Here is a 60,948-nt window from a genome sequence, read left to right on the forward strand (position 1 = left end):
TTACCAATTGAAAACCTTTTGTTGAAAAAATTTAACATTAAACGAATATTTTTATTGAAAACGATACTATATATTTTACTAATTTTTTTGATATATTTTTACCCAACTTGAATTTCCATTCGACCCCAATCCCTGAACTAAGTTGTTATGAAAATAAAAATTTGTAACAGTGAAAAGACCTTTTTAAATTTTTTTTCGAATTGCTGTAAGGCAGACTAAAATAAGTATTGTTCGAGAATATCGGAGTTTTGTGTTTTATATTCTTATATTAAGGTAAAAGCCTCAGTATATGATCATATACTGGTACATGATCATATTTGGGGCTTTTACCTTATGTTTAACGATCTGAAGGTAATTTTTTGTTATACTTGTATTGTTACAAAGCGGCTTGTATAGAGCCACTTAGCGTTAACAAGTCGACTTTTACCAACGAGAGGTCAAAAGAGCTTAAAACTTTCTTTGCTAATTCTTCGTAATACTTTCTTGTTGTTTCTAACAAACGTCATTATTTATTGGTAATTATTCGATTAACAAAAAAATATAAGAATTTCTATTTTATTAATAAACCCGAAACAAAATAATGGAATTTTTAAATTTTCTGATATTAACGTTTTTATTTTAATAAAAAATTTCTTCATTTTTATTAATTTTTTAAAACAATTAAATATAAATATTATATCATAATTACGCTATCTTTTGTACCCTTTTGCTATTTCTTTTCCTTGAATTTTTTTTCTTACACTTACAAGAGACCGTGATTTCAGCTAATTACGAAAAAAAAATGGTAAAATAAAAAAAAGGTGTGTCAGCAAAAGAACCACATTGTTCCTGGTTATTTCGGCAAACTCTCTGATCTTTTTTTTTTTTATTTCTTTTAGCATGCCATGAAAAAGAGGTCAGATTTATGAGAACGTTTTTTTCATACATAAAAGAAAATGTAGACGAAAAATAACAAAAAAAAATATAAAATAATTGCTCCCAAGACTAATTGACATATCTCGTAAGAAAAGACAATAGAAAATGATGAATAATGCTTTGAAAACTTAAAATCAAACAAATATTTTCTTATAAAATGTAAAGATCAAAGAAGAACTTGAATTAAAATGTTAAAAAAAATAAACCAGGGTTAATGAGATAGAATGAAAATATTAAATTAAGAAAATAAACTTCTAACTCATTCAACAAATCTTTTGGGTAGTTTATATAAGGGAAGTCACGGAGGAAGAAGAAATTAAATTCCCGGGCTGTATCAGATAGACGTGCGAGTATTCGTTTGCCTAGTCGTTGACCTGTATCCCTTGTAAGCGTCCCAGTTCTTTCTTCATAGTCAGAGTTTAATTTTTCACAACGTAAGCGATAAAATAGAAAAAAAAAAAAAAAAACGAAATAATAAAATTCAACCTGCTAAGTGAATTTTAAACTAGTATTCTTGTTATAAAGCGAAGATACAGTGTCGTTATCGTAAAAATAAAAAAAAATCAATCACAGGTATCAACAAAATAATAAAAAAATAAAAAATATAGGATTACACTTTAACGACAGCTTTAACGACTCGGAATTCTCTAAAAAAGCATTTCCGTGTACAATGAACATGAAAATTCCCTTGGCGGTAGTCACGAGATCATACGTTTTTACTGTCAATTCCCAAATGTATGTTCATAAAATATATATATCTTTTTTTTTCACATTTTGTTTCTGTTAATATATCAGAACAATTTTTTGCAATGCGGGCGTATTGATATAGCAAATACTTGAACATATAAAAAGATTGAGATTAATGATCATAATAATTAGAAGAAAATAAAGCAATAAATTTTTAATCCCCATTAAAATAATTTATATAAAAAATATAAAATATTTTTTATCAGATATTGATGGTTTTCTAACGCAATCTCGTATTGCAAAAATGCAATTTTAAAGATGAGGTGAAAAATAGGTTGTAAAAAATTAATATTCATCTAAAATATTTATCAATTGTATTTTCTAAAATTACTGTCGTATTTATTATTAATCTGGTTAATATATTTTTTTTCAGTAACACGTTTAAAATTAATTATTAATTATGAAACCTTATTAGATTTAAAATACGGCTCCCCGCCTTTATTAATCCGCAAAAATTACCCACGTCAAAATTTCTCAGCAAAAATTTCTCATACAACAATATCTCGCGTACAATAATTTCTCAAAAGCAAAATTTATCACAACATAAATTAATCTGACGAAAATTAATCATCATTTAAGACAAATGATCCGTGATTAATTTTTGGGTAGGCACCGCGTTGTGCCCTTTTATCATGGTTTTTGTGTGTGTTTATTCGACATTAGACCAACACATAAGCTTGTTACTGTCTAATTGTGCCCTTTTATTTAAAATAAATACGTATTTATTTAATATCAATTACAAATTTAATTATGTTAAGAGTTAATGAGAAGTTTTGCTATTCGAAGATATTTTTGCCATGTGCAAATATTGCTCGGATAAAATATTGCATAAGAAATTATTGATGAGAAATTTTGTTGTAGGTAATTATTAAATGAGAAATAAAATACGGTCACTTTAAAATACATGTATAAAAATAGTTGAAAAAGATATTTCAAACTAAGGTAAAAGACCCAATTATTGACACTGGCCTAGTTAATTGACACTTGCAATTTTATTCTAATTAAAAAAATAAAATGTTCTCAAAAAACCAATTATCTTAAAATTTATAATTCAAAAATTATATTTATTAATTTATTAGAGTCGATTTGTTTTATTTAATTAAAATAAACTGTAAGTGTCAATAACTAGTTCAGTATCAATAACTGGGTCTTTTACCTTATATTAAAAATATAATTACAAAAATATATTTTTAATATTAATTTTTCAACGAAGGCAATCTGATGTATCCGATTGTCTTGTAGTGGTTTAAAATTTGGCAAACATTGATGAAAATAATAATAATGGTAATAATTTAAGTTAAACAAACTAATCGCAAATGCTATCAACATTCTCAGTACATTGTTGAGCATCAAAAACATCAGAAGTGTATAACTATAGATAGAGATTGCCTTGCATATTGAACTGGTTTTGTGTTTCTAACTCAACTCATTTTCATTTGCTCGATTGGCCCGGCAGTACGCAAGAGAAACCAATTCACAAGTTCTAACAACGACGGTTGTAAATACGAGAATTACAAACTTGACTGAATAAACATACAACAAGGATTGGTAAAAAAATCTGCCCGCGAGTTCTGTTCCAACAAGAAAATTAATTAAAGTACTGCACATTTCAGTGGAGCTGAAGCACGTAACGAGATAAATAAAAAAAGGTGAATTAAAGTAATCGATTAATTGACGAAAGTTTTATTCAAAAACTGTCGGATATTTAGATTCAATTGTGATTGGAATGGAAACAAAAAAAAATATTGTTAAGAAAAATAAATAGATAAAATAAAAAAATTATAACTCAAGCTCGAAATGATTTTCAATTGAGTATCGCACGGATTTCGACAGCATTCGTAACTTTTAGTTTTTTTTTTTTTTTTCACGCGTGCTCGAGTGACGATAACCGTCACAGTCCAATGCGCATTTTTGTTCAATCCTCTCTCTAGTACTCGTATCGATTTCAAATCACACGAGACTTGCAATACAAGCCTACTAGTAAAATTTAATTCCTCCTCTTTCTTCTATTTTTATCATTTTATTTACTTTTTTTTTCTTTGTTCTACTCTTGTTCCTCTAATTCCAATTTAATCCATGTTAAAGTTTTGAACTCGTTTAAAACATTTCCATCCGTCAAGTAATTTTCTCAATTTAACTGGCTTCCCGACTGTCAACGATTATTCATACCAATGTTTTAAATATCCTCTAGTGAAACTAGTGGATACAACTAAAAAATTTCCAATCTAACTTGTTACCTAATAGCTTTAGAATTTCATTTCCAAACTTTGATAATTTTATTACATAAGATCGTTTAATCACATTATTGTTAATAGAACTTTCTTTCACTTGTTTTTTACATTCATGTTAGTGTAACAACCTCCAAGTGTCTCCATCTCAGTCTTTAACTAGCGCGAAATAAAATCTCGATTCTTAAATGGATGTATAAGGATTCAATAAAATTAAACTTTGATCAGATATTTAGATAAAACTTACACGAATGCAATTAATGTACTTACGAAATAGCTTCTCGAGTTCTTGATTTTATTTTAATAGTAATCGAAACTTGTACAATCAAAGTTTTAATTAATTAGAAACTGTTCGCCTGTATTCTACGATTAATTAATTATAACTTATTACTTTTCATTAATAATTATTTTGTTTAATTTAATTTAATTTACAGTGATACTATTTTTTTATTCTATAGAAAATATTATCGACAAAACAATTATTTTATTATTTATAAAGGGCCAATTAGCAGCCAAAATAGAAGTAGATTTATTATTGTAGTTTTTAAAAACTAGAGAAATCTTAGAAATTAATGCCAAGAAAATCTTATCAAAATTATGAAAAATTTTCATTAACGATTTTATAAATTAAATAAGTTACATAGTTCAAAAATTGATTAGAAAAAAAAAGGTCAAAGTGCGAAAATTTTTATTTTTGAAAATTTTAAATTGGTAAACCTTTTCTAAACTAATCGACGAATTTTGATAATATTTAAACTTCAATAATCGTCTGAGAAATATTTAATGCATATTGAAAATTGTGGAACACAGATCGCGTTAAATTGTGTACATAAATAACATAAAAGAACAGAATAGCTTGCCTCGTGAATACTTTGCATCACGATCTAAGTTTCTACGGTGGTACACAGAAAAAAAAATTAACTTGATTAAAGAGAAAAATTCTTGAACCAAGAATATAATTTTGAAGAGGATAATTGTCTTGAATCAAGATGAAAAATTCTTGAATCAAATAAAATTTCCTTAAATAAAGAAAAATTTCCTTAAATCAAGAATTTTTCTATTCAAATCAATAATATTAAGTTTTTCAAAATTATATACTTGATTCAAGAACATTTTTTTTTTCTGTGTACTTATAGATCCTTCATAAACATGGCCAAGAAGCTCCTTTTGGGGTCAAATTAATCAATAATCAAGTTAATAAAATAAATTAATTATCTCTCCTTTTTCTACTTTTTTAGTATCCTGATAAATCTCACCAGATAAACTGTAGTATTTTTGACGAATCTTTAAAATAGGAAATTTTTATTTCCTTCGTTTCTCTCGAAATTATAAATTATATATTTTCTCTTTTTTATTTTTATTATAATTTCATAGATGTATATTGCCGATTGGCGTTTTCTAAATAAATAAATAAATAAACTGCAAGAGTTAAATTTACCCAAAAATTCGAGAATTAAAATTAAAAATTACATCATGTTTAATATAAAAATTCCATAAATTTTCGCGTTGACAAAATATTAAGAAAAAAATAATTGAAACAATAAATTATTAAATTGAAAAAATTTTCAAATTGTTGTTATTTTTAAACTAACTGATTAATTTAGCTTATAATTGAACATGACTTCGATAATTGTCTTGAGAATATATGCGTCAAGTTTCATCAAAATTGGTCAAAAATTGTAGACTTTACGCTGGTCATATTTCTATACAGAAACATGAATAACTTGAACCAAATGCATTTTATGACTTAACTTGACAAGCTGAGTAAAAACATAACAAAATTTTCCAAAAGTTACGTCATGTGGACAAATACAATAGTTAGATTTCTATGACGTCCACCAATAATAATAATTATTATGATTATTATAATTACAAAGAGAAAGGCGGGTGAACTGAATCGAGACATATCCCTGGAAAGCGTTGCATATACACTCCCGTGATACGAATTAATTATTTGCCACAACAGTCGCTTGATTAATGTAGTACAGCGAACTTGGACATTTTCACAGAACCCATTCAAGTATTCAGCTGTTATCAAACTGTGTCCATATCCTCTTAACAAACGGACAATTCTATTTATGTACGATTAATCAGTATCAGACAATTATCGATAAGCTTATTGATATATATATATGTATATATTATTGTTGATGTCGCTGTATATTTACTGTACTTGATAAATACAAATATCCATATATTTATGCAGATAAAATCCACCGATGTATTATATTAGATTATTCATAATCATAATTCATAAATGATAATTCATTATTTTTTTTAAGTTATCAAATTAATTCTGATATCCACTGCCCTTGTTTATTTGTTTGCATATCTCTGTTCGAGAATTATTGTATTATTTGTGGTTTCAAATAATTAATTTTAAAGTTTAATCTATCCCATAACCCAACCTATAAAATGAAATAACAATAACTTTTTATAGAAAAATATAAGAAATTTCACAGAGACGGAAAGTTAAACAAACGATTGTGAACTGCATAAACTTGGTAATAATCTCTTGTGGGAGCCTTTGGTCACAAACGCAAACGATAAAACACATTATTCACAATATTTATTTACTATAAATGTTATAGAGCTTATCATAAAATGCTGAATTTACGACACAGCTTATTGTATTTTGTAGAAATTATTTCGTACTGGTAAATGTTAACTCAAACTTTGAGAAAAATATTTTTAAACTTTTAAGTATACGTTTCCACAAAAAAATCCCTAGAATTTGATAATTATTGTAATTGTATTAACTCATAAAATCTTCAAAGAATAAAATAGTGTAAAAAAAAGTTGTATTATTAATTATTAAAATTCGAGCTTTTAACATATAATCTATAAAAAATATTAACCGAACATTCAATTTAATTAATCCTGCTGGACCTGCTAAAGATAAAAAATCGAAAACTATGAACTCGAGTTCATATAAATGGCTTCTTGTAGATTATGTTAAAATTTTAGAACAATACTCTATATAGAGAACTCTTATGTAACGAAATCGATAACTGCGATCATAAATTAATAAATAAAAATGTGTTAAAAAAAGGTTTTGTAAGCAAAAGCTATAAATAATAAAGTTGATATTTGCAAGAATTTGTTAGTATAAAAAAATATAATTTTTCGGTTAATTTCAAAGAGAAAAATTGAAATGAAATTCAAGTAATTGCACGACTCATGATGCGAAGCATCAGAGAGTGCTTTACGATCGAAAAATTTTTTTCGCCTCATTTCAGCAACTATTTTTATTATTATAGTCTTATTAGTTCACGGAATCAATATATATTGTATACTATTTTCAAGATAATTTGATAGAGATTCATTTGACACTTTTCGAAAATTGATTTAGTACAATAGAGACGGAAAAAAACATCAAAATAGGTCACAAAATTTTCCTGGCCGTCATATATGAAACTCTAAAAACACTGTAACTTGCGAAAAAATCCATTAATTGAGTAAAAATTTTTTTTTTAATTCTTTGAAAGAATTGTAGGTCACCGAATGCAAATATCTAGGTAATTCAGTGTCATTGATGTACAATTAATAAAATAAAACAAAAACCAGAAGACTATATCTATATATATATTGTGTATATTTATCCCCTTAGAGGCGCTCGCGCATTATCATGTTATTTTAGCTGTTTTGTATATTTTTTTTCACATTCTTTATTTTATTAATATTTCATTATTAAATAAGCATTATGAGTCGTGCACTTTTGGATTTTCCAAACTTTTTTTACTATTCCTCACACCTTCGTTCATACTTAAGCGTCATATTTTTTAATAATATATTTCTAAATATTGAACTACGAAAATTGTAGATTCTCAATACTTATTTATATTTATATTTCCACTATAGCCTTTCAAGAAAATATTATACAAATTTATCTAGACACAAAAAAGTGTGTTTTTTGATGTTGAATTATATTTTTCAAGATATCTTAGACTAAATAAATAAATAAATATATAAAACGAAATAGAATTTGAAAAATATTCAGTATTTGATATAGCTTAGCGGATGTATTGTGACAGTGGTCAACATAACGTGAAGCTTAAGTAAACAGATCATGTATATTTTAAAATAACATTTGTTTACCTCTATCTCCTTCAACTATCTTTCATATCCAATACTGAATTTATAAAAGTAAAATATGTCTCCAGTTTATAAAGAAAAGTACTTGGTGTATAAGATAAGAAATAGGTCTAATGATATAAATGAATATTTTCGTTGAACACAATACTGAAAAATTCCCTCGAGATATTTGTTGTCACTTGTTTTATTCTGAAAATAGAATTTTACCTGTGAGTATTCTCGCGAGTCCTATTTGCCAAACCAAATAGTGTCTCGGTTCTTGTACTACACTAGGTATCTCATGTCCTCTTATTTTTCTTCTTTAAGCTTTTTTTTATTTTTTCTGCTTTTCTCTGAGGAGATATTTTATTTATTGATTTTTACAGAAGAGTCGACAATTTTTTCTTAATCATTTATTAGTCTTCAAAATTTCATTATAATAATCTATTTGTAAAAATGCTGTATTACATCGTAACAATTGATTTTATAATTATGAATTATTACGAATATTACGTTATGCCTCAGGGAAACTATAGTGCTCGTACCTAAATTTAATTAAAATCCATTTTTGAGCAGACCTAGAATTATGATGTTTACAATGCTTAATGAGATTAAATGTGGACTGAATATATACATATATGAATTAGCATACACATGAATGAACTAGAAATAATTAGTTAGGTAACATTATACTCGTATCCTGAAATTAGATACAGTCTAGTGTGATTTACATTTAATAAACTCACGTGTTTAGTATGCTGAGCATTGAACACATCATGTTACGAGATAACTATATGACTTTAATAACACGTCTCATCATTCATTATTGACTTGAAATATTTAGATCTCAGAATACGCTAAAACTAAAAATTAATTAAAAAAAAAAAGATTCTTCCTTACACTGATAGAAGGATTTATTTGTATCAAAAAATATTTGTTAATAGTTAACAAATCATTTATCAGAGACCACTTTTTAGTATTAAACAAATATTTCTTAGTATTTAAAATGATTTGTTTGTATTTTATAAATCTGATATCCATTTATTAAATATTAATCTTTTTAAATACTTAAAAATATTTGTTAAGGACTAAAAAGTGGTCTCTAATAAATGATTTGTTAAGTATTAATGAATATTTTTAACTATAAATAAATCCTTCTATCAGTGTATTTTATTTTTACAAAAAAAAATAATGTACATTTTATTTTTTACTAAAAAAATAATTGTAATAGAATAATAGCATGTTAGTAATAATGAATAAATGCAGTATAAAATTCGTAGAAACGATTAAAATAGAGTGAATCGCGTGACCTCAAGAGTTCAATGATAAAGCATTCCTTCAAATTCTTTTCATGATACAATCTTCGTAATTTAATATTTGTTAAAGCTAAGAAAACTCTTCAAGCTTATTTTGCTAATTATTTTGATAGTTATTCAATTTTTTACAAAATAAAAATTACGTTATTTAACCTTTTGAATCATTTATACCGAAATTACCTCTGTTTTTGTTTGATATTGCGCCAAATTAAAGAAACTGAAAATTTTTTGCTAGTAACATTGAAATTTAATATTTTCTATACTTGAAATTTATTTAAAACTAAAATGTTATTTTTACGGACGACAAATATATTACTATATTATCATATAACAATAAATCATGGTAAAATTTTAATATCCAGTGACGTTTACTTGATCGCACATAATCTCAATAACCAGCACTATTTATTGAGCCGAATAACCACAGGATTTTCGGCTTGCATGTATACCATTTACCGCAAGATATTGTGATCCTGATAAATGAGTTAATTTATGTCCAAAGCTTCACTATTATTTTAAGTATAAATTAACATAATTTTTCTCTTTTTATGCTGCATTAAACACATTATCCCTGACTTTATTAATTAATAAAAATTAACAATTAAAAAAATTTTTTAATTCTTGTATAAAAAAAAATCAAAATTTATTTTTTTGGTAAAATTAACAAGGAACTTTATAGCGTTTTTTCAGAATAAATTCGCAAACTTATTGTCTCTAGAAAGTACAAAAATAGAAAAATCTAATGTGTACTCGAATTTCAGTAGAGCTTGATCACTCACTCGTTTCAATAGACTCCCAAATGAGAACTAGGTCAGGCTATATCGGTAGTTAGATACAAAGAGAGGGACAGAGAGAGAGAAAATTTAAAGAAAAAAGAGAGATAGAGTAATGTGGTGTATACAGCACAATGCCAGAGTATCAACCAGAACGGCGTAGAGCTTTTGACATAAAATACAGATGTCTACAATAGATATGATTTCTTTGATACAACCGTTCTATGAATGTGATTCTATTCGTTTTCTCTAAAAAAAAAAGCTATACAACAAAGCCGCGAAAAATTCTTGCACGATTTGAAAAAAAAAAAGTTAACTCATCAAACGAATTAAAAAAAAAGTTTTGATACAGTACAGCTATAAATTACTTAAAGTCTTGGTCATTTTTCTTTGAAACTCGTTGATTAAATTTTTAAACTTTTATTGAATACAAAAATGCGTAAGCGTTGAAAACTAAACTTTAGTTATTAGTTATTATTAACACTGAAAATGTAATTTATAATTTACAATTTGAGGGAAACCTAAGTGTAAGTTTGAAATTAAAAATCAAGGTATTGATGAAAAAAAATGACGAAAGGAAAAATTGTAATAAAATAATATGTTTCAACACATCGAATTCTGGTGGAAATTGGACTGCATCTTTTATGATCGACTCATGAATATCTTAACCCCAGGCTGCACCAGCTGCGTTGCATCCAGTTGGAAAATGCAACCAATGTCGGCGGACATGTGAATAGATGAGAATCGAGATAATAGTGAGAAGTATATATGTAAAGATCACGAGCGTGCATCTCCCCCGAGAAATTTACTTCCCATTTTTATACTAAAATACTAATTTTTTATTCAAAATCACAAGAGTATTCTACCTACTGTATTATCTGGATAATTTAGTTTTGGAACTTTATTTTGAATCCAGATTTTTCACACGGAATTTTTTAATCGGTTTTTTTTATCATTTAATAAATGATACATAGATCAATTTTTTTAAAAGCTCTACACGTTCAGTTTTTAATTAGAGAATTTTTTGAGGTGTGCAATTAAAAATTCGACGTGTTAGGATGGTTTATTTGTCAAAATTAATTATTTTCTAATTATATATTCTTTATAAAAATTATTTTTTGAGGTCTTATATATGTTTTCACATAAATGAAAAAATTTGCGTGATTTAAGAGAAAAAATATTGAATTAAGAAATATTTAAAAAAAAACTTTTTTTTTGTCAAGTAGAAAAATTTCTGTAAACTTTACCAATATATGTTTCTTGATTTGAGAAAATTTTACAATATTACGAAAAAAAATCTTCAAATCAATTTCTCGAGTTAAAATTTTTTTTATTAAATTGAAGTAATTTTTTTATCTGTGCACAGAAAAAAATTGTTCTTGAATCAAGTGTATAATTTTGAAGAACTTAATATTCTTGATTTGGGTAGAAAAATTCTTGATTTAAGAAAATTTTACTTGATTCAAGAATTTTTCGTCTTGATTCAAGACAATTGCCCTCTTCAAAATTATATTCTTGGTTCAAGAATTTTTCTCTTGAATCAAGTTTTTTTTTTTTTTCGGCGTGTACTAAAGTTATGAATATACAACAAAAATTTTTGGTAAATCATGTAAATAAAACATATGTTTTAGCAAAATCAATAAACTACCAAATATTTCGCTGTTCATGAAATTTATATCACATGAGGATGAAACGGGGATGTACTATTAGAAAGTAACATTCAAGCATATTAATAATTCATATTCAACTGCTGATGAAAGCGTTAATGCTAAAAAAAAATTTATAATTTAAAATTCTGTGTCATCAAAAAAAACATTCATTTTTTATCGTTTCCTTTAGTGAAAATTAAAAAAAAAAGTATAAAAATCATAAAAGCTCGTATTTTTTCACTTGACGCTTAACAACCAGCAATATCACAGTTGAGGATAATAATAAAAAAAAATAAAAATGTTAAATTACAAAATAAATGATAAATTTAAATCAAGAGCTATCAAATTACCAAAAATATTTCTTTTAATTTGATTGCCTAAATCCAAATTGAATAAATTTATTTAATATTAATTACAGTCTACTGAAACGCTTAAAAATTATTCAATCGTACCAATAATAAAATTAAATAAATCCCGGGCTTTATTTCCAAATTTTCTCTTTGGATCATGCATTCATTTATTTTGAATGCTAAATATACAACGGGAATAAGCTCTCGACAATTCAGTAAACACAGATCCAGCTGAAATACACGAGCACCCATCAACATGGTTAACAAAAAACCGAGCGTTTATAAATAAGCTTATCGTTAAACAAAAAGTTATAATGCGAATAAATTGAATTCCCGTGTACACATTTTATTCATGATATCATAAGTAATCAAATTATCCATAGATCCAGGACAAAATCGAATGATCCAATTAAATTTATATCATTTTATAAATATAAAAATTGGCGATAAATTAAAAAGTTCAACGAAATGAATTTATAAATTTTTAAACAAAAATATTTTCAACTTAATGAATGACAAAATATAAAATAATAAAGTAGATATTTAATAGACATGATACGCGACACTTGAATCTCCAATAATTGCTAACTACACTCGACAAGGCACCCAATCAATTACAAACTGTTCAAGGACTAAAAATCAATGACCTGTCAACATTAACTAATAAAATGAACATATGCTAATGCTCTTTATTTAAATTACTAATTAAACATTTGAATCTAAATAATCATTGCTCTGGATGGTTTATTATTGATTACACATCGTATCAAGCCTGTTTAATTATGAACTAATGAATATATTAAAGTACTCTCATTGAGTGGTAAAATATTTAGTAATAGAGACACAAATCACTGCACTGGAAAATAAATTATTGAAATAAAGAAAAATATTATTTTTTTAATTTTACTCTTGCTTCGCGAAGTTATTTAAAAAATTTAATTACAAATCAAAAAAAAATAAAACCTGAAGAGAAAGAAAAAAATTAAAATATTCAAAAATTTTACTGTTAATTTTTTTATCATCAAAAAAAAGTCTCGAATACTTTTTAAAATCAGTTGAAGTAAAAAATTTGTTCGTTTTTTTTTTTTGCTATCTTGAATAAAGAAACTTGTTGTAAAACCCAAAATTCAAAATTCTTGAAGAAAAACAAAATAATTATCAGTTTTTTTTTCTTTCAATATAATTTTACGAGAAATTTTAGTGTTTTGCCAACACTAATACTTAAAAATTTATCTATTTTCTCTAATTAATGGAGATAAAAAAAATAATTGTACAAAAAACAAATACAAGACTTCTTTTGAATAAAAATTTTAATCTCTAAAACTGTCGGCAAATTTTTGCGAATTTATGGGAGCATTAATAAAATAATTTTTCGGAAAAACACCAACCAGCAATTCTTTAGATTTTCTGCCTTGCCTCTAAGATATTTTTCTTCAGTATTAGTTGCAATATAAATAAAAACCAACACAACAAATGTTTACTAGCACACTCAGTACAGATCGATACTTAATAGCATTAATGATCATTGTATATTGTGTACATAAAATCTATCTGTTGAAAGTGAACCAATTGGAGTGAAAATAAAATAAAGAAAACAGCTACAGCCGATAAAAAAAAAATAATAAAAGAAAAGCTGTTGTATATGTTTCAAAAGTATCGGATTCTTGAGTTGTTTACGCGCCTGCAGAAATGAGAATTTCACATCAGAGAGTCTAGTCAAGTAAAACTCAAGTTAATTCTGCACCACGAGAATTGATTTAATTACCGTAGTAAGAAGTAGAAACTCTCACGAAGGTGATGTTGGCTGCTAGTGTACTCATTCGTTCTTACTTTATCTTTTTAATTCTTACTATTTTATTATTTTCCTCTTTTTCTTTACTCGAGTTGTTATATATCTCGGACTTTGTTTCGTTTCGCTGATCCAAGTGCGCAGCTCGAAGAAACTACGGAGAAACAGTAGTAGTAAAGAAAATCGTCAGACATCTTCACGAGTCTGTTTTTTACGAATTCTATTTTCTCTTATTTAATTGTTTATTTATTTTTTTTTGTTTCTTAACACTTGATACGTTTAATGAAGGAAAATTTTCCGTGATGGAAAAAAAAGAGAAAATTAATTTTTCTTTTATTATTAAAAAATAATAATTAAAATCAACGCAATATTTCTTCAAAAAGTATCTTTAAAATACTCGTGAATATTATGATTAATTTTTGATTTTTTCTTCTTCAGATATTTATTTTAGTTCTGATAGAGAATAAAAATATTAATTATATAAATTATTAATTACTTAGTGTACTAGGAACTTACACAGCGCGTAGTTCATAAGTTACAAGTAAAAAAATTAAAATAAGAGAACATTGAAGATTGAAGAATGAATGGAGAAGACAGTAGTGAAAATTGCAAATAAAAAATAATTGAGCCAAAGCATCGAAGATTTAATATCATTTCATCTATAGAATACATTTGCTACACAAGATATAAACTCATTCCTATAGATATATATTTATAAATAGGAAAGTTGTCTCATTAGAGAAAATTGATTAAGTTAAAGGGAGCGAGAAGACAAAGAGAATTCACTTTATCGTCGTAGAAATTCACCCAATACTCCGCTTAGACTTTTACTCAAAAAGATTCAATTACGTAATTATATAACATTCGCATGAATTATTTGAAAATTTATAAAGAACCCTGTAAATTCACAAAACATTAATCAAATTTAGTTTAAGTAAAAATAAATAATATTTACTCTTTATTTATTTTTTGTAATTCTTGTATTATTTTTATTATTTTCCAGTACACTCACGTTATTAGAGATAAATGAGAAAGCGGCCAAGGCGACGACCAGTGAGAAATAAAAAGAATTCATAAGTCCGAAAGGCAAAAACGAAAAATAAAAAAAATATTGAGTCTATAGATCGTAGGGCCAACGTTCACGACAATTTCCAGTCACCACCACTAATTGCACGTCAGCCTCGATTTTTCGCATTTCATTCACACTGACCACCACGGAAAATTCAACAATTTTATTTTTACCATAAATTTTTATTTGTCATGTAATTTTAAAATTTTCACTACCGCTCCCGGACACAATTACTGTTTTAAAATGACATTGAGATATTATATTACAAATAAAAATAATTTTTATTGCTGTCGGGCATTTCAACAGTGATCTTTCATCACTAATTAATTTTCTGAATTTTACTACCGAATTTATGAAATACATTGTAATTAAATAACGTAAATATTTTACGTCGAATTTTTATCTCTCTATCCTTTCAAATATTAAAAAAAAAAAAACTTTAAGATTTTTTTCGTGTTTCAATTTATATAATAAAAATAAATGAATAAAAATATTTCTTGTGGTCTAAAAATAATAAAATTATTCAGACTAAGAATGAAAAAAAAAATTAGCAAGTTAAATTAATGCGTGTCCATAATATAAAAGCAATGAATAATTGATCGATATGTATTGAATAAATAAAGTTTAAAAGTAAAGTAGAATTGAAAAGTAAGAAGATATTCGTGAGAGGCGGCACCAACTGTGTTTCCCTTATTTCTCATTCAGTTTTACGAAAAAAATTAAAGCTAACTTGGTGAATAAATAATTCGCGATAAAACCCACCTTTCTGTGATACTTGTTTTGTCAGTCGTATACGCGGTTGGTAAATTGCTTGGGTCTATTGCAACCAGAGCTTTTATGTTATTTTATTTTATTATCTTTCTCTTTTACCAAATGAATGCCGACCTTTCGGCTTTATCCACACAATACAAGGTGACTGGAAGTTTCCACGACTGTGCTTATCGTCAATTGATTTACCTCTCAAGTTGATGCTGCGAGATACCGCCTACGTTCTTTCCTCACTTTGCAAACCGCTTTCTACATTTACGACCTAGTTTTAAGCTCCTGAAGAAATCAATCAACTAGTCAAGTTTTCTTCTAAATTCTCAGCCTTACTTTTTTTCGTTATTTCTGTGAAAAAATTTCATATGTCCAAAGTGAAGTTATCAGAAAATTTAATATGTCCAAATATGACTCGACAAGCAAATATTTAGCTCAATATTATCATATATGTCCATTTATAATTTTTCTACTAAAACTAGTATTAAAAATCTTCGATAGATGGCACATAATCACTGAATTGTCTCATTGTAAGAGTGTTGCTGTGATACCAATATCCAAATTTATAAATTCTATTAACATTAATACTAAACATTAATTCCAAGAATGATAAATATTTTGTATGTTATTTTTCATAAAATATATAAAACATAAACAAATACTATATATACTGAATGTGAGTAAAGACCAATGGTCAGAAATCATAAATAATGTAATAATTATGTTAATTATATTTATATGATATCAATAAAAATCTTTGAAAACTGAAATTAACATTAATATTCAAAATTTATATTTTGATATTTTCGCTTTAGTTTTATTATTAAGACAAATTTAAAATTTAGAGCCTTATAATGTTTATATTATTCTGAAGATGGATCCCGAGATAGTAAGAACCATAAGTGTAAGTTTTGTAATATCTTGTAATCACGGCAGAGTGAGCGCATAGCTTGAGCCTGTCTTTATTTTTTAATTAAAAAAAAGAAGTAAGAGTTTTAAATCTGAAGTCATAAAATTTAAAACTGTAAAATAATTTTTTTTTTACAATTGATTCAAAGAGAAGAATTATAAAATAACTACATTTAGTTCAATTTCATACAATTAATCTGTAATGTAAGAACATGGAAGCTACCAATAAAGATATTTAACAAAAAAAAAATTTTTTTTATTTTCCTAAAAAGTTTATTTGACACATTGGTATTTAATTTCATCAATACATGTTAATTGACATACATACACATTTATATGAAAAAGAAAAAATAATAAATAATTTATTTGTACACTAAAATCTAAATTTAGTGATTAATTACTTAAAAAGTTTCTCTGCAAATCTAAGGACCTAAAAATATGCTGATGATTTATAAAAAATAATTAGTGTATATCGGAATTTATTTTGAAATATTTTCTAACTAGGAAAACACATCGAGTATAGTAGGAAAAAATTAGCTAAAGCATGTCTTTTATATTATCGAACACAGCCATAGCATAAAAGAGACCCGAATGAACTGGAATAACGCAAGCTCTGGTTATTTCGCTAATAGATTTTTCAGCAGAATGAAAAGATCGCTTCTGATACAGAATAAATGGAGTGGAAGTATACGCGAAGAAAAATGAGTGGGTGAAAACGAGTGAGAACGGCGCATACCATAATATCGAATAAGAGAGAAAGAAAAAAAAATAACACGAGTAATAAACCGGGTGAATATAGTCAGCTTTAACTATTATACTATTCCCATACCTTTCTCTCACTTTTTTTCTACCCCATCTATTCGCTTGTAATCTCAGAATTATGTTCGACAATTATTTGACTGAACTTTAAGTATAGAAGTAAAAACTACGATTTTTAAAGAAAATTTTTTTTCAGATAACCATTAAATGTCTCAATATACTTTCTATTTTTATTTTTATCAATATTAAACTTCAGATTTACAATTTTTGAGAGGTCCTGTTAATTACTGTATTCATATTTTATACTTCTTAAAAATAATTCAAAATTATTTTCTACATGCTATTTAAGTTTACAATTGAAGCATATTTTTTATTTTTTTTTAGCTGTTGAAAAACTAAAAAAGTTTTGTTAAAAAAAATTCTAAAAATTTCACTTAAGCATTAGCTTATAAAATTTTAATAATGTATTTTAAAAAAAAAAATTAAAAAAGTTGGAATAAAACTTAACCGGTGAATCACTTAAAAATTTCAATACAATTCTTGGAACCCGTACAGCGCGATTGCATGTGAAGTATGCAGTGTAAATAATAAAGTTAATCTATTTCCTTCGTCTCTAGTCAAGTATGCATGTACGCACTAAGAAGTTTATTGGAATATGTAAAGCTTCTTCCATCTTGTATACCAAAGAACTACCTGCAGACTTTGAATGAATCGAGATTGACGTAAAAATAAGTAGAAGAATAAAAACAAACTTTCAGGATAAATTCCACGGTAAAATATTCATCACATCCGCATCTACTTCTGAATTACAAGGACAACAATCCTCTTTCATTATACTTTGCTATTTACTGTACATGTTTTTGTTTTCTAGTTCAATTTTCATTCTTTTGCCTGGCATAGATCCGCTTACATAAAACGAAACGTTTGATTTATAAATAAATTATTAAATAGGAGCAGAGGGTGCAGAATTCTCACAAGAGACAGTAACATTAAACTTGGACATCAATTGACAAAACGTAGCTGTGGAGGATGACAAAAGTTTGTTTGTTCGCAAACTATAGCATTATCCCTTTATACTCAAAGAGTTCTCTACCATTGAAACAGTATAAAGTGTAGAGAGAGTTCAGAGGAGCAAGTAAAAGGTACGCGCTTATATTCCCTGTCCTTGGACGTTGTTCCACCAATTTAGTAAGTTTAAGTTTGTTCCATGAATCTATCAGGCAATTATTGAGGGTCCATTCTATTCACTCGAATTCGAAAATATCGCCTCAAGTTTTCACAACTAAGCGTACTAAGGGCTTTTAAAGTTATTGATTCACGAAAATTCACCATCTAAACTACCGTTTGCTTTTCACGGTAATAAAATTAAGGGGAAAAACATTTAGCGAACTAAATAAAGTGATATGAAATATTTAACGATTTAATTAAATCGTTTGGAACTCTAACAGTTAATTTTCGTGATAAAAACACGGATAAATATTTTTCCACTAGTTACAATTAGAAGTTGTTTTACATTTTAAACAACAGAGAGTTTAAATTTAGTGCTGAATATTTGAGATAAAAATAGAAGAAAACTGAGGTACTCGCAGGTAATGAAGCCTAACTAAGGGATAATTGTAATAAAAAGAAAAATATTGATATTAATCATTTTTTTTTTTAATTTAAGCTAAAAAATGTAATTTTTATGGTAAATAATAATAAAATTGTGCATTATTTAGAATTATTAAATTTTTTGTTTTTTCTAGAAATTTGTACGTTAATTAACATGTTTTACAAAACAAAAATTGTTTTAGTAGTTGATTCAACTGAGCCAATGTCGGATAAGCTCCTTAAGAAGATCTATAGAAAGGATTTTATTCTTATAACAAAATCTTAAAGTTAGCTCTCCTGTAAGGAAACAGGTGAAAGTTTATGCGCCATCTATGGGAATTTTTTAATACTAAGTTTGGTAAAAAAATGATTCGTAGACATATCAACAAATTTTTCCCAGGATACTTAAATATTAAAAATATTTAAATGACAATTTAAACTATTCAATTATGCTAATGTCCCGAAATTTAACTACACGGAAAAAAGAAAACTGGAAAAATTACATTATAAATAGTAATAAGTGTCCCGTCGTATTAAAAACTAGAAAAATTTCAGTTGGAAATAACATGTTTATAAATTCAAACTTTGAATGTTAATTTTCAAAGCTTTCAATGTAATATTTACATTTTACAATGTAGTTCTTACAGAATCTGTAATAATTACAATCTGAAACTGTAATTTTTCCAGTTTTCATCACGGAGCGCCACGTTGCATTATACAATGTAATTTTTCTATTTTCCGTGTATATATAGTCTGCACAGACTATAGTAAAAAAAATCTCTAATTATTACGATTAAAAAAAAAATCTGAATTTTATTTTTGTTCACGGTAAAAAGTAGATTTTTTTATTTAAAATTTGAAAAAAATACTGTAAAATAAAAATAAATATCAAAATTTGTTAATTTAATAGCATATTTTTTATTTGATCGGAAAAATTGCTCAGCTAAACCTAACTACCCTTCGGTACATAATTTCCAATAGCGCGAAAGATATTGCAGTGATAAAATAAAAGAAAATTACGGTAAATAGATAAAGTTTATTTAGGTTAAACGGAATTTATCAGTGTAAGAGTAAAATAATTTTATTCGTGAATTAATAAAAGTAAAGCAAAGAGAATAATTAACGAAAATGTACTTAAAACATTGAGAATCCCCGTGTAGAAGTGCGGACGCTTACCCGGCCATTAGACAGGCGATTTGCATATTCTATCAGGCTTCGAGCGTCTGCAGTTCTGTTATTGGTGTAACTTTACCCTTTAAAGTACCCCCTAATATTACACCCAGCTATTCATGAAACTTGTTCGATGCTCCTGGACTTGCAAGCGTTATTATCCTAACAGGTAACACTCTTTTGCCTAATATGCATATATACACTACTTACACTCCCATTTACTTGAGACTAAGATCTTGTTCCAGCTAAAACTTATCCCTCTCTTCTCACTGTAATACATTACCCGAATATATACTTGGATCTATTTCTGTTAAGTGAATCCTTCAATTATATTCTATTTATATATAGATCTATCAAGCAGTCTCATCAATAATCGCAAATGGATTTCCAGTGATTTATATATCAAGATATAACACCCTCACCGCATTATTAAATCTCATTAAGAACTTATAATCCTTTCTCGTCTTCGAGAGCTTGATCTTAATCTTAATTTATCTTGTCATATATATAGCTTAATAACTTTAAATAATAAAAAGTTTTACTTTAAATTATATTGAATCATGACTCGAACCACGTTAAGTTGTCAATATAAGTTATTGATAATAAAAATTTATAAAACGTGATATGAATAATCAAATTAAAAATTATCCGTGGAAATTGTGAATAAATGTAATATTAAAAATAAAAAATGACTTTTTTTATGATTATTACTTGAAACACCTAAAAGCGAACATTAAATTTTTTATCTGAAGTAATGCATGCAATAAAACTAAAAAATTTTTCAATGGATACTAAAATTATATTATTTTATTTAACGAACCAGTAGAAGATCTTGATGAATCCTTCGATCGGCCATGGTGTAGCTGAATTGATAATTGATAATTATAGCTGATAAAAAATATTCTGATAAAACCGGGAACAGTAGAGATTTCTGCATCTATAATGCATAAAAAGAAATAAAAAACAAGAGTTATAAAAAAGTTCAATAGTATTTTTTTATGATTATAGCCCATTACTGCAATTCTTAGAGGATTTATGTTACGTAATATTGTAAGCTAGGTACTTGCAGTTTTTTCTTTGTTAATAAGTATTTCAACAATGGTAGCTGCCGTTTTAGTATAATAAAAAGGAATTACTTTAATAAATGCTAAAAGCGTTAATGTTTTTTAATAATCAAAAAGGATTGATTGTTAAAATTGCTTTAATTATTCTAGGTGAATTTTAAAGAAAATTTGTAATAGGAAATGATTTTTTAATAAATATTAAAAATGATTAGCTTAATTTATAATTATAATGTTTGAGCGCGTATTATAATCTAATTTGAAGGTGAAGAGTGAAGTTTGCTACTCAAAGAAGCTTATTGACGCAAGTCGGGATGTAAGGTCGAACCCTACACGGAAAAAAGTAAACTGTAATAAATAACAGTCGATTTATAATAAGTAATGATCAACTGCTAAAAATTACCATTTCAAACAGTAAAATCGTGATTTTACTATTCACTTTATAATATTTACTATTTAAACGTTACAATTTACTCTTTACACGGAAGAAAATACTATTTCAAACAGTAATATTCGCTATGTAAATCTCTAAAATGTTAAAGTATAATAATTAAGAATTCAGACTTTGATATTTATCATTTTGTACCTAAAAAATGATCTTATGATATGTAAAAAGTATGAAATAAAGTTAGTAAATTTCTAATACAAGCAACGTCAATATTTACAAAGTAAAATGGTAAATTTTAAACGCAACGCTAAAAATCAAACTGTAATTATTGACTTGCTTGGACTGATAAAATGTATATTTTAAAAGTATAATTGTTACTGTTTCAAATGTTAAATTCTCCCAGAGTGAGACCCCCTTCTCTTTCATCTGAGTTCCCCTTCTCCTCATAATATCGACTATATATTGAAATGGCAATTTTTACTGTTTGAAACTGTAATTTTTTAAGATGAAAGAGTCGTTATTTACTATTGTGACAGCTACTAATCGCTTATTTTGGATATTAAATTATAAATTGTGGCTTTTATACTTTCTACATTAAGTTCTGTAATATTTATATTTTTGCCACCCCGATGTCCGCTTTACTGTTTGAAACTATAAAAATTAACCGGAATCCGAGTGAACATTACAGTTTACGTTTTTTCGGTGTAGACCTTTTGAATATTTGATCATTGATTCAATACTTAATAAATGACTTAGTGATTTAATAACGAAGTTTGTGATCTATTTACTGACAAACATGTGTTCAGTTTATGAGAAAACTGGTGCAGCAAATAATTTATTGTAGTTTTTCTGTCAGTAGTTAAGATTTTAATAAAATAAGTTTCTATACTGATGGACAAATTAATTTGATAAAAGAGAAAAATCTCGAATCAAGAAAATTATTTAAAAGAATTCAAGTATCTTGGAGCAAGCAGAAAAGTTATTGAATTAACTAGAATTTTTTGAAACCAAAATAAAATCTTGGTTAGAAAACTTTTTTGCCAGATTCAAAATGATAAATTTTTTAAAAATTTTCGTGATACAAGATATCTTATTGAAATCTCAATGATATCATTGAGATTAGAAAAAATTAAATTTTTTTTTTTGTTTTAATTAAGAAAAACAATATTTAAAAAATTAAATTTATAAATATTTAAAATTCTTATAAATAGAACTTTAAACAATTTTCTTTCATAATAAGTTGTAAGACAATCCTAAAAATTATAAGATGTCTATTAATTTCAGTATCATAAAATTTTTTATCTCAAAAGATCTAAAATCTTTGAATTAAAATTTCTTATAATATTTTTTTAACATCATTGAAAGAGTTAAAAAAAATTATTTTTAAAAAATTACATTCAAAAATATTTATAATTTTTACATGCTGAATTTTTTATAAATTTTTTTTATTCTTTTATATTTCTAAAAACTTAATAAATTTTTCATCAAAGCATTTGGAATCATAATTAACAAAGAATATTACCTATTTGAATTTTCAAATTTTAAGATGAACCTCTAGATGTCATGACTGTTCTCCAACGCCTGTACCCAGAGCAAAAAATTTAATTATCAATAAATATCATTAACAAAAAATAATCTGAAAATAAAATACGTACTTTACAAAGCATAAGTTTTTATGATTCAACCTTTTTCGATTTTCAGAGTACCTAATCATGTTCATGAGCACTATCTTCTTCAATAATTGTTACTACCTACGCACTTTTTAAACCGGCACTAGTGTTTTGAATTTCGAAAAAAAAAAAAAAAAATTAAACACGGAAAATTTTTTTACAAAATGGCGTGCGGACTACTTGCTTACTAAAAAATACTTTCTCACTCAAAAAAAAAAAAAAAAAAAAAAAAATAAAAAATATTTCGAATTGATAATTTATAATTAATAAATATTCTAAAACAAATGAAAATAACTGTTTAGAGCTTGTACTTATGACTAATCGCGGACTGCGGACCACGGACAACACGAGAACTATACGACGCAATAATGTAAAAGTGACTCGACCGGCTTTTGCTTTTTTTTCATACTTATCTTTTACGCATTTCCGAAATTATTATCACCGATTGTACGTCAGAAGCTAAGGAACATTATTTTATAAAAATTTTAATTAATTTGATCGCAAAAACCTATTAATTGATTAATTAATTCCAAAGATTGAATCCCGCGACGCATCGACTCTGCTGCCAGGCAAGGTTTGAACGTGACCGTTGGAAACTGAAAGTGACAGTCACGCCATGTTGCGCAGTACGTTTTGCGCAACTCTGAAGTTTGTAACACTCCCGCTTGATTTAGACTCACTTGTTTACTTCCGCGAATAATGTTCAAATAAATTACTTTTTTTTATTCCAATTGATTGTTAATTACTAATTAATAAAAAATGAAACTAAAATTAGCTAACATTCAATCTATGAAAATAAAGTTAACCGATATTTAAAAATTTTTATAATTTTTTTTATTAAAAAAATTAAAAAGAAAAATTTTTACACAGAGATTTTCAATATTATATGTGCAATTTTTTTTTGTAATTTTTTACTTGAAATTTAATTTACAAAAAAAATTTTTTAATTGTTGATAATACTAAAGTTAGCCGAAGTTTTTAATTTTCAAGTATGGCAAATGTTTTTTATTATGATGATTGAGATAATTATTGGTTGTTTTTTAGTAATTGATGGTGTTTATTACCTTTCAAACTTTTATTTATTTTATTTTAAGAAATTACCTTGTATCTTGAGAACTATTGACATTTTTAAATATATAAGCTCATCCCGACATTACACTCATCGAGACCTTTCATTTGAGTACCCACATCAATTTTTCATATATTTATATATATTATATATATGTATATATGAAAAATATATCAAAATGCATGTGGGTACTCAAATGAAAGCTCTTGATGAGTGTAATGCCGGGATGAGCTTATATCTTTCAAAACGTCAATATTTACGAAAGTACAGTGTAATTTAACAAATATTTTGTGAATTATTGACAATTTCAAGATATAAGTTCACCCCGACATTACACTCATCGAGACCTTTCATTTGAGTACCCACATCAATTTTCATATATTTATATATATTATATATATGTATATATGAAAAATATATCAAAATGCATATGGGTACTCAAATGAAAGCTCTTGATAAGTGTAATGCCGGGATGAGCTTATATCTTTCAAAACGTCAATATTTACGAAAGTACAGTGTAATTTAACAAATATTTTGTGAATTATTGACAATTTCAAGATATAAGTTCACCCCGACATTACACTCATCGAGACCTTTCATTTGAGTACCCACATCAATTTTCATATATTTATATATATTATATATATGTATATATGGAAAATATATCAAAATGCATGTGGGTACTCAAATGAAAGCTCTTGATGAGTACAACATCGCGATGAGCTTATATCTTTAAAAACGTCAATGTTTAAGAAATTACAGTGCAATTTAATAGATATCTATTTTATTTATTTTATTTTTATGATAAAATAAAAAAATTTATGTTTTAATCAATCACTTTTATTGTGAATTTACATATTTTAAAATTTAGTTTATAAGGTAATTTTAAAATTAAAAAAAAAAAAATTATTTTATCAATCATTCATCATCGAATAATTGTAGAAAAATATTTCTAAAATTTTTTATTTTCTTATAAAATAACATCATTTATTATAAATTTTAACTGAATAACTTAGCAAATAATTGAATAATAATATACTTTCACGATTACTGAATTAAAAAAAATTTATTTACAATTATCAATACAAAAAATTTATACTTAAATTATTGGTGGAAGATAAATTAATTAAGCATAATTAATAAATTAACAACAGTTAATAAAAATGAAACTTAACATTATTTAGTTGGTAGTAAGAAAAAAACTTATTAACAATTCGATATTAAATACTAAATTAAATATTAAGCACTTAAATCTTTAACTTCTCCTCTTGAGCCATCAACTGACTTTTTATTTTTTGCAATAACTCTTTTTTAACCGAATCAGGAACATGAGTGCGGGCTCTGCTGGTTACAGTTGACAGCATGCTGTCATAGGTGATATCATTTCCTTTTTCTTTGATCAATTCCTTACAAATTATTTTAACTTGGTCACGCCATCCGCATTCAACAAGGCGCCGTCTTAGGAGCTCTTTCAGTCTGGAAAATAAAATCCTTAATTAATTTTATGATAAAGAAAATATTATTTAAAATTTTATAATTAATAATATACATTTTATATAAACTTACCCATCACGATCACCAACCATAACCAATCTTTGATGCGGTGCAGTCTTCATAATGATTATTTTTCTATTAAATTAATTCAAATTAATGACAATAATTGATATACTCAAATTAAAATTAAGTTAGCATTCACTTGATCATTTTTTAATTTTATTTAACAAACAAATTTGCTCCAAAAAATTATTTATAAAAAAATTGTATTTTTTATTTTTTTTAATTTCTGTCAGTTTTTTTTTACTATAATTTAATTATATTAAAAAATATATTTAAAATGATCAAATATCTGCTAATTTTTTTTAAACAGTAATTAATAATTAATAACTTACCTGTTTATTAAGTTGATAATTAAATAAAATACTGCTCACGGCTATTTGTTATATATTTGTTTTTTGTTTGGAAAGTATAAAGTCGACTTAGGTTAGGCGTACAGTGCTGGTATGTTGATGATTTTAATTTTTTTTTAATTTATTAAATTGGAACAAAAAAATATTAATTAAAAATTACACTTGAAGTTTTTTAAAAATGAAATTTTTTTGCAATAATTTTATCAATAAAAAAAAATTATAAATATTTTTAAACGTCAGCTGACTTGATTTTCATGTGAAATAAAAGGAACTTACCAATAGAAATTAAATCTCATCGTTTCCAAAAATTTTCACTAGATGGCAGAGTGATGTCGTGGAATTTAAAATTGTCCTAGTATTGTTTTTATTATTATTATTATTATATTTAGTTGTTAACGTTCACACCTTGCACTATCATGTACTCCTGATGTATTTTCTTGTGTTTCATCAAATGTTTTGTGAATAATTACATTAAAAACAGCAACATTAACTGAACAAATAAAAAATAAGACATAAAAAAAATGAATCTACCAAGTGACGATGTTTTTGGGTTTACTCAGCAAACAGCGATGATACTCGAGGGTTTCGAGGCCACTGACTTGATACCAGAGTTCAAAAAACGTAATATATCAACATCAGTCCTGTCCGAGTTGTCCAAAGAAGATTTTATGACACTAGGTGCTTCTGAAGAACTTGCTGACAAAATTATCAAGCAACTGGGTTCTAAATTGCGTAAACCAAAGTCGCCGTTCAATTCTTTGATTGACAATTCATCTATCAGGTTAATATAAATAACATAAATAAAAATAACACTGATGTTAACTGTCATTAGAATTTTTTTTTTATAATTTTATAGCAATAGAATTATTTTAAAAAAATTACATTTGTGAAAATGAAAATAAAATTGTCAGTTTTCAGCTAACTTCAGTATTAAAAATAAAATAGACAATTGGATTGTTAGAATTATTTTTAATGGAAATTATGAAAATTAATTTAGCAGATATTTTGTAATTTTTAGAATTTTTTTAACAAATAAATTATGTCAAAGAAAATGAGAAAAAAATTGACATTTAGAAAATTAGAAAAATAAAAAATTCAATTTTTTAGAAATGATTTTTCGGAGAAAATTTATTTATTAAAGAAAATTAAAAAATTTTCACATGACTGCTAACTTTAATGTTATATGGAAATTAATTTAGCAAATATTTAATAATTTTTTTAACAAAAAAATTATGCCAAAAAAAAAGATTAGAAAAAAAAATTGACACGTGGAAATTTTTAAAAATTAAAAATGGGTTTTTTTTTTAAATAATTTTTGGAAAAAAATTTTTGTCAAAAAAATTTTTTAAATGTCATTTATTTCTAATGATTAATCTTTTTATAATTTATTATTTACAGAGAAGAAAAATTAACGGACATAATAAAAAATACACATCAACAATTAGCATTTTTCCAAGTTTTTATAAATTTTAATCGCGTTAAATTGTCTAAGCTAACAGACGACTACGTAATTGATCTGAATAAAAATGTTCGAGCGAGTGAGGCCCTTCATTTGGTGACTAAATGTGCGATTCAACAATTAAATGATCTTCAATCAGATATACGTAAATTGGTGACAATTATTGAAGTAAATATTTTAATCAATAATCAAATATTTATGACACTGAAGTTGACAGACATTAGAAAATTTTTTTATAATTTTATACCAATTAAATTATTATGAAAAAAATTTCAGATGTAAAAATTTTAAAAAACTATTAACGAAAATTTTTTATTGCAATTGATTTTTTACAAAATTAAAAAAAAATTGATAGTTGTCAGCTAACTTTAGTATTATGAATATTTTAATTATTAATCGCTTTTTTAATTTTTTTTAGGCCGATGAAACTAAGAACCAATCACAGAAACGTAAATTGATTGGAGCTGGATTATTTATTGGTTTAATTGGATCTTCAATACTTATAATTAATTTTCTTAAAAAATCTCACTGAGTAATAATTAATAAGTTATTTTTTTATTTTTTTTTTTTTTTTTTTGTTAACTATTCTTTAATGTTTTTCTAGTTTCATATCTTTGTAAAGGCATTAGCTACTTAAATAATAATTAACTGTTTAATAAAAGTTATCAATTCACTAATTATTATCATGCTGTGAGTATTATTGATTATTAAGTGTCAAATTAAAAAGTGATTTTTTAATAGTCTAATTAATTTATAATTTTTTCATTTTTTATGATTCTTACAGTTACATACATCTGAAAATTTTTAAAATTTTTTAATCAAAAAATTTTTTACGGAAAAATTTTAAATCAGTGATCTAAAATATAAATTTTTTTTTTATACAAATTTTTATCTTAAAAACAATAAAAAATTGTGTAGATATCTGCTTATTGCAATGTTATATTTTTTTTTTAAATCCATACTTAAAATTATTAATGATAAAATTTAACTATGAATTCATAATCTCATACTGCGAACTACGATAAAATCTAAATCTCTACTATTATATAACTAATCAATATTTAAATTATTTATTCTAAAATTAGAGTTTCAGTTCCATCTTTTCGTAAAACAATACCATCTCTTCGTTTATTTTCAGCAAAGTTTTCAATTTTTGATTTGAATATTCTGCAAACAAATATAAAAATATTAATGTAATAACTCGTCAAAAAATATTGTAAATTAATCTCGAATACTTACGAAATAAGACTTGTCCATTGGTGAGTTTGACTAACACTCTGCTTAAGTAATTCCTTCAAACTTTTCTCTTTGTCTTTCAACAACTTATATTTCTTCTCTTCACTAATTATAGACTCGTTCAACTTGTCCTGAAGAGACTTTTCACCATTAGGATTTGCGTAAGACTGCAGCAGTAAATACAAAATATGAGTATACCTTATTCAAATTTATAAAATTTATTCAAGTGCTAGAAACTTACTCGAACTTCATCTTGGATATTCTTCTGTATTTTCTTCATTTTCGCAATTTTTTTCTGAAGCTCCGTCATTTCTTGCGTGTTCTAAAAACAAAATTACCATAAAATAAAAAAAAAAAACAATTATTTATTCTAAAATAAACCAACTATTAGCAGCAATACCTCTTCTATAAGCTTCCTAGTACTTTCAACTTCATTGATCAAATTGGATATTGCATTCTGTGTACTTGAAGCAATAGAATCATAGCTGCGCTTTGCACGTTCGTATTTATCATCAACGTCATAATTTTTTTGTCTTAACGGCTTCAGATCTTAAAAGCAAAATTATCAATTATTTTTATTAGTTACATTCTATTCAATTAATTAGTAACTTATTATTAAAAAAATTTTTTTTATAATTCTAATCACACTATACATAGCTTCGGTACTTTTTAAATGAATTTAAAAAATAATAGTGCTATGACAAGATTAGTTACAAATAATTTAATTAAAAATATAATTGAAAAAATTTATAGAACCAACAAACTAATCAAAACTGCTCCAAAAACTTACAAAAAATTTACTATCACTGAAAAATATATAAAATCGTGAAAAAGGCATATATTCTTATCAAAATCTTTCTGATGATACAAAATTTAACTATTAAAATTATAATATGTTCGTTACAAAATTTTCCCTACTCTCTTAATTATAATTAAGATTTAAATAATTATTTAAATCATAAATGATTATTGCTAAAAAAATTTCAAAGCCAATTAATGATACAATACTAAAGTTAGCCGACGTTTTTTTTTTATTTATTAAATTGGAAAAAAAATATTTTTTAAAAATTGCACTCAAAGTTTTTAAAATTTTTTACAAATTAAATTTCTTTTTAATTTTTTGTCAATAAAAAAAAAATTATAAAAATTTTAGATGTTGGCTAACTTAATTTTCTTATTAATGATTAAATATATTTGTTAAAAATTTTTCCTTAGTCTCTTAGTTATATAATAATAGTACTTGAAGTTCTTTAAGTACTTTCCTCCCTCGGAGCATAATATAATACACAAAAAAAAAATAATTTCAATCAAGAGAAAAATTCTTGAACCAAGTAAAATTTACTTAAACCAAAAATAATTTCTTAGTTTAAAAATTTTTTTACTCAAATCAAGAAGATAAAGTTCTTTAAAATTATTTACTTGATTCAAGTAAATTTTTTTTTTGATTTATTACCATATTTACGTGTACAAAACATAATAAATAAATAAACAAATTTTATTTATCGCTAAATTTGAATCTATTTAGAAGTAATTCGAAAACTTATCATAATGAATTAGCTATTGCTGAAAAGCATATGAAACATTGAAAATATAAAAATTCAGGTCTCGTCCTTTCTAATTATACTAAATTTAATTTAAAAAACTCATTTTACACAGTAAAAAATTTTGCGTCATTGTGTCAAAAAATTTTGGGTTCAAAATTTTTATGTTAAATATTTAACACTTTTTGGTGTTGATTTAACAGAATAAATGTTAAATTTACACATAAAAGTATTAAATATTTAACACAAAAATTTTTAAGTGTAAATACGCTAAAGACAAAATTTTTCCTATTCTCTTAATTATATAGATCAATGTATAAGATTTAAATTAGACTGAAAAAAAAAAATAATTAAATAACTAATATTACCATTCAACAAAGAAGATAACTTTGACTTCAACGTCAACAAGTTACGCGTCAATTGTAAATTAATATCGCTAGCATTGCTCTCATTAAAATGATCAGGAATATTATATTCATAGTTCATCATATTAATAGCATCCATAGTCTTGCTATCACTCAATTTATTCTCCAAAATAATATCAGTGCGACTCAAGATACCGCCTTCAGCTCTAAGTTCAGTCAATTCAGCTCTGCAGCGCTTGTACATGCCGCTTTTGGTCTTCAAACGCGCGACATAGCGCTTTAGATCTTCACCTTTGGGCATCGAATCTTCAGCCAAGTGTTTTGTCTTAGCGCGTTTGTTTTCCAGCTTGATAGTAAGCTCAGCTAGGTCATTTTCGTTTTTTTCCAGCTTGTCAAGCGTGGTGCGTTTTATTCCAGCGATCGCTGCAGCCTGTTGTCTGAATGGAGTTATCTTCTCGCTTCCGTTTTCGGTGATTTTGCTCTCTGCAAGAGTCTGGATTTCGCGTACTAACACGTCTAGCTGCTGGCGAAGCTTGATTATGTCATCTGGGCCAATGTAAGGCGTATTTACGACATTGTTCAGTGCATTGATGCGCAGCTTCAATGCAGATAGTTCTTTGGACATTTTTTCGTTGTAAATCGCCATGAGAATCATCACTTCTTCTTGTAATCGCTGTTGCAAAGTCTGCGGGGTTAATTCAACGTCGGTTTTTTGTAATGTTTGGAGTTTTTGCTCGGCTTTTTGTAATGATAACTGGAAAAAATTTTAATTAATTTATTCTTAATAAAAGTTTGAAATTTAATTGTTCTGAATTTGAAATTGAAATTATGATTTAATGGAATTAAAATGGATCTTAAAATTTGAAAAAATGGTTTTGATAATTTAAAAAATTTTTTTACTGAAAAATAACAATTTTTTAATTATTTAATTAATCGAAATATTAATTGATTAATTTAAAAAATTTATTAACTTATAATACGCTGTAAATTTCTATAATTTACATTATTTATAGTACATTTTTTCGTATTTTTATATGATATTGAAATTGAGAGACATCTGATGATTTTTATAAATTTTTTAAAAAATAAAATATTGCAAGAAAAATTTTAAATAAAAAATTCTATCTTTAGAAGCTCTAAAAAATTGTAAATGCTATTTTTTAAAAATAATTTTCTAGATCTAGTTTATTTTTTAAGAAAAAAAAATTATTAAGTGTCTGCTAATTTAAATGTCCTATTTTTATTATATTTTTTAAAATTATTTATTACATACATTCAACATCAATAGTTATCAGACACTTAATAATTTTGAGCAAAAATTATTAAATGCTTGTCAATTTACTTTCCATATAATAAAATAATATTAAAAATAAAATATCCAAATTCGTAATTCATAAATTAAATACCTGTAATGATTCAATAGCTTTGTTTTCTTGCATACGCTGCAATATTAATTCATGATCTCTATCTTTTTCCAGCCTCAATTCCTGGGCAATTTGTAACAAATGCACTTGTGACGTTGTTTTTGATTTTATTTTTTCAATCCTGTCCACAAGTACTTGGCGTTCTTTTTCCATAGCTCGTAAGTCGGATTTGAGTTCAGCGGCTGCTTCATTTCCCTTTAAATAATTTATTGATTCATTAAACCAAAGATTGTTTATAAAAAAAATCCACAAAATAAAATATACGATCGTTCAAACGCGACAAAAAAATTTTAAGACTTTTAAAATTTATTTAAATAATTACTTTTATACCAGCTTCACGTTCTTTGTGTACAATCTTAAATTCTTCAACAAGTTCTAAATATCTTTCATACAATGCCGATGTTTCAGCGTCTTGCAAATATTCTGCCGGTACTTCAATCTATAAATGAATAGAAAATTTATTAATTTGATCGAAAACTAGTCTATAATATTAATTAATTAAAATAATAAAATTATTCACTTTTATTAAAAATCTTGATAAATAAGCTCGCTTTTGCGCGATGTCAATATTTTTAAAAAGCCATTGAAAAATACCACAAATAGTATCTTGGTCTCCTTTACTCAATCTTTGTCTGCAAAAAATTAGTTTAGTTTATTTTTTAACTATGCCAAAACCAAGGCCAAACGGCAATAAGAGAATATACATAAAATTTTACAATTATTGTGCAAATTTTAGATATAAATTTATGATACCTAAGTTAGCAGACGTCTAAAAATTTTTGATTTTTTTTATTAATAAAATTACAACTAAAAAGATATTTCTAAAAAATTGCACTTATAATTTTTCAAGTTTTTTACATATGTTATTTTTTTTTTTTTTTTTGTTTATATTGAAATTTTTTCAATAAAAAATTTCTAAAAATTTTGAAATGTCGGCTAACTTCATTTTCATTATAAATTTGTATGTAATAAAATAAAAATAAGAAATAGGAAAAAAAAGAAAAAAAAAAATTTGGGTAAAGATATTTGGTAATTATTTACAAGTGGGGTCAATCCCATTTTAAGCCATAACTAGGTAAAAAATTAACATTTTCTAATTTTTTTTTTGATTCTGCTAGTTTTTACGGAGCATTTATAATAAAATATGTCGTGAAAGAAAAAAATGAAGATTTTAATAGTTTTTTTGCCTTTAAAAGTTAAAAAAAATTTTGGCTGTCATGTTTTTAAAAAAAAATGTCTATTTTATCTTTTTTTGATATATTTTTTTTTTAAAGTCCATAAAAAAGAATAATTAAAAAGAAATTAACATGGTCTAGCATAGATTGACCCCACTTGTAAATAATTACGAGATATTCAAGTATTTTTAAGGTAGATATTATTTTAATATGAAGATAAAGATAAAACTAATAAAAAAAAGTATATGAAATTCGAGTATTTTTTAATATTTTATTTTATAAAAAATAAAATAAAATTGAATACCTAAATAATGAAAAATCTTTATTTGTTTGATACTTGAGTATTTTTAATATCGACAAAATTCTCATAGTTGATTGTTCAATATTCTCATCGATTATGTTTATCCTTGGTGTCTCTGTTATTTTTGACAGCACATCACTCAGTAGCTAAAATCAGTCATTAATTAATTTTTCAATCACTTTCGTACTGAAAGCAATTAATTACAAATAATTAAAATTATAAATGATAATTGATAAATATTTACTTGTAATAGATCTGTAGGTGTAAGCGCCTTGAAAGATATTAATGATAAATTTTTATTCAAAAATTTATTCAAGTCAATAATAATTTGTTTTAAATCTTCACCCATTTTAAAATTTTTAATATTAATAATAATACGAAAACTAATTATTATAAAACAATGTAATTATGACAGGAGCATGATACTTGTTATGACACTTGTATTGACATTAACGTTGCTATGGTAACTCACACTCTTTATTGTGTAAATATACAAATATAATACATGCATGAATTTTATAAATAATTTTATTTAAAATTGAACAGAAATTATAAGTTATTAATTTAAATGTACAGATATTTTAATTTTTTTTTTATTTTTCAGTCTACTTAATAAAATACAATTTATATTTTATTTTAAGGTGACAGAAACTGTAAATAAATATAAATATCTCTTTAAATTAAAGTAAGTAAAAATAATTAAAAAAAAAAAAATTATTTTTTATAATTTATTTATAATCTAGTTTTACAGTCAAAGTTTGAAAGACAATTTTGGTTTTATCTTTAAAGTAATAAAAAATTATGTGTATAATTTTTATCAAATATAAACATTAAAATACATTGTCAAATTACAATATTTATTTTTTATAAAGTATTTTAAAAATTGGAAAGACAGTACAGCAGAAAGATATTAAATTCCTTAGTTTAGAATTAATCTAGGTAATTTTTTTATTTTTTTTTTTATTTGGTTTCTTAAATAAGTCAAAAATTAAAATGGCTAATAAAATAATATTAGACTTATCGTCAGTCTGTTCGTAGCACCGGTCTTACAGGAGTTTTATTTCTATAAATGTACACTTGTAATAAAATTCCTAAGTCAACAATTACTTGTAGAGCCCCGCAAATACTGAATTGAACTGGAGCTTCTCGGTGAAGAAAGTAACAGGTTTTGAATGTATCACCCACGGCCCACATGGTGACCATCACGATACTGAAATTTGATTAAAATAATTAGTAAAATTTTTTTTAGTTAATCTATATTATTAAGAGAATGAGAAAAATTTTGTCTCCATGATAGTCATATGATAAATTCGGTTTTTTTAGTGACATTGTAAAGATCTTGACTTGAATTTGTGCCTTTTCAAGATTTCATATCATTTTCACCGATAGTCAAGTTATTATGATAAGTATTTAGGCTGGATTCAAAAATAATCTCTAGGTACGTAAATAAGAAATTACCTTGTATCTTGAGAACTATTGATATTTTTTTAAATATAAGCTCATCCCGATGTTACACTCATCAAGATCTTTCATTTGATTACCCACATCAATTTTTCATATATTTATATATATTATATATATGTATATATGAAAAATATATCAAAATGCATGTGGGTACTCAAATGAAAGCTCTTGACAAATGTAACATCGAGATGAGCTTATATCTTTAAAAATATCAATAATTAAGAAATAACCTTATATCTTGTGCACGATTGACATTTTTAAAGATATAAGCTCATACCGATGTTACACTCATCAAGACCTTTCCTTTGAGTACCCACATGCATTTTTGACATATTTTTCATGTATTCATATATATAATATATATAAATATATGAAAAGTGATGTGGGTACTCAAATGAAAGCTCCTGACAAATGTAACATCGAGATGAGCTTATATCTTTAAAAATATCAATAATTAAGAAATAACCTTATATCTTGTGCACGATTGACATTTTTAAAGATATAAGCTCATACCGATGTTACACTCATCAAGATCTTTCATTTGATTACCCACATCAATTTTTCATATATTTATATATATTATATATATGTATATATGAAAAATATATCAAAATGCATGTGGGTACTCAAATGAAAGCTCTTGATGAATGTAACATCGGGATGAGCTTGTATCTTTAAAAATATCAATAATTAAGAGATGACCTTGTATCTTGTCAAATATTGACATTTTTAAAGATATAAGCTCATTTCAATGTTACACTCATCAAGACCTTTCATTTGAGTAGCCACATCAATTTTACGTATATTTATATATATTACATATATCTATGTATGAAAAATATATCAAAATGCATGTGGGTACTCAAAAGAAAACTCTTGACAAATGTAACATCGAGATGAGCTTATATCTTTAAAAATATCAATAATTACGAAATAACCTTATATCTTGTGCACGATTGACATTTTTAAAGATATAAGCTCATTCTGATGTTACACTCATCAAGACCTTTCATTTGAGTACCCACATGCATTTTTGACATATTTTTCATATATTCATATATATATAATATATATGTGTATATATATATATATATATATATATATATATATATATATATATATATATATGAAAAAGTAATGTGGGTACTCAAATGAAAGCTCTTGATGAGTGTAACATCGGGATGAGCTTATATCTTTAAAAATATCAATAATTAAGAAATAACCTTGTATCTTGTGCACGATTGATATTTTTAAAGATATAAGCTCATCCCGATGTTACACTCATCAAGATCTTTCATTTGATTAACCACATCAATTTTTCATATATTTATATATATTACATATATGTATATATGAAAAATATATCAAAATGCATGTGGGTACTCAAATGAAAGCTCTTGATGAATGTAACATCGGAATGAGCTTATATCTTTAAAAACATCAATATTTAATAAAGTAAAGTGCAATTTAACAAAAGTCATTATTTAATAAAGCGAAATTTTATTTATTTATAATTCATAAGACGGCAGTCACATAGTGACTGCGAGATTGCTAGTAAATTTTATTCAAATTAATTTTTTATATTTACAAAATACTTTTCTGTAAAATTTCGAAATTCTTTACTGAAATTCTAGAACTATGTACATAAAAAATTTTAATTTATTATGGGTTAGTAAATATTAATTATTAAAGATATAAATTAGGAAAAGATTGCATATAAATTGTGAAAAAAAATTAATTTAAAAATAGAGTTGATAAAGTTAGTTAAATATAAAAAGTATTACCTCATTCCTTCAGTGGATTTGTTATCAAGATTACGCAAAAACTGAGGAACCCCAAGCATCGCTTCAGTTAAAACTGCTAATAGGCCGACTGTTTCAACGAATATCGGGTAATCGACAAATATATACATGGCAACTCCTCCGACAACGCCGAATAGCAAGACAAAATCCAAATAGGACTGGAAGTCTGTCCATTTCCAAAAGTATTTAATGTCCAAATCTATTTGAATTAGTTTTAAATGGAAACTACATGAATACAAACAAGGATGTTACAGCAATACACAATTCAACTAAATTTCACGTCAAATTATAATAATATTAGATACCAAAAAAAAAAAGAAAAACAGTGAGAGAGTTTCTAATGCAATGATTATAAGGAAATGTTAGTCACAATTTTTTACTTTGAAAATTATCTGAGATCGGTCATTTTATAACTTTAGTCATTTTTAAATTATATATTTAGTGGTAACCCTCGGAGTACACACCTACGAACAGAATTTTAGAGTTTGATTTTGAAGAATTATATCTTAGAAACTATGCATTTTAGCGGAATTCAGGTTCAATCATTATCATTCTGAATTAAATAGTTTTTAATGTTGAAAAAATTAATTAAAAACGAACCGATGTTCGAGAAATATTTTAGGATAAAAAAAATTCTGAGGTCAAAATGACCCCCAGTATACTCCAAAGATTAAATTTACAGCCAAGTTTTAAAATTACAGACCTCAATAATTTATATTTTTATCAACATACCTGTGAATACTCGATCTTTTAATTTGATTATCTGATTTTTGCTATTGATATTCACGCATAATTTTATCATGAATAACATTGTTATGTTCATTAAAATACTTTGGAAGAGAAGAGGTAATTCAAAACGTTTTCCGAACCTTGAAAATAAAAATAAATATTATTAATGACGTGCTTTTTTTATTTTAATTATTAATTGCTAGCTGATAATTATTAAAATAGCCTTGTAGCTAAATATAAACTTGCATTAATTATAAATTACTGTTTATCATTAAGTAAAAAATTGTGAAAAATATTTACAAGATTAAGTTGACGTAATATTAACATAAAAAACTGTTTTTTGAAAAGAATTCATTATTTTTAATAAATTGATTGATATTTTTTATAAAATTGAAATCAGCAGAAATTTGAAAATTTTTTAAAATTTTTATTAATTATGATAGAAAAACATACTTAAAAAATTTTTTTTAATTTTTTCAAGTGGAATTTATTTTACTAAATATTTTTCATAGTAATTAAATTGTTATCTCTTAATTTTAGCATCATTAATATTTCACATTAAAAAATATGTATCCTAAAATTCAATTTTAAAGTAAAACTAATTTTTTTTCAAGCATAAGTATTTTAACAATTATTTTTTACATTTAATTCTATACTTTATAAAGACTTTTAATTGAAAAATAAAAAATAATTTGAGAACTAAAATTTAATATTTTAATAAAAATATTTTTTCAAGCTTGAAGTAAAAAATTTTTCTGATAAACTTGTACCTAAAAATAAAATTTTCATTTATTAAAAAATTAAATGAATAAAAATAAAAATCATCATTTTTATGAATGATAAAATGAAACCTACCAAAATAATATTCTCAGAGTGTTAGCGATTAAAAGCGCTAGACAAACATAAAGAGAAAATCCTTCAGCATCTTCTTTTTTTTTTATTTCTCTGTATTGTGGAATATAAGGAACTATTCCACCAAATATCATAGCACCAGAAGCAATCCAGCTAGCAATATCACTAATCGAAATATCCATCGAATCTGCCATATTTACAACGCTTCAATAAAAATTTTAAAATCTTAAATCAGTCGAATAATAAATAATAAAATTTTACTTTGTTCTTATTTATTATGTTACATATATTTTGATTATGTTATTTTTTAATTGTCAAATCATTGTTTGCAACTGCGACTAGACACTCTCTCGGTATTTTACTATTTACTTCTGCTTGACATTTTGACAGAACAATGTTTACGTGGTTATGTTTATCCTAACCTGTAACTTACAGTTGAAAAAATCAAAAAATTAAAATTTTTACAAATATATTTTTTTAGCAAAAATTTTAAATCAACTTTTTAATTATTATAATTAACTTTAATTATGAATTTTATTTTTGTTTTTTATGATAAATTAAAAAAAAATTTTTTTGCTAATTTAAATTTCGCGCTTTTTTTAATTCAAGATGGCTGACGCGCAGATGCGCAGAATCGTAGAGATGACTTGGCAATTTAGATATCTAACGTACCAGTTCAGTCGTCAAGTGAGTAACGAATAAGAACGCGCGCGTCGCGGACATCTTGCTCTGTTCATGATCCTCTTTCATGTGTATAATTTTTGAAAAGTAGTAATTTAGGTGTAAAATTGTTTTATTTAAAGTGATTATCAGTAAATTATCAATATAATAATTGTGAATAAATTATTTAATTCAAGTCATGCAGAAATTTTTTTAATAATTGAGTTTATGTTCGCAAAAGTACTTTTTATAGATGGACGCGAAAAATTTTATTATTTTAATCTTGGAATATGACACTAAAATTGAGATGACATTAAAGTTAGCAGTCACTTAACAATTTTTTAATTTTATTTAACAAACAAATTTATGACGAAAAATCATTTTTAAAAAAATGTATTTTTAATTTTTTAAATTTCTACATGACAATTTTTTTTATCATGATTTATTTGTTGAGAAAATTCTAAAAATTCATAAAATATCTAGTAAATTAATTTTAATGAAATTGATAGACATTTCATAATTCTTAGGTTTTTTTTTTTTTTTTTAAGAATAAATGACGGAAAAAAAAATTATTAAAAAAATTCTATAAATAAAAGTTGGAAAACTTTCTAAATGCAATTTTAAAATTCAAAAAATAGTCAAGTATCAGGCTGATTTCATGAAAACTAATTTAGCAGATATCTGATAATTTTACTAATTTTTGTAACAAATAAATGATGTTAAAAAAATATGACATATAGAAATTTAAAAAAATGCAATTTTTTAAAAATAATTTTTTGGAACAAATTTATTTTCATATAACCTGCATTGAAAATGTGAGCTTCAATGGCTGTTGAGCCAACCGAAACTAGACAATTTCAGACCAATGCGACTGTGCCGGGCAGGTATCAATTATTTTTTGCCCTCCGGGCGGAAAGTGGCAACTTTCGTCCCGCTGCGCTAAACTAAGTTGCCGCTTTCCGCCTTCGTCGGACAAAAAAATAGTATACACTCCTCGGGAAGTAAAGTAAGAAATGTCTCAGATCACATGTTTGTTGACCTCGGCTTCGCCTCGGCCAACAATTACATGTGATCTGAGACATTTCTTACTTTACTTCCCTAGGTGTGTAATATACTATTCTTCCCGGCGGACAGAAAATGACGATTTTCTGTCTGCGAGGTGAAGTTGCAGCTTTATTTTCAATCCTATCAATTGTTTGTTTATTTTATACCTTTATAATTGTCATTCTAACCGTTAACTGTACTGACATATTATAATTCTGTTATTAAGCATAAATAAGAATGATAAAAGAAAACTTGTCAATTTACGAATAATGTTTGGTAAAAAATAAACTATTACTTTCTATTTTATTATAAGTTTCATAATGAAATGGTATTTTCGCTGTTCGTCTGAAACTATCTAGTTCTGGTTGGCTCCAGACATTGAAACTAGCATTTTTAATGCAACTTATATGAAAAATATAATGTGTGACGCGGGATGAAACTCGCTTCGCTCGGGCAGGCAACTTCACTGGTCTGAAATCGTTTTGTTTCATCCCTAGTCACACAATATACTATTATTAAAAAAAAATTAAAAAATAATCAAGTGACTGCTAAACTTAAATGTCATGCTGATTTCAGTATCATTCTGAGAACTTGAATATTTTAAGTGTCAAAAAATGAAAAAAGGTAGTGTTAGAGAAAATCAACAGAGTTTTCAGAAGCCCAGGACAACTTTGCAATTTTTCATCATCAAGAATTGCTGCACGTAGTTGTACGGTAGAGAAATAGCAGTTAAGTGATGTAGTTTAGCTGACTAACACTTGGATCTTCCTGAAAGTGTAAACCCTTCTGCGTATTATTTCTCTGCCGAGGTTTGTTAAAATTTTTTATTATTAAATTAAACTCGCTAGTAATAGTTAAAACATTAAAATTTTCTATCAAAATATATTTTTAAATTTTTTTTAAATTTTATACGCGGCGCTTATGTGTTTTTCTTTATATTTTCAAGTTTTTGAAGCCCGGTAACTCTCTTACCGACGCCGCTTACTTGTATGTATGTATGTATGTGTGTATGTATGCCCATGTTTTTCATTTATGAAGTTTTGAGGGTTATAGTTTTGTCCTGTAAAATTTAAATAAACAATGAAAAATTAGTTTAAGGTAAGTTATTGTAAAATGTATAAAGATTTTTATAATTTTATTTATTTTTATAATTTTGGAGAAATTGACTTTTGACAATTGCTATATTATTATTAACAAAATTACTTGCTGCATTTTTACAAAAAACTTCATGCTTAAAATTTTCAAAATTTATTTATAATATTATTAATTTAATTTTTAAAATTTAATTAACGATTACTTATATCTAGAATGGCAACAATAAGAGTATTAAATAATATACTGCGACAGAAATCATGTAAATACAATAGAATTTCATCATTATCGTCATTATCTTTTAATATTGACAAAATAATACTAAGAAAATATTCAAACGAAAATGAAAAGAAGAAATCAGAAATTACGCATTTCGATAATCATGCAAATGAAAGTCAAGTATCAACGTCATTTGCAGAAGTAGGTAAAATTCTTTTTAATATTTTATATTTTGAAATTTATCAAAGTTATGAAACTCCTCACATTTTGTAGAGCTTTAATTTCCCGTTAAAAAAAAAAATAATTAAAAAAAATTAACAGTTTCAATTTTTTATATGAAAAAAAAATTAAAAACTATTGAAAATATTCAAAATTATTAGAAAGAATTCAAATTTCATTTTCAATTATTTTTTTTTTAAACGGAGTCTTTGTAAAATTATAATTATAAATAAAAACTTTTTTTTTTCTAATTTATTTATTTAAGATCGCCTTGTAACTACAAGGTCATTGACAACCACTTTAACCAATTACATATAATAAGCAATTTAACAAGTATGAAAAATTTCAAAACACAACTCAAAAGAATTACAGTAACAATTAGAGTGTTATATTTCTTTAATTAATTTGGATTCTTTGAGAAACATTAGAGTGCCATAACATCTACTTGAAGAATTGAGACAGTTCTTAATGTTGTTTGGGAGCTGGGAATTCAAATTTTATTATTTCAAATCGACGTTCTAATCAGCAAATTGTCTAACTCCATTTTAGAGAATCTTCTATTTGTACAAAAAAACAATTAGTTCAAAATTTAATATCACTTTGAAAAACCATTTAATATCATTATTATCTAATAGAGATAAAATATTTAGGTTTGAATCATTTAAATAATTTATAATTCGATTATGGCTATATCAAAATATTACAAAATCACCCTCAAAAAATAAGGAGAGACAAATTGCTAATTAGACCGTCGAAATATTTTTTTTTTTTTTTTTTTTTTTTTTTTTTTTAACGTTAAATTATAATTATTTATAAAAAATTATTTTCCTGACTTTGGCAAAAAAAAAATCAAATTTAATTATATCATAATTATTAATTGATAATATTTCAGTTAAAGAGAACACCAAGTCAGTATGGTACACGGGCGTGATAGTGGCTGGTGTGGGCATAACAGCATTGATGTTCTACACAATTTTCCGGGAACTGTTTTCGGAAAAAAGCCCTAACAATATTTACAGTAGTACCGTAGACAGATGCATCAAAGATCCGAGAGTCGTTGACGAACTCGGCGAGTCGATAAAAGCCTACGGCGAGGAAACTCGCCGGGGAAGACGTCAGCGCGCTAGTCATGTCGTTTTTACGCGTGATGGCAGACCGCATATAAGAATGCAATTTTACCTCCAGGGAGACCGTAAAAAGGGAACAGTACATTTAGAAATGAGAGAGGTAATTTATTATTTTTATTTCTACTTAGCACCTTAAATTTAAATAGCATCCATTTCATTGGTATAAATGTTATGTTAATTAATATTTAAATTTATGAATCTGAATATGTCATTCGAGGAATTTTATATCCAACATGTATTCTAAAATTCATTTAAAGTGCAGTAATTTTAAATGAATAGTATTTAATTCATCGCTGAATATATAATAATTCATTGATCGTCAAGTATCTTCGAACTCTAACCAAGAATTTTAGTTCGTGACGAATTTTAATTCCTTGATTTTATAAACTAATATCGAGCGAAGTACTCAACTTGTAACTTCTCACCTTTTATATATTTCACTCGCTATCAAATTTCAAGACAGAATTAATTATTCAAAAAGTTATTAATTAAAGAGGTTTCTGTATGAACGTATTATTTTTGATTCATCAAAGTATTCTTATAAATAACACAGATGATATTTATATTTAAATTGACATACCTTTGACTTTATTTTATAAATAATTAAAAAAACCACAGTTCAAGAAAAATTTCAATCTAATTTTTAAATATATTTGTAAAGTCCAACTCTGAAACTGCAAAACTTTTTTCTTGCGGATAATAAAAACATTTTTTTCAATTATTTATTTATTTATTAATGAATTAACGCCAATAGGCTTTATACAGTGATTAAGGTAGATAAGTATACAAGAAAGAAATCATAATTTTGTGATAATGGTAATAATAATGTGAAATTAGAAATATAATTAGCATTAATTTAACTGGATTTGCCGCTTTGACTTTAATAATAGAGAGACATTGAAAATCGAAAAATTAATTGTATAAATTTAATTATTTTATTCATTTTTAGATTTTACGAGTGTATTTTGGTGTATGGTTGAAGCGAGTAAATAATAAAATTTGAAATCAGTCAAATTTTTTGATTAAATATATTTTTTGTTACCAGGATGATAACGGCAAACTCGCCTATCGATACTTACTGATTCAACTGGACGATATACTCCGTACAGTTATCGTTTTAGAAGATAACAGAGCAGCGGAGGTTACCCCAAGCTTCGAGGTGGAAAATTCTCCAACCTTGTCAATCCAATAAATAAATAAATAAATTTACTTCTATCCTCATTGTTACACTATCTTTATAACTCTAGTCTTGAGTATAATGAAACAAAATGATCCTGTCATTCATTTTATTAAAATTTTTTTGCCAATAAAATTTATACCGGCTTAAATTTTTTCGTTTTTTCCTCTAAGTGTCCAATTTATCAAGCAATACTTCAAAAATTCAAAATAGTTTCATATACTTTGAATAATGAAGTTTTAAAATTATCAAAAAAAAGTCCCTTTATAATCGACCAAATTTATATACTATTTATTTTGTTGATTATCCAGTCTACTTCACACATAGGACATGAGTAATGTTACATGTCGAAGTGAATAATAGTTAATCCTGAAACTGAATATATTTAAAAAAAATAGTGTATTGTACTAAGAGAAAATACAATCTCACTTTCAATCAGTCTTCTATATTAAAGATTGACACACCCATGTGGTCATCGTAACACATTTCATATTACTATCGACCACATTTATCTACACATATATATGTATATATTCAAACTTATACTCACACATGATTATGATTACGATTATTAGTCGCTATAATAATAGTAATAATAATAATAATAATAATAATAATAATAATAACTAGCAGCCTAACAGTTACTATGTGACTGCCGTGACTTGTGATCTATAAATAAATAAAATTTTGCTTTATAAAATAATGACTTTAGTTAAATTGCACTGTACTTTTTTAAATATTGATATTTGCAAAGATATAAGCTCATCCCGATTTTACACTCATCAAGAGCTTTCATTTAACTACCCACATGCATTTTGATATAATTTTCATATATATATATATATATATATATATATATATATATATATATATATATATATATATATATATATATATATATATATAAGATATAGAAATATATGAAAAATTGATGTGGGTACTCAAATGAAAGGTCTCGATGATCGTAACATCGGGATGAGCTTATATCTTCAAAAATGTCAATAGTTGACAAGATACAAGGTTATTTCTTAATTATTAATATTTTTAAAGATATAAGCTCATCCCGATGTTACACTCATCAAGAGCTTTCATTTGAGTACCCACATGCATTTTGATATATTTTTCATACATACATATATATAATATATATAAATACATGAAAGTGATGTGGGTACTCAAATGAAAGGTCTCGATGAGTGTAACATCGGGATGAGCTTATATCATTAAAAACATCAATGTTTAAGAAAGTACAGTGCATTTTAACAAATATCTTGTGAACTATTGACATTTTTAAAAATATAAGCTCATCCCGATGTTACACTCATCAAGAGCTTTCATTTGAGTACCCACATGCATTTTGATATATTTTTCATATATACATATATATAATATATATAAATATATGAAAAATTGATGTGGGTATCCAAATGAAAGGTCTCGATGAATGTAATCTCAGGATGAGCTTATATTTTCAAAAATGTCAACAGTTCACAAGATAAAAGGTCATTTCTTAATTATGTATCTAGAGACAGAGTATTTTCGGATGCAGCCTAAATACTTATCATCATAAATTGACTATCGGTGAGAATGATATGAAACCTTGAAAAGGCATAAATTTAAGTCAAGACCTTTGCAATGACACTAAATTTCACCAAAAAAACCGATTTTATCATATGACTATCCTGGACACAAAATTTTTCTTACTCTCTTAATAATATAGATAATAATCTAAAATTTATTATTATTATTATTATTTATTTATTTTTTTTTTTTTTCATCATTATTTTCATTATCACTGACGTAGACATTTAAACATGTAATTATCAGCCCATAAAGATTTTTATTAGAAATTAGTCATTAAAATTACAATATCACATATTACGAAATTTCGTGATACGTCTCTAGTATAATAATAAAATAATATTACACCTAAACTAGATAAGGATATTAAATTTAATTTAGCCTTTAGTAATAGTTGAAAGTTCAATTAGAACATAACTCGGTACATCGAACTTCTGCGTAATATAGTTGTAGTTGTAAATTTATTAATGAATGAATGAATTAACGATACGAGTAGCTTCACGTGTGAGTATATAGTAGGGATGCCTCGAATTGAGAATTGAGAATTCTCAAGCTCTCAGTCAATGATACAGCGAAACTTTGTAGTGATGTGTTTATTAGAGCCATGCAACAGTCACTTTCGCACTACACCGGTATTAACACTGTTGCTTTTATTTTTTATTCTCTAGAATTTTTTTAATTGAAAAAAAAATTATTTTTTTAAGACTGATTTTATTTTTTTTATTTATTAATAAATTTTTGTAAAAAAAAGTTAATAAAAAAAAATGGGTAATTGTTGCTCGACATGCTCGAAAAATTTCGATTATTATTTCGGTTTCGAAAACGTCAACACAATGTGTGGATGAATAATTTGTGTACTAAACCCGAGTGTCTTCCGAAGCCACCGACAAGTGATGAGATTGGTTTGTATAAATTATTTATTAAAAATTTTTTAAGTAAACAGTAAGATCATTTGTGTAAAAAAAAAAAAAAAATTATGATATTAAAAAATTGAGAGATTGAGAGAAAAGATTGTTTTTATTAAATAAGAGAAGGTCGTAGATTAATAGTCTGTTAATATAAAGTAATACTGACTCCCACGTGTACTTAATTAAATAATAATGATAGTATTAAAGAAAAAAAAATATTCAAGTGGAATATAATATTTTATTATCACCGATAATACTGTTTGTACATATGAATAAAAATGACGCAGTGTACATACAATAGCTGTTAATGTAAAGAATTCATTATCAAGGAGAGTAGCTACCGTAATTATTTAAGAAATAATATCGAGTGTTCAAGGCTTTAAATTTGTCGTTGCATAATTCCGATATGTCACGGTTTTGCTGTGAGATCATAGCCGAGGATGGTAAGAGTGAAAATAGAAGAAATAAAAAATAAAAAATAGTAAATTGATGCATATTTTAGTGGATATATCTACACTGAAAAAAAAAATTTTTTCCTCCTAGAATACTAAATTTTTTACTCGAGTTTTCTTGATTTAAAAAAACCTTGAAATACCACGCGTTATTATGAAGCTATTTTTTTGATAGTGAGAAAACGGTATTCTTATAGTTAAAAAACTTTCATATTTTAATGATAAGAATACCAGTTTTTTAACCATAAGGAAATATTTCCTTGGTAGAAAAAACTTTTTTTTCAGTGTAGTAATGGGAATAAACAGCGCCAAAGTGTTTATATTATTCTTAAGTATATAGTGTACTAATGTAATGATAGAATAAAAAGGCCTAAGATTATTCGCGTGGGAATAAATAGGCGCGTGGCTCGAAAAGCCAACAACGCGTTTCAGTTTAGTTATGTTACCTTGATCAGCCGAGAATAGATTTTCTGTAGATGCCTTTATCCGAGAAACATGTGTACTGTGTATACAGCATACAGCTTTACACATGCTGGAAATTTGTTTTGAAATTCTATCATTACAATCACTTTACTCGCATTTGGGCAACATGTCGATGCGTTCAAGGGCTATTCAAAACTAATTTATTGCTTAATTCTTGGTATATATTGTTAATTTTTTTATGCTTGGGAAATTCTTTTAATTTTTTACTAAAAGTGTATAATTGTAGGAAAATTTTGAACTTTTTTTTAGGAGTACATTTTTGGAGTTATTGTATTCAGTTTGATTTTCAAAATTTGATTTTTTGTATAAATTCAAAATTATGAGTGAATTTTTTAATAAATTTAGAAAGGTTCCTCGATTTAGATTTTTTGAAATTTTGGGCTCAATCATGTGAAATTCTTTTCAAAAATTTTTCATTCCAAAACATTTTACCTAATTCAAAATTTGCTGAATATTTATCTTCAGCCAATATTCAACTGCTCAAAAAAAATGTTTGGCTCAAAAAAATTTTCACGGAAGACTGAAATAGTTTTGACTGAAATAAACATTTTCTGGAGGCAAGGAAATATTTTTGGCTCGAGAAAATTTTGCTTCGTTTGAGATAATTGCAGTCTTCCTTGACATTTCCTTCAGTCAGGATTCCTCCGGTTCACCCAAAAGATTTTCCTCTGTGTAAGTGACTATTTTTTGAATACTTCAATACATAAAAATTAATTTTTGAAACAGAAATTTATTATTGTTATAATTTTCTCAGATATTTTGCAACCAAAGGTCAAAATTTGCTTATTTATTCAAATTTTTGAAATCTTTGTTAAAAAAAAAAATTTTTTTAAGTTTGAAATAGTGTAAAGAATTAATTAATAAATTAATTAATCAATATTAAAAATAAAATATATTTTTGAGTTTGAAGAAAAAAAAAAACAGCGGAAAAATTGAGTTTATAGTTACAACCGGTTATCAATTGCAATTTGCTTACTATATAAATATAGTCGACAATTTGTAAAGGTGATTTAATTTGATTTAAACGTATAATTTTAACTAATCACCAATGAAGCATATCTTCTGGCCTTCTACATCATAAAACATATTAAAGATTTTTTTTTTAATTTTACTCCATAAAAGTATCAAATTTTTTTATTTTTTGTAAAAAAAAATTTGTATACTCTATTAAATTTAATTTTGACTAATTTTTAATAAAATTGAAACAAATTAAATATTTATTAATGAATATTAAAATATTATTCATTACAAATAATAATTATAATATAAATTAAAATAAATAGAACAGCGTTAGCTCTTATTTGCGTAATGAATGACTGCATAGATATATTTTCGGACAAAGTCTTATGTTATTAATAATAACGTAACTCATTGTTAATAAACTTCAGCTAAGTACTCTCATTAATCCTTCAAACCTTGTTGCATAATTTGTCTATACATAAACTGAGCAATGCATAATAAATATCATTAAAATTATATTTAGCAAAAGTTTGTATCAAAATTTCACAAAATGAATTATCGATACTAAATAAATAAAAAAAAGAGAGATAAATCGATTGACAAAGCGACCTTGAGGATTATCTAAATATGTGCGCATAAATATATTTTTGGTGAAACGTAAATTTATTCAGCCGTTACAGATTGTGTTTATATTAGCTGGATATTTTAGATACTGCTCTTAGCGTTAATCTGCCGAGTAAGTCAAGAGAATGCGCTCTCAGTTGCGATTACGATATATATAACACTTAGTGCTCCCGTTTCAGCCGATGCATTCTGTTACATTATTGTCAATCAACTGTATCGGCTTATAAGTAAGGCCTGGGACTCTCCTCACGTCATCCTTATGCGATTAATAATTCTACTAATATAATATAAATATAAATTTTAATATATTTGCATACTTATAATATTCACCGGTAATAATTAAGATCTTTTGATAAATTACTATTCAAATTTTTTAAAATTTTTTTCGCTATGAACATTAATCAGTTTTATGTTACATACATAATATTGAGTACAATTGATTTTACAAAGTGATTAGTTTTCTCATTATGGAGCTAAACATTAATAGACTACTAAATCGTTTTATAAATAAATTTGAATTTTAAAGTAGTTTAGAAATTAATGAGGTCATTGTTTTTTTTTTTTTTTTTTTAATTTTCCAAGCATCTATTTTTAATTAATTTAAAATAATTTATAAATAAAAGTTTAGCTTCTAAAAATAATTTCTAAACACGATTAATTAAATTAAAATTTTAATTAATTAGTTAAATTATGAGAAATTTGAAAAGAATTTTTATTAAAAAATTACGGATAGAGATAATTATTTTAAGATTGACGGCTTGTAATTTGTAATAAAACAATTTCTCTATCTAATCGCTATCTATTTTTTGATTCGGTTCGGGAAGTAAAATGATAGAATTTTGACAAAAATGATAAGAAGTGCTAGTTGTCGCCCTTAGTCATCTTTTTTAAGGAGAATAATTTTTTATCGCTTAGATCAGAGACTTTAATATTGTACACTCCTTTTTTCAGTATAACTTTTGTTGAGGTCATAAAAGAGATGAGCAATATTTCTTATCATAGTTTTTAAAAAACACGGATATTTATGGTTACTCATCCGGCAAAAATCTTGAATGTAGATTATAAAAACGATAATTCGTAGAAGAAAATTACAAACTCATTCATCATGATGTATTTCCTAAATTTGACCGGACTTTACAATTATAGAAATTTTAATCATATGATTGGTCAATCATAATCACGAGCCTTAGTTTCTTCGACACAAACAACAAATAATGTCGAAATAAAGCAATCAATTGATAAATTATAATTATAATTAGTACCGAAATTATTTAAGATAATCTTAACTAAGTATACCCAATTGATTGGAATATTTCAAAACTAATTTGACTTGAAAAAGTTTCCACAAGTAATTATGATATCTTTCTACTTCTATAAAACTGAAATTTTGAATGCATTAATCATTACTTTTACTTTTAAATTTGTTGAAGTAAAAGGTATTTGACATTTAGATTTTTTTACGCTTGAAATTCTTCAGTGAGTTTGTTTGTTTTTATTTGGTGAGTAACAATTATTGATTAGTTAAAAATTTTTATTATGAGTCATTTTATTAAAAATTCAAATTTTATACCCGCTCAATCCTAAAACGTAGCTCACGATGTATCAAAGCTATTCTATTTTCTTAAAAAATTTTTCCATTAGGGATTCAATAAAAAAAAAAACCAAATTTTTTTATCGTGTAATTAAAATTTTTTATTTTTTACAATAATTTCTAAATAAAACAATTTTTTTTCCAAAATTCCCTCCTTTTTTGAATAACTTACACAGAAAAAAAGGTTCACTTGAGCCAAGAAAATATTTTTCTTCTTAATTATTTTCTTGAGCGAAATAAAAAATTTTTTTTGACAAAAGAAATTTTACTTATTTCAACATAATTAATTCTCTTGCTTTCAGAAATACGTATCTTGATCCAAGAAAATTTATTTAAGTAAAGAAAATCTTGTTGTTTTGAGAAAATTCAGCCTCTTGCTCCAAAAAATTTAGTTCTTGATAGAAGTAAATTTTTTTATCTTGAGAAAATTTCTCTCTTGCTCCAAAAAATTAAATATAAAGATAGAAGTAAATTTTCATTAATATTTTTATTGATTAACATGTCAAATAGGAAGATCAAATAATATTTCATCTTTTTTTTTTTTTCATTCAATATGTATAATTGCACGCTAAAATAAAATAAAATGGGTATCAAATATTCAAGAGAAAAATTTTCTCAAGGTGAGAAAATTTTTTTCTCAGCTAAAGTAGGTAGCGCTGCTTCCCTTAAGTATCTAAAAATCTTGATCTAATATAAAAATTTATTGTACCAAGTATTTATGATAATTTGAATTAAGAAAAAATTACTTCTACCAAGAATAGAATTTCAAGAAAAATTTTTACTTCAGCCAATACAATTTCGGTCTTCCTTCAGGCACCCGAAAATTTTCTTGAGCCAAGAATTTTGTTCTCCAGTCAAGGAATTTTTCTTTCTGTGTACGATAATATTTATCAAAATAAAAATAAAAGAAACAAAGCTTCCTTATAAATAAATCTCGATAATTGACAATTAATCAACAGTAGCATCTTTGCCACCTACCAGAATAATCAAACACATAATTACAATCTTAACTAATAACAATAAATAAAATTTTATCCAATAAAATACAAAACAAACAATGTAATAATTTATCATTAGATTAACTACAATGAAATAATGAAATCAGAAAAGACTTTATCCCAACAAAGATTATTTGCCTTAATAAATTCTTCCACATCTACCTAGCATTACACCTTACATTACAACTAAAGTGCGCGTGGGCATTAAGTGAAATCTCCGAATATGGTCAGACATTTGAATAAGATAATCTAAGGTGTTATTTAAAATCCCACATTAACAACAAATTGTACACTCACTCAATACTCAGCATTAAATTACACGGTAATATTTATTGCATAAAATAAAAGTACCTAAATTTGGTAACGATTAATAATAATCGAAAGAGTAAACTCCATAATCGAACAAAGAGCTTGTCTTGCCATCTACTAGGAATTTATCGTACATCCAAGTTAAGTGGGTGACAGCTAGTCGTTACTTATATTACTCTCTCTTTCATTATATTTCAAATCGACATCGACATCTTTTACTTAGTTCCCGCCAATTATGGCGACACCAAATAAAAGTTGCACGTGTGCAAGGTGAAGCCTTGAAATGAGACTTACATCTCTCAGCTGATGTTAAATTATTATTGCGTGTAATTAATAGGTACACGATGAATAAAATATAATATAATACAAAACTGCATGCATTTTTTCCTCCTCTTCTTTCATTTTTACCTTTACGCAGCGTCCCACCGTCGGTTCAATAAATATAATCTCAATGAATTCATACGACTACGCTTTGTTTTGTTCACTAACAGTGTGCTAGTATTTCACTAGACTCTTAACTAACATCAAGTATTAGCGGACGCGGAATTTCATTTTTAACTACTCGTTTGATACCAAATATTTATTGTTAGTTATTATTATCAATCGCCTACTTAACTTAACTTTCCACGGTTACAAGTTTTAATTACTTTATTTTGTGCATTTTTATTATTTTTGCCCTTTTTTTAACACTACACGTTAAAAAAAAAATTGTTGAAGTAATAATAATATAATTTGAATATTCAAATCACGATTAAGTCCCTGACGATTATCTCAATTACTTAAGAGGGTAATCAGCGATTCACAGGATTACGAGGATGTTTTACAGATTTTATGATAGCTACCGTGCCCCCAACGATGGGTCCTTCAGACCATTTCCATTTAGATTTCATTGTGAGTACGTGAGAACTAACGAGAGTACATCTTTGGTTTTTTGGAAAAGAAAATTGTTTTATTGAAGATTGTTATATCTAACTTTATTATTAAAATTTAACACACTTATCAATTTACAGTTTTAAATATTATAAATTATAACTAAAAAAATTTATTTTAGAATTCTTTATTAATTATAATTATAAAATTGATCAGTTATTTCAATTTTTTTAACAAGTTATTGTAAAAAACTTGAGTATACAATTTTTTAATAATACTTTTTGACTGCTAATTTGTTAAATTATTTTTAGAAAAATTTAATGGTCTTCGTAACAATATTGATACATTTAATTATAATTTTTTTATTTATTTCAAAGGGGGAGATTTCGATGTTCCAATTAAAATTTTTTTTTTTTTAATTTAACTTTAACACACTTATCAATTTACAGTTTTAAGTATTATAAATGATAATTAAAAAAATTTATTTTAGAATTTTATATTAATTAATAATAAAATTGATTAATTATTTGGATTTTTTTATACTTTTTCTTAACAAGTAACTGTAAAAAAATTGAGTATAAAATTTTTTTTTAATATTTTTTTACGGCTAATTTGTTGAATTATTTTTAGAAAAATTTTGTGGTCTTAGTAAAAATATTGATAAATTTATAATTTTTTTTTAAATTTAATTTTAACACACTTATCAATTTACAGTTTTAAGTATTATAAATTATAATTAAAAAAAATTATTTTAGAATTTTATATTAATTAATAATAAAATTGATCAATTATTTGGATTTTTTTACACTTTTTCTTAACAAGTTATTGTAAAAAAATTGAGTATACAATTTTTTAAAAATATTTTTTGACTGCTAATTTGTTAAATTATTTTTAGAAAAATTTTGTGGTCTTAGTAAAAATATTAATGCATTTAATTATAATTTTTTCTTTAATTTTCTTATTTATTTCAAAGGGGGAGATTTCGATATTCCAATGTTGACAATCCTGAGATTAGACCCGCTGACTTCCGAAAATGGAGAAGCGCACAACACGTCGCGGTACGAAATAATGAACCGCAAAGAAGGCGACTCGCGACTGGTGGTCAGACGTGGACAGGAGTTTTTCCTTAGGATTTTCCTAAATCGAGATTACGACCCAGAAATCGATGGAGTGTCAATCGTGTTCACGCTTGATGGGATTAAAAAGCCGAATTACGGGCACGGGACTTTTATGGTAACACCTTTGCTGAGTCCCGGAGAAGAGTCCGAAGGCGCATGGCACGCAACTTTATTCGCCAAGGAAACTCAGGCCATTGTGATAAAAGTATAAAACTTTTTTGACTTAACTTTATAATGGTAGTAAAGTATTAAAATTAAAGTTACGGGTTATACATGTGACGTGATCGTTAAATCGTAACGCAAAACTTAACTGTTATTTTTACATTGCAATTAAATTTTATGTTATTAAGTTTTGGATTTCGAGGTATGATTCCATTTGTTCTGAGCGATCAAAAGCACTCTTGATGTTTCAAGCTACAATTGCAGTGTAAAACTACACTGAAAAAAAATTAACTTGATTCAAGAGGAAAATTCTTGAACCAAGAAAATAATTTTGAAGAAGTAATTCTCTAAAATCAAAACGAAAAATTCTTGAATAAAGTAAAATTTACTTAAACCTATTAAAAATTTCTTAGTTTAAGAATTTTTTTACTCAAATCAAGAAGATGAAGTTCTTTAAAATTATAAACTTGATTCAAGAATATTTTTTTTTCTGTGTACTAGAATGTCTTATTGTGTTCGATAAAATATTTTAACGCGAAAAATATTTAAAGAAAAAAATTTTCTATCTCAGTATATATAAGAACACAAAAAGTAAACTTATTGTTAAACAAGTGGCATGTACTGTGGTGCTTTTCCATTACTTAGACCATAAAGAATATAAATTTTTTTTCGTACATGTCATAAACTCGATCGCTCATCAGATACTTAGCCGTAAAATTACGACTTGCATAATATTTAAATTTACTTCTGGCATTTAGCATAAGTATTCCTCAAGAAAATAACAAATTATTCACATTTATGACATCAGTGTAATGATAATTAGTAAAATTTCATTTAAAATTTACTTACTTCAATTTTCTGGCATTCATTTTAATATTTTAATAATTGCCAAGTAAATATTAAATTTCAAAATATTCTAAGAAATAATGTCTGAAATTAAAAACATTTATTTAAAAAAAAAAAGAATCAGAATTAACTTGCAGTAGTTTATTATTGGACCATTGTTTACTAAAAGAACAATTGGTGTCAAGACTACTTAATCGATGACTAATTAACCGGAAAATAATATAGTCGCAGTGCCAAAATAATTGGCGCAAAAATAAGTAGGGCAAAAAATCGGGTGAAAATTTTTCTTTTACCTTCAAATTACAGTAAAAAATTAATTTTATTTCTAATTATTTAATTTCAATACTAAAGAATTTAGTTATATATTTTTTTTTTATTTGAGGGATATCCGTGCGTTCAAAATTACTTAAAAAATGATAAATATAAAAATTATAAGAATTAAATCAGAACAATATCAAATTTAAAATCGAGTGTTAAAGAAAAAAAAAAACCAAATAACAATTCACAGTTTGATGGAAATATTTATTTGATGTTTATTTAAATTTTCACAACGTTTCGTCGGTTTTCCGAGTTCCTCAGGTGCTAGAACAATTAAATACAAAATATTTTACAATACTATTCTTATAATTACATTACAAAATATTATCATGACTTTGTACACTGATAAAAGGATTTGTGTTTGTAATTAAAAATATTTGTTAATATTTAACAAATCATTTATTAGAGACCACTTTTTAGTCCCTAATAAATATTTCTTAGTATTTAAAAAGACTTATTAATATTTAATAAGTGAATATCAGATTTATTAAATACAAACAAATCATTTTAAATATTAAGAAATATTTCGGCTGCCCGATTTCAAAACACAGTAACTAACATTTAAAAATTTTTTCCAATTTTTCTTATTAAAAAAAAGTTTGCCCACCAAATTGATGAAAAATTTGATTTGTGAATAGAAAATACTTAAATATAAATATTTTTAAGAAAAAATACTTGAAATTTAGGTCTAAATGTTATAAAACATGCAGCAATACTAGAAAAAATCAGGTATAAAAATTTTACAGTTACTGTGTTTTAAAATTGGGCAGCCGATTTGTTTAATACTAAAAAGTGGTCTCTAATAAATGATTTGTTAAATATTAATAAATATTTTCAACTATAAACAAATCCTTCTATTATAAGTATAACATATAACATGATTTTAACAATTGATGTTTAATAATTGAGGTATGTCTTTTGATGTATTCTTAGACTTAGTTATAAATTTAATTTTTGAGTTGAGTTTATACTGTCCAAGTTATACAAAGTCATAATAATATTTTGTAATGTAATAATAAGAATATTATTGTAAAATATTTTGTATTTAATTGTTCCAGCACTTGAGGAAGTCGGAAAACCGACGAAACGTTGTGAAAATTTAAATAAACATCGAATAAATATTTCCATCAAACTGTGAATTGTTATTTTATTGATTAATTATGGATATGAACAACAAGACAATAAAAAAAAAAATTTACTAAAATAAAAAAAAACAGGTATCTGCACCAGCAGATGCGCCAATCGGCAAATGGAAAATGGAAATAGACACAAAGCACAAAACTTCCGGTGGTGCAATAAGTTTCAATGTCAACGAACCGTTTTATTTATTATTTAATCCGTGGTGTCAAGGTAAAAATCAATTGCTTTTACTTAAACCGTTCAATCCATAACTGTTGGTAATAAATAAAATAACACTCGAAATGTTTACAGAGGACGTAGTTTTTATAGACGACGAAGCTAAGCGTCATGAATACGTTTTACTAGACACCGGTTTAATTTGGCGTGGAAACAAAAACACAATAAGCGCATCGCCATGGAACTTTGGACAGTTTGAACGTGATATACTGGACTGCGCTCTATATTTATTGTCCGATATAGGATCTGTTAGAGCGTCGTCACGTAACGACCCGGTTGTAATATCGCGAGTACTTACAACGGCAGTTAATTCCAATGATGACAATGGCGCTCTAATGGGCAATTGGTCGGGCGATTACAGCGGAGGAACATCACCGACCAAGTGGCTAGGGTCCGTTAAAATTCTCCAGGAGTTCTACAAAACCAAAAAGCCAGTCAAATATGGCCAGTGCTGGGTCTTCGCTGGTGTCCTTGCTACTGTTTGTAAGACTTTGGGTTTGCCGTCTAGGGTTATCACCAATTTCTCCAGTGCCCATGATACCCAGGGTAGTCGCACTGTCGATTATTTTGTTGATGAAAAGGGAAATATTATGGAAGAGCTGACTACTGATTCCGTTTGGTAACTTTTTGAGTAGACTTAGATTAGTAATGTTTGAACTTATAGTTAGTGAGGCTCGTTTTTGATTATGATTGACGAATTGTTATTAAAATAGGAACTTCCATGTCTGGAGTGAGGTCTGGATGCAAAGAAAAGATCTTGGGTCGGATTGTGACGGTTGGCAGGCAATTGATGCAACTCCGCAAGAAAAAAGTGAAGGTTCTTTCCGTTGTGGGCCAAGTTCGGTCGCCGCGATTAAAAATGGTGAAGTTATGCGACCTTATGATGGAGGCTTTTTGTTCGCTGAGGTCAATGCTGATAAGGTTTATTGGAAGTACAATGGACCTACCCAGCCCTTGAAATTAGTGTCTAAGGATACTCAAGGGTAAGTTTGTAGTTGGACATTGGCTTCATTTTTGTCAGTTTTGTTTTGTAAAATATCAGATAATTTTGGAGATTTGAGCTTCTGAAATTGAAAATTTCGATGATAAAAAATTGACTAGTTTAAAAAAAAAAATCTTGAACTTAAAAATTCATTTTGAAGAATTTGATTTTTTTTTAATCAAAAAAAAAGTTATAGAATTGTGAAATTTCCTTGACTTGGAAATTTTTTTAAGATATAATTTTACAATTTGAAATATTTTCTTTGGTTCGATAATTGTATCTTTTTAATTAGAGTTAATTTTTTTAGTTTAAGATCTATAATTTTCATAGAAAATTATTCATTATTTAATCTTGAATTTAATTATTTATAAAAATAAATACAATTTAGAAACACAAGAATAGAATAAATTATAAATAATCATACTTATAATTTTTTTCTTTACGAAAAAAAGGAATTTTTCTTTACGAAAATAAAATTAGCAGACAGCTGATCATTTTCAAAATTTTTTTTATTAATAAAATTATTACAAAAAAATTAAAAGAAAAAATTCCACATGCAAAAAATTTGAAAAACTACACGTGCAATTTTTTAAAAATATTTTTTTATTGCTAATTCAATTGATAAAAAAAAAAATTAAATTTTTTCGCTGTCGGCTAATTTTAGTTTCTTCTATAAATCAAGTATTGATTCTTTACAATTTTGAATCAAATCTATTTAGCTATTATTTTTTCCGAGTTAAATTTGCAATAAGTTAAATTGTAAAAAATTTTTTACACTAAAATTTGACCTTACATTTTTTTATTCTCGACATCAGTCATTGAACTGATAATTATAATTATTTTTAAAACTTTTTCTTTTCTAATAAACTCAATCAATTTCTCAATATCATCAATAATAAATAAATTATAATTCACCTACAGTAATATATATATATAAAACATGAATTGCATTTAATCAGAATCGGCCAATACATAAGTACCAAAGCAGTCGGAATATGGGGTCGCGAAGATCTCACCCAGGACTATAAATACCCCGAAAGTAAGTAACCTCTATATTAAATTAAAATTTCAACATTCAACCGATTAATCAATGCTTCATTAAAATGCATTTAGCTTCGAATAAAGAACGAGAAGCCATGTTAAAAGCTCTGCAACAGAGCGAGTCTATATTCAGTCGCTACTATCTTAATGAGCAGTTCAACGATATTATTTTCGATTTTAAACTTATCGATAATGTTCTCGTTGGAGATCCTTTCAGGTTTGGAATTCATAATTTATCATTTAATTCAATTTCATCTAATTGTAATTAACAGTCATAGTATTTTGTTTTATTAATTATTCTAGTGTGGTACTAGTGATGAAGAATCGCAGTAAAGAAAACAAATACCGTGTCTCGGTGATCCTGAGAGTAGACGTTGTTCTATACACGGGAAAAGTTGGTGGTCCTGTAAAAACTTTTGAAACAGATCGAATTATTAAGCCAGGTTCTTTTGAAGTAGTCAAGCTTGATGTATCATGGGAAGAATATGGTCCAAGAATGCTAGACCAGTCTGCTTTTAATATAGCTTGTTTGGCAAATGTCAAGGACACTAATTTTGAGTACTATGCTCAAGATGACTTCCGTGTTGTTAAACCTATCATTGATGTTGACGTAAGACTGTTCTTATTTATTTTTATTTATAAAAATTTTTATTTTTAATTCAAGTTATAAAAATTTTGAGATAAAATTTTTACTTGTAAAATTTTTAGATGAAATTTTTACTTATAAAATTTTGAAAAAAAATTTTAATTTGTAAAATTTTAAAATAAAATTTTTACTTGTAAAATTTTGAGATTAAATTTTTACTTATAAAATTAAAAAATAAAATTTTTACTTGTAAAAATTTGAGATAAAATTTTTACTTGTAAAATTTTGAGATTAAATTTTTACTTATAAAATTTTGAAATAAAATTTTTATTTGTAAAATTTTGATAAAATTTTAAAATAAAATTTTTACTTGTAAAATTTTGAGATTAAATTTTTACTTGTAAAATTTAAAAATAAAATTTTTACTTGTAAAATTTTGAGATTAAATTTTTACTTGTAAAATTTAAAAATAAAATTTTTACTTGTAAAATTTTAAGATGAAATTTTTATTTATAAAATTTTGAAGTAAAATTTTTACTTGTAAAATTTTGAAATTAAATTCTTCTATTTTTTCTACAGAGACAATCGGAAGCCGTGGTAGATTACCCGCTAGAAGCGACGGCAAGTTTCATCAACCCTCTACCAATTCCGCTAACAAACGGAAAGTTCTTGATCCAAGGACCTGGCTTGGACACTCAATTAAAGATCAGAGTAAATAAGGATATCTTGTCTGGAGAAAAAGCCAGTTGCAAATTTTCAATGACGCCAAAGTTTGCTGGACGCAGTACAATTGTTGCTAAATTTTATTCTAAGGAACTTGATGATGTTGATGGATTTGTTAATTTTATGGTGTTAGCTGTCCCTGTGACTAATGGATACCATTGAGTACAGGGTGACATGATTTATAGATAAATGTAATTGATAAAAATGTGTGATCGTTTAAATTTAAGGGTCAGTTTATTTCTGAATTTTAAGTCTGTTAAATATTTTAGTTTTTCAATTTTTAATTTTAATTATTAAATAACGGGAAAATTTTTACATTTTTTTTTTGAAATTTGGGAATGCAAAATTGTTAATTTTCAAAAATATTGATAAATTTTTGTTTCTTATTATTTAAGGACATTTTATATAAAATATTAGGAAAAAATTAATAATTTTTAGTATAAAAAAAAAAAATTAAAATTAAAAATTCAGACTTTAGTAAAGAAATATGGTCTGTGCACGGAAAAAAATTAATTCTTGAGTAGAAAAAAAAAATTTTCTTGAGATAAGACTTTTGTATACATTTTAAAGAAAATTTTTTTGCTCAATGATGTATTAAAATTTATTCATCAACTGGTACTTTTTAATTAGCTGGTACCTTAGTTCCAGCCATAATTAAAAAACTAAATTTCCAAAAATGACATTAATAAAATAATAGTAAATTAAATACGAAATAAACTAACTCTTTTATAAAAAGATAAATAAATAAACTAGCAAATTTTAGTAAAAAATTATTAACGCAATTAATTTATTTAAATTTCGATGTTAATTTACTATTTTTAATCCTTATTGTCATATTATAATTCTTTTCTTTTTTAAAAAATAAAAACTCAAATTATCTGAACCCTCCAATTCAAACTTTTCACATATCATTATCAACAAAGTATACATGCCCCAGGATGTACTTAAAAAAATAATTTATA

At 25.6% G+C, this 60,948-nt stretch overlaps 6 protein-coding genes across 8 annotated transcripts; 3 read left to right on the forward strand and 3 right to left on the reverse strand.

Annotated features, from left to right (window-relative positions):
- Positions 1 to 25,422: 25,422 nt before the first annotated feature.
- Positions 25,423 to 26,372, reverse strand: LOC123272841 (transcription and mRNA export factor ENY2-like). The gene is made up of 3 exons (XM_044739848.1): positions 26,175 to 26,372; positions 25,852 to 25,914; positions 25,423 to 25,761 (listed from the first exon to the last, which is right to left on the reverse strand). Exons 2-3 carry the CDS (start codon positions 25,899 to 25,901, stop codon positions 25,533 to 25,535), a joined length of 279 nt encoding a protein of 92 aa, XP_044595783.1. The 5' UTR covers positions 25,902 to 25,914; positions 26,175 to 26,372; the 3' UTR covers positions 25,423 to 25,532.
- Positions 26,373 to 26,556: 184 nt separating this feature from the next.
- LOC123272840 lies at positions 26,557 to 28,329 on the forward strand. The gene is made up of 3 exons (XM_044739847.1): positions 26,557 to 26,973; positions 27,591 to 27,819; positions 28,070 to 28,329. Exons 1-3 carry the CDS (start codon positions 26,714 to 26,716, stop codon positions 28,181 to 28,183), a joined length of 603 nt encoding a protein of 200 aa, XP_044595782.1. The 5' UTR covers positions 26,557 to 26,713; the 3' UTR covers positions 28,184 to 28,329.
- Positions 28,330 to 28,574: 245 nt separating this feature from the next.
- LOC123272878 (intraflagellar transport protein 81 homolog) lies at positions 28,575 to 34,153 on the reverse strand. Its single transcript, XM_044739892.1, has 10 exons — positions 33,938 to 34,153; positions 33,697 to 33,839; positions 32,738 to 32,849; positions 32,540 to 32,656; positions 32,200 to 32,412; positions 30,797 to 31,547; positions 29,288 to 29,436; positions 29,129 to 29,209; positions 28,891 to 29,054; positions 28,575 to 28,818 (listed from the first exon to the last, which is right to left on the reverse strand). The coding sequence occupies exons 1-10, from the start codon at positions 34,040 to 34,042 to the stop codon at positions 28,722 to 28,724; spliced, it is 1,932 nt and encodes a 643-aa protein (XP_044595827.1). The 5' UTR covers positions 34,043 to 34,153; the 3' UTR covers positions 28,575 to 28,721.
- A 402-nt stretch (positions 34,154 to 34,555) lies between these two features.
- On the reverse strand, positions 34,556 to 38,950 carry LOC123272847 (solute carrier family 66 member 2). Of its 2 annotated transcripts, none has more exons than XM_044739857.1 (4): positions 38,544 to 38,950; positions 37,692 to 37,828; positions 36,942 to 37,125; positions 34,556 to 34,903 (listed from the first exon to the last, which is right to left on the reverse strand). In XM_044739857.1, exons 1-4 carry the CDS (start codon positions 38,732 to 38,734, stop codon positions 34,717 to 34,719), a joined length of 699 nt encoding a protein of 232 aa, XP_044595792.1. In that variant the 5' UTR covers positions 38,735 to 38,950; the 3' UTR covers positions 34,556 to 34,716. The 2 variants fall into 2 exon arrangements, with proteins under 2 accessions (XP_044595792.1, XP_044595791.1); XM_044739856.1 differs by having other exon boundaries at positions 34,557 to 34,903; positions 36,942 to 37,158; positions 38,544 to 38,949.
- A 2,295-nt stretch (positions 38,951 to 41,245) lies between these two features.
- Positions 41,246 to 44,229, forward strand: LOC123272851 (mitochondrial import inner membrane translocase subunit Tim21). Of its 2 annotated transcripts, none has more exons than XM_044739860.1 (4): positions 41,246 to 41,342; positions 41,552 to 41,760; positions 42,667 to 43,001; positions 43,947 to 44,229. In XM_044739860.1, the coding sequence occupies exons 2-4, from the start codon at positions 41,553 to 41,555 to the stop codon at positions 44,091 to 44,093; spliced, it is 690 nt and encodes a 229-aa protein (XP_044595795.1). In that variant the 5' UTR covers positions 41,246 to 41,342; position 41,552; the 3' UTR covers positions 44,094 to 44,229. The 2 variants fall into 2 exon arrangements, with proteins under 2 accessions (XP_044595795.1, XP_044595796.1); XM_044739861.1 differs by having other exon boundaries at positions 41,298 to 41,342; positions 41,542 to 41,760.
- Positions 44,230 to 46,408: 2,179 nt separating this feature from the next.
- LOC123272746 (annulin-like) lies at positions 46,409 to 60,283 on the forward strand. Its single transcript, XM_044739735.1, is given in 10 exon segments — positions 46,409 to 46,450; positions 46,453 to 46,561; positions 53,828 to 54,177; positions 56,516 to 56,648; positions 56,730 to 57,273; positions 57,368 to 57,637; positions 58,596 to 58,675; positions 58,750 to 58,894; positions 58,981 to 59,287; positions 59,843 to 60,283. Coding segments are annotated over 10 exon segments (2,271 nt in total). The 5' UTR covers positions 46,409 to 46,423; the 3' UTR covers positions 60,149 to 60,283.
- The last annotated feature ends 665 nt before the right edge of the window (positions 60,284 to 60,948 follow it).

This window comes from Cotesia glomerata, linkage group LG10, assembly GCF_020080835.1.
Source record: "Cotesia glomerata isolate CgM1 linkage group LG10, MPM_Cglom_v2.3, whole genome shotgun sequence".
Classification (NCBI taxonomy): Eukaryota; Metazoa; Arthropoda; class Insecta; order Hymenoptera; family Braconidae; genus Cotesia; species Cotesia glomerata.

Bases quoted from the DNA above. Each gene is read 5' to 3' on its own strand.
- LOC123272840 (XM_044739847.1), top strand. From the start codon at position 26,714: ATGAATCTACCAAGTGACGATGTTTTTGGGTTTACTCAGCAAACAGCG. The intron at 26,974-27,590 runs GTTAATATAAAT...TATTATTTACAG, and splicing joins ATTGACAATTCATCTATCAG to AGAAGAAAAATTAACGGACA. The intron at 27,820-28,069 runs GTAAATATTTTA...AATTTTTTTTAG, and splicing joins AATTGGTGACAATTATTGAA to GCCGATGAAACTAAGAACCA.
- LOC123272878 (XM_044739892.1), bottom strand. From the start codon at position 34,042: ATGGGTGAAGATTTAAAACAAATTATTATTGACTTGAATAAATTTTTG. The intron at 32,413-32,539 runs GTAATTATTTAA...AATTATTTAAAG, and splicing joins AACGTGAAGCTGGTATAAAA to GGAAATGAAGCAGCCGCTGA. The intron at 28,819-28,890 runs GTAAGTATTCGA...ATTTGTTTGCAG, and splicing joins CAATGGACAAGTCTTATTTC to AATATTCAAATCAAAAATTG.
- LOC123272847 (XM_044739856.1), bottom strand. From the start codon at position 38,734: ATGGCAGATTCGATGGATATTTCGATTAGTGATATTGCTAGCTGGATT. The intron at 37,829-38,543 runs GTAGGTTTCATT...TTTATTTTCAAG, and splicing joins ACTCTGAGAATATTATTTTG to GTTCGGAAAACGTTTTGAAT. The intron at 37,159-37,691 runs GTATGTTGATAA...TAATTCAAATAG, and splicing joins AAAAGATCGAGTATTCACAG to ATTTGGACATTAAATACTTT.
- LOC123272841 (XM_044739848.1), bottom strand. From the start codon at position 25,901: ATGAAGACTGCACCGCATCAAAGATTGGTTATGGTTGGTGATCGTGAT. The intron at 25,762-25,851 runs GTAAGTTTATAT...TTTATTTTCCAG, and splicing joins ATGGTTGGTGATCGTGATGG to ACTGAAAGAGCTCCTAAGAC.
- LOC123272851 (XM_044739860.1), top strand. From the start codon at position 41,553: ATGGCAACAATAAGAGTATTAAATAATATACTGCGACAGAAATCATGT. The intron at 41,761-42,666 runs GTAAAATTCTTT...ATAATATTTCAG, and splicing joins AACGTCATTTGCAGAAGTAG to TTAAAGAGAACACCAAGTCA. The intron at 43,002-43,946 runs GTAATTTATTAT...TTTTGTTACCAG, and splicing joins TACATTTAGAAATGAGAGAG to GATGATAACGGCAAACTCGC.